This window comes from Larimichthys crocea, chromosome XXIV (assembly GCF_000972845.2).
Source record: "Larimichthys crocea isolate SSNF chromosome XXIV, L_crocea_2.0, whole genome shotgun sequence".
Lineage (NCBI taxonomy): Eukaryota > Metazoa > Chordata > Actinopteri > Sciaenidae > Larimichthys > Larimichthys crocea.
Window position 1 is genome coordinate 9,448,612 of NC_040034.1, and position 60,948 is coordinate 9,509,559.

The following is a 60,948-nucleotide window of genomic DNA, read 5'->3' on the forward strand; positions in this document are numbered from 1 at the left end:
AGCTAATGAACACAGTTGAGCAATTAACAGCTAAAGAGAGACATTTCCCTCAGGAATGGGTGGAAAAAGCAAGTGACTGCAGACAGTCTAAATAAGCTCTAATGTGGCTCCATAACTGCTGGATTAGTTCACCATTACAACTGTGTAAGGTGATAATATGTTAATGTTTTGTTTAAAAGAAAAGCAGTAAATGTAGGTTTAGGTCAGAACTTCTATTTCCCATTTTGAAATCCATCAAATGGTCAAAGAAATTCATTTTGACCAGGAACAGGAAACCTTTAATGCAAAGAAACATGCATGTATATAATTAACCATGATGTGCTCCTTTCTAAACATTTGAATGTTAATGTCCACATATTTATCTAACAAGGTTCAGGGTGTTAAAGATGCACACGCAACATATGGTGCACAAAGGGTGTTCCTTTTCTTAGGTTACACGAGGTCACTGATTTCAACGGTGTGGTGACCAGGGTCGAAGAGACCTAATGTTTTCTCCCTAAACATAATAGATAGCTTGCCATTGACGTTTCATTAACATAAACAGACAACAGTGTCTGCAGACTAGAATGTGCTGAGGGTAACACGGTGTTATCTGTAGAGGTTTAAAATCTGACCACCAGCATGAGATCGGCAGAATGTGAGACCGACTCTTTTGATGTACTTTAAATATCTTGGTCTAATAATAGTGAGTTATGGATCATCACTGTAGGATACAGGAGACATTTCTTCACCTAAGCTTTAAAAAATATTAAAGTCTTATTAAATTTGTTTTTGTGTTTTTGGACCCTCCTCCATTATGTGACTTTGGGAGAACTCTATTAGATCTACAAAAGTATCCTCTATAAGTGATTACACTATACCTGTTCATCACACTGCCTTATGACAGTCTGCTTTCAGTGTGAATGAACTCAGTGAACAACTTACCCGACGACAGAAATAGTCGTATCTGTATCAGTCAAACTGAAAAAGCTCAGCTCAACTCTGTAACCACTGACTTTATTTTATTAACTTTGCATGTTCTTCTAATTGTCTGACATACATATGGTATTGACACAATGTGTGTGTGTGTCAGATCTCAATCTTATGCACGGTACCGTAAATATTAATAAAGTAAAATAAAAAGTTCCATTGAAAAAGGGACACACAGTACATATCTATCTATTTATTGGATGGTTTACATTGCAAATACAATGCACATGTGCACAGTTCGTCTCTTTCAGAGATACTGGATTGTTTAAAGACATACATGCATATATTGTGGTGTGACAGTGTGAAGGGAGGGGAAACCATAGTTAGTGGTGATGATGTGTTGCACTCTCAACAGAAAATAAATGAAGAAGTGGCAAATAAAAACAGAACAAACTTTCAGCCATGAATGCTGAAATATTTTGGTGAATCCCCTCCTGTGAACCGGCAAGATGATTCACAGTCACATGGATTACTATTCGAACAGTTCAAATATCTCTGAAGGCTTTATGACTGTTCAGTTTTGGAGAAACAGTTAAAGTCAGATTAAATGCAGAGGTTTGCTGATGTCATTGTTTTGTCATTTTTTGTTGCTGTCTTCACACATCTGCACAGAGTGACACCTACGAGCAACAACAACAGCATCACAGTTATTGTAAAGTTGGGAGGGTTTGCACATGAAGCACTTGTTTAGGTGGAGTGCAACTTAATTTTATGCTTCGCCAATGGAAAAGGCTCAACACTTCAAACTGATCACTTCACATAGCATGCAGGATACTGGTGCTTTTGTGGTGCATTATTCGGTTTCAGTGATAATCACATGCAGCTGCAGTGCAATCTGATCACAGCACAATTTTGCATGAGCGTCCGAGCAGCACCTGATAACAAAACCACAAATTTAATATATGACACTTTAACTTGCAAACAACTTTGTATTGGTCATATTAAACTTGTTATAACATGTTATATTGTGCATGACAACAATACAGACGTATTAATAATATACAAACATGCATATCCATATATTCCTTAACGTAAACTAGCATGTATGCACGGCCTGCACACATAAACAGGACCAAAATCCATACACGAATATTCATTGCATGCACACATACTTAGATCTGCATGTACACATGCACTCACACATATACAGGTGACAAATTCAGCAGTTTGCCATCAACAAGATACATTTAAATGATTTATTTAACTAATCGAAAAGACTGTGAGTAAAGTGTAAACTCTTGTGGTCTGTTGCTGCATTGTGGGCAATTCTATAGAGAGTAGGAGGGAGACGGAGGGGTGCAGAATATGAGAGTGAAAAAGGAGATGAGGGTTAGGTGGTTGAAGTGTGGTTCTTCTCTTGAAACTCTGCTGTATAAAGTGTCTTAGTGTTTGGCGTTGGGCTTCCACGTGCCCTCAGTCTCTGTCTCTGCTAGAGGGGTGAACACCATTCAGACCAACAAAATACATTCCATTATTTGGTGTTTTCATGATGCCGGTGGAGAACGCTGTACTAACAAGTCTACAATAGTGTTTAACTGAGTTCAGATATGGCGACTGCAAAGGTCAAAGCATGACACATCATACTCATCAAACTCCTCGTGCCCCTGTCATCTCATCAAGAGACCTCTCAGGGTAGAAATGTTTCTTCTTCAGATATAGGTGATCACTCAGAACAACATAGTATTGATTTGCAGTTACTCTTTCCTCTAAGGGAACAAGAGGACCCAAACCAAGCCAGCAAGGTAACAGAGCCACCAGAGCACCCCCAGTTATCTTGGTGTAAGTCTACTCAGCATTTGTATACACGCCACAGAGCATGATTGGATGGTAATCTCTTAATTGTACCATGCAGTGGACCTGTGTGAAACCATCTTCATTTATTATGTTTCTCCACTCACTTATTCAGGTTTTTCCTTTAATTTTTAATCCACCTGTATATCTAAATGTCAACAATGTTAAAGGTTTTTATAAGCTCATGTATGTAACTTTGACAAATATGTTTTGCATTACTTCTCAGAAGTATAATACACACAGACCAGGGGGCTGCTATGAACATTGTAGTGGAGTTTTGTCTTTTACTTTTCATTGACAATAATCACAATAATTCACAGCTTGAACTGCAACCAACTTTATAGTTAGAGAACCGTCTCAGATCTAAGAAAAGAAAAAAGATTTATACAGTTATACAGTTAAATATATACAGTATCTAACAATATATGAATATAACTGTTTTGTTAAATAGCACAGTTTTAAGTGTTACAACTACACACATTTTTCTTCAAATGTGCAGGCACGGCTCTTGTGGTCCCCTGAAGTGGTCATGCATGTGGTTGAGAAGCAAATAGCAGAAGCTGTTAAAAAGTATATAAAGCAGCAGAAAGAGCAGCTGAATACAGCGCCAAAGAAACAGCCATGAGTCCGGCCTTTACTTTCACTTTCCTCCTGCAAGTAAGATAGTAACATTATTACCCCCATGTGTCTGGCAATAAAGGAAGACTTACCTTTCATTTTATTTTCAGCTGTGGTGAAGTCTCTGAAGGATGAAGCTGAAGAGGAGGAGGATTTTCCATCCCACGTGAACCAGGAGAGAGCTGACCATAATACAGAGGAGGTAAGAGCCACACAAACAACCTGAAGACGCTGATACTTAAATTAATAAGTGAAACTTTCTCACCAAACTTGTTTTGTATCAGGTATTGCAGGATGGAGGTTTGCAAGATGTCTGTAATGGCTGTAAGACACTTGTCACCAAAGTGAAGAAGAAGATGGGCAATAAAACCCCTGAGGTAACAAATACAAAATATTGTTTTATATTTAGAGCCTCAGCACAGTGTAAGCAAACTAAGCCTCTCCTTAAGGCTCTTTGACCACTTGAAGAGCCCCCCCATTTTCACGTTTTGCTTTCATTCATTGATTTAGTTGGATGTTTACAGGGACATAATACCAAATTGGGGGTGTTAGTAAATGCGTATGTTCCTCAAGAATAACAGTTACTGTAAATGATCAAATATCAATTAATAATCCACTGAATCATTGAATGTAAAAACACAGTTTGATCTGTCAAATGTTTTATATGATTTAATTAGAAGGACAAAATTGCAAAGCTGCTGGACGAAGTCTGCAAAGAAGAGAAATCTGAATCGGTGGCGGCCGCCTGCAAGACGATCACTGGGAAGAACAAAAACAAAGTGAGTGAGGCCATAGCTGGTGGTGACGATCCCAAATCTGTGTGCAAAAAAGTGAAACTCTGCACGAAAAAACCACATCCCCGTCTATAGACACTAGAGATGATGTATTTCTGCCAGATTGCGTCTGTAGTAAAAAGTGTACATGTGATGCTTTGTTTTGATTATAACATTTCCATGTGCATGCTCCTCTGTTCTTGCCTTTCAATAAACAAGTATTTTTATTCCTCTCATTTCTTTAAACACGACTTCAAATGCATTTAAAGTCAATACAGCTTCATGCGTTGCTTTTAAATGGCAAAAATAAACTACCATGAAATATATCACTAAACTGAAAAGGGCACTGAGCTCAGAGAGTTACTGTTCTGTAATATTTAATGATGAATTAATAATAAGAATAAACTTACATTTAAAGTTGCAGTTGGATGGAAATACTTAAAGGTCAAACGTTAAACCGTCAAAGTGTTGGGAATGTTCTAGGTCATCCCACACAACACTGACTCACAGCACACACCAGTGTACTATCTCTGTCTGTCAAAGCACTTTGTAAACACTTAAAAGGTGTTATATAAATAAACGTATTATTCCGTTAAAAAAATGTTTGCTGCCATTTGTACTCCTAAATGCCATAAGAATTATTTATATATTTTTAAGATGTGTGGGCTTTTTATGCCTTTAATGATAGGACAGCTGAAGATAGACAGGAAGCAGGGGGCAGAGACACGCAGTAAATGGCCGTTCAATGCGGGATTCGAACCGGGGCCGGCTGCAGCGAGGACTATAGCCTCCACACACGGGGCGGCTGCTTCCCCCACTATGCTACCGACCGCCGCAGAATTATTTATATTTTATAGCTTAGCTGGCTTCATAGTTTCATTTGCTAGTGCCTGAAGACTCATGACACATTTCTTCTTCCATCGTTGTTCTCAATAAAACCAAACTTGAGGTAACTGTCATCATATTTTAGCAAGTTTAGCCGGTTTGGCCTTTGGATCACTTATTGGTTGACGTAGTGGTTCCCATGCATAGTTATGCACTTTTTAAATGATACGCCATAACTTTATTAATTTATTGCTTTTTTTTTTTTATGGACTCCCAACCTACGACTCGTGGACACCAGTTTGAGAATCATAGGTCTAGATTATTAGACATTTGATATCAGATGATGTTGATTAATAGAAGGTCGAAACACTGCACCTCACTTACAGCTAAAAGACAGTTACCAGTTGCTGGGTATAAACACTGGTCACATGATTTCTCAATCCTCACACTTTGTAGCTAAAGAGTTAAGATGACTGAATCACTCACAGGCTGTCATTATGTACAGTGTGTTAAACAGGTTTTCTGTGCAGACAGGACAAAGTCTGAACATCATCCCACAACACATGGTTTGTGAGACTTCAATTGAGCCTAAAACTGGCCCCGGAGATGGGTAGCCAGCTGGTATTGGTTGATACCATTGATATTCATCCTTACTCTTATAGTCAGTACTATTAGCTAACAGTCTATTTTAGCTGCCAAAGTATCAGTAGATGAACTGTCTTTGTAGTCTTCAGTAAACTTGCAGTATATGTGTGAAAGCACCTCAGCTAAGAACTCTATCCTCTCCCAGATTTCTAGGCAGACTTTCTATTTTAATAAAGTTTGTTGATTTATCCTGTAGGATCCACTGTCTTTGAACATTGTGTAGATGCAGCTACTTGCCACCCCTAAAATTAAGTATTAATGTTAATTCATTTGTCACACTTGGTGATTGCACTGGGAGTTTTTTGGGGGGCACAAATAAGTGTTTTATTTAGGGCCTTAAAAGTCAGACCCGGCTCTGGCTCATGGCTTGCGTTCAGGACTTTGCATCATCAAACCACAGAAATAAGTAACGATCTGAACTTTATTTGTGACGCCCCAAAAGATTAAAAAAGAAAAGTCCAGTTTCAGTTATCCATATGAGGATCGTTCACACACAGGAAAGACGTGTAGATGTCTAAATGCACAGCAGTAACCATGCATTATAATGTATTAAACTGGAATTTTTTAGGAAGATAGCAAAAGTAAATTAAGTAAATAAAGCTCAGTGTAAGCTGACTCATATGGTGACGTATGTGGAGTATTTTCTGTAAACTGCTGCATATTTTTGGTAAACATAAAAAAAACATACACACACAATAAAAACAAGTTTTTTTGCAAACTCTGCAACACCTATGGCAAAAAAGAAGAAGTAGTTAGAGTATAAAAAAAACACAGGAGCAGCTGAAATCACCTTTGCTGACTGAAAAACTGAGAATGACCATGAGTCCTGCCATCAGCATCGCTCTTCTCCTGCTCTCCGCAGGTAAGAAAGCAACTTTTTTTTTTTACCCCATCTTTCTCATAATTTAAGAATTTTCTTGAGAAATATTTTTCTTTCAGTTGTTGTGAAGTCGTGGGAGTCCCCCGAGGACGAAACTGAAGAGGAAGAGGACGATTCTTCAGCCGAGTTGAACCATGACATGAAGGAGAGAGCTGACCATGATGCAGAGGAGGTGTGAAACCACACTCAAGAATTTCTGTTTAATTTCAGCCCATTTCTTTTTTTTTTGAAGAAAAGGGATGATGTATGGTAATATGTTGACATATTACTATGGCAATATGTCAACATATTACCATACATGTGGCTCATCATCATATAACCTGACAAGCTGACATTTCTATAATCTTCTTTCTTACTTTGTATGAACTCAAATCTTTTCTTAAACTAGATACTGCAGGATCAAGCTTTCCCGGGCTCCTGTTATGCCTGTCGGTACATTGTGTCCAAAGTAAAGCGGCAGGCAGGCAGAGATCACTCAAAGGTAAGGAAATAAAAATAAAACAAGATATTCAGAGTCTGAGTGAGGGTGCCTGAACAAATTCAAATTATGAACTCTCATTTGGCTTGTGTTCACATTTAATCACCTCCAGGTTAGTTTTATTGTTTGGATGTTGATGATAATAATAACAAATATCATATTTTGGTGGCTCTATACCACATTTTGGGTGTCTGGTATAGGTTGGTTTTAATCACTGAAAAATAATAATTTGATCCGTTATAGTCATGCATCTGTTATCTTTCTACGCCTTTATTTCTTTGTGAGAAGACAATCTGAGTTATCCTGACATGGAAAAGAACCTGTAGAGCAAACATCAACACATATTCTTATATTTAATTTCTATTTACTTTTAGGCAAGAATCCGATGTCTGATGATGGGAGTCTGCAATGGCTTTCGATCTAGATTCGTCAGATCCGCCTGCAAGAAGGTCACCAGGAGGTACCAATACAGACTGAGCAACTACATAGCAAAGAACGGATCTTCCCGGAGAATTTGCGCTAGACTTCGTCTCTGCAGGAGAGTTTCTCAGTAAATCATACATATAATGCATCTCTGCAAAACAGCAAACTAAAGTGTACCAGTAATGTTTGAACTCTTTCTGTCTTGTCTTGTTTTTTCCTTCTCAATAAAGCTTTACACGCAGTGATGTTATTGTCCTCTTTTTTTTTTTTTGTAGACATACAGTTACTGGATTGTGACACATTTATTTGCCCAGTTAAACAGGCTGATGTTTTACGATGTAATTGTGTGAAGCATTTAGTTATGTTTAGTTAGTTAGTTAGTCCAAGTCCAAGTCTATTCCACTGCAGACGTACTTACGATAGACACCAACAAATAAAATGACTACATTTCCTTCATCATTCAAAATAAGCTAAATAAAGCGATAAATTTAAGTATTGCGAATCCAGGAAATTGTGTTAGGAAGTTCTTTAAATCTACAACTTCTCATTTTTTACACGTCCATTTTTGCACGGTCTTTATAGTAAGCTAAGATAACCAGCTGCTGGCTGCAGCTTTTACCGTACAGATGTGAGTCACTTTCTTGAAATGGGTAAAAGGAGCAATGAGTGGAAATGCACTTCCAATTAAAGGTGACATATTATGCCCCCCTCACCATTTCCTGTGCATTGACTGGAACAAATAATATCAAATTAAGGTTCTGTGTGACGATGGACACCACAAAACCAACTTTCAGTTTCTGCACTCTGACCAAACAATAGTTGTGGTTTAAATTTCCATCTGTGGGGGTATGCTGAGTTATTGCTGCAGTGTTGCTCTTCCCCTCTGCTGTGTATATAAGGTGTGATATCACCAAACACAAGCACACAGAGATTGACTCTCACCGCCAACAATGAACACCTCTTCAGTCCTTGTTGTGTGCATCCTGGTGGCATTTTCTGGTGAGCTGCAGAATGTTTTTGATTCTATAATATTCTCTTTATCTAAACTTTTTTTTAAAACTAAACTACTTTAATTTCTTGTTTTGTCTCTTCATAGTCTGGACTGTCCACGGGAGAAACTTAAAGGTCAACAATGAAGATCAGGAGGAAGTAGAAATGTCCATGGAGGTAATGTGGCTACTTTAAACACTTTAGATGAATGAGATGACTAAATGACTACCAATGCATCACTTGCCTGTTTGCTTTGTCTCTGTAGATGCTGTAGCCATAAATTTAACTGGCCCGAGCCCAATTAAAACTTCAACCTAGACATTATTTCTTATCCTCAGCCTAAATTCAGGCTTATGATTAGTACTGGAGAACGTGCTCAGAACTTAAGAACTAAAAGTATCAGTGCAACAACGATTGATGAATGTGTAGGTACCATTTACAGTTTTAGCTGCAGGCGAAGCTAGTTTTGATTGCTTTAAATAAACTAACCTTATAATGAGATTGGAGAAAAGAGAAAACAAACATCTCTTTCTCTTTTTTAGAAAAGAAAAATCTGAAATATATAAAGTTATACAAATATCAGAAATTCAAAGGGGAAATGCCTTTTCACAACTAGGTCCTGATTTTTAAACCATTTATTACCTGCTGCTTTTTTTAAAACTTTTTTTTTTCCATGACCCATCCAAGCTTCCAGGTTTGTGCTGGGTGTGCAAGTGGAGCTTAAATAAGGTGAAGAGAGTCATCGGACCTAACACCACTGCAGAGGTAAAAATAAAACGTTAATAATAAAATGAAATAAAAGGTTAATAAAATGTCTGAATTTAAGACTGATTGCGGAAGGAGCAATAACATCATTTTAACTATTACAGAGGGTGACATCAAAGTTGAAGACCGTCTGCAATGAAATTGGCCTCTTGAAAGAGAAATGCATAAAATTTGTGAATGGACGCTTTGGGGAATTAGTCGAGGAGCTTACCACCACTGATGATGTGAGGACGATCTGTGTCAACCTTAAAGCCTGCAAGTGAGTGACCTGTTCAACTAAAAAAACTATCTTACAGATACATTGTACATGTCAATAGCAATGTCAACTATCAACTCGTACTTTACGTGTATTTCCAACTTGTGTTCCAAATGTATACATTTCAGAGGATAATATCAGACTTTTTACGTCACTACATTTCCAATGGTATATGAATATAATACTGGCTTGTTTAATATTTCTTCCACCATTGCGCTCTGTTACATTTTAATTATTTCTGTTTTCTGATATTCTCTCTTTAGGCCAAAGGAGTTGTTGGACCTGGACGAGGATCCAGAAATTAAAACTACCAAACAACCGACCAAACGTTGTGTGTATGAATAAAAAACAATAATTGACCTTAATTTGTGAGAAAAAACATGAAATACAAGTTTTTGACCACATGCTTGGCATCGAAAATGTTATTTCAGCTTTTTTGTAACCGCTCTCTATTAACTTTACGATCGCTGTATTGATCATTTTTGTATCTGTGCAGATAATATCAATAAATGCTTCAAATTGCATGAATATTCTTTGTCAGACTGAACTGTGTCATTTTAAAATTAAGCTCGCCCACACCTATCACCACATTGTATCTTTCAACTTTGTCACAACCACAAGCTGACAGACAAACTGAGCAGTGATACATCTGAGGGCACAGCAGGTTTCATTTAGAGTCTGATACAGACAGAAAATAAAGCTGAGGTTTTGTTGTTGAACGAATGAAAAATAGATCAAAACCATCAGCAGTCACTTTGATTCAGTAGGTATTTAATTCCATTACACATGGTGACTGTTTGCTTTAAGGCCTGCTGGTCTAGCTTGTTGAGTCCCTTACTCCCTGAGAAGATGAAGATCCTTTAGTAGCTCTGACAAACCTTCCAGACATGCACTTTCCTCTGCTGCCTGATACCTGGCAACCTGTCAGCAAAGCAGCATGCGAAAGTAGTAGTAGTAGTAGTAGTAGTAGTAGTAGTAGTGCTACGGAGCCATGTGTTTACAAGTGGCCCCTATTTTGGTTTGTATCTTATGCACATCCACAAACTACAGCCTGTATATATAGTGTCCCAGGAGATAAATATACATGTACTATAACAGCCATAGCAGTATAAACAGAATATACAAATTTAAACAGAACCCAAACAAAACAAAATCTTAATTTTACATCCATTTATGTCAGTTAAAACATTAGATGTCCTATTCAGTTAATAAATTAACCATCTGAAATCCATGTAAGGTATGAGTATTTTCTCCATTATAAGTCATTTTCTACTGTATATTCATGAAATACAAAAACATTATTTAAAAAAAAAGGGTATTTGTTTACATGCTCAGTTCTAATCTGATCAAACCTGAATCTCTCTTAACAATGTTGCCACTAATAAAGATATAGAAGCAGAAAATAAAATCTCTTTTCACCCTCCATCTGAGCCTTCTGTCTCTTTAAGGAGGGGCCTTGAAGGCCAATCTACTCTAATTAGTCCAGATAGCTACCAAAAAGCATCGCCTACCAACTTCTGTATATATTATAAACCAAAAACCACTTCACCACTACAGAAAATTGTTGCCAGTACCGTTAAGCCATTGTATTTTGTCAGCCGACCACAAAAAGAGCCAATAAATAAATAAATAAAAATGATTTACTGCTTGTAACTGTACTTTACGGTGCAGTTAGAACAACATATGAATGTCTCTATATATAGTGTGTGTACTGCAAGCACTGAAGTGTTGATACATGTGGTTTGAGAAGCAAATAGCAGAATCTATTCCTGGTAATAAAAGTTGACTTATCTGTAATTTTATTTTCAGCTGCTGTCAAGTCTCTGGAGGACGAAGCTGAAACATGTTTCCCACGGGAAACAGGAAAGAGCTGACCATAACGCAGTGGAGGTGACAACCAAACAACAATGTGTGACATGTTATCACCAGACATGTGATCTCTGTGTTGGCTGTAAGACACTTTTCACCAAAGTGAAGAAGAAGATGAACAATGACAGCCTCAACAGCAAACTAAGCTTTAGGCTCTTTAACCACTTGAGGAGGCCCCAAACATTCATTTTAGTAAATGTATATGTTCCTTAAGAATGACAGCTATTGTAAATCAAATCAATGAATATAAAAACATGTTTCACTTGTTTCTTCATGCAAACGATGGAGGCCGTCTGTAAGAACATCTGTAAATAATCCATCTTTTGCTTTAATATAAATTGTTAAAGCTCCATTTAACGATAGATACTCTGTGAGCTGACTCATATGGGGAAGTATGTAGAGTTGAGTATTTTCTGCAAACTGCTGCATATTTTGTAAAAAAAAAGTTGTTAAAAATGCAGCATTTTTGGAAGAACAACACTTATGGCAAGACAAAAAAAGTATAAAAAGCCACAGAAGAAGCAGCTAAAGTCAGCTTTGATGAAACTGTGAGAACAACCATGAATCCCGCCATCAGCATCACTCTTCTCCTGCTCTCTGCAAGTAAGAAAGTAACATTTTTACCCCACTTTCCTCATAATTTAAGTATTTTCTTGAGACATTTTCTTTTTCTTTTAGCTGTTGTTAAGTCATGGGGGTCTCTGGAGGGCCAAGCTGAAGAGGAGGAGGATTCTTCATCCCAGTTAAACCATGACATGGGGGAGAGAGCAGCCCACCATACAGAGAAGGTATGAAACAATGACAGACACAACCTGATGGGTTTCAACTTAAAATATCAGCATTTGGACATGCTGTGTCAACATGTTACTGTAAAAGCCACTCATCAATATATAAGCTGACATTTTTATATTTTCTTTCTTATTTTGTATTGTATATTGCAGGATGAAGCTTTCCCAGGTTCCTGTACTGCCTGTAAGTCCATTGTGTCCAAAGTAAAGAAGCATCTGGGCAAAGAAAATACAAAGGTAAGGAACACAAAATATATTACTACTATTGCTTAGTGTCTGACTGAGGGTGTCTGAACAAATTCAAATTATGAACTCTCATTTGGCTCTTGTGTTCACATTTTGCTGCAATTAAAATATTTAGCAGAAAAATAAAGGGAATAAAACTAATACAGTCTGTTAAATGTTAATAATTCAAAGTTGTAGAACTGACTAATAATAATAATAATAATAATAATAATAATAATAATAATAATAATAAATAGTGAAATAGATCAGCACTTCCAATTTGTTTCTCAGCTTGAGGAAATACATGATGTATTCATGTATTAATACATGATAAATTAAACTTGAGCAGCATGTGTGTAGATTGGATTTTATCACTGAAGAATTATAATTTGATCCATTATAGTCATCTCACTCATGCATATGTTATCTTTATACGCCTTTTTTTCTTTGTAAGCAGACAAACTGAGTTATTGTTATGTGGAAAAAAACCTGTAGAGCAAACATCAATGCATATTCGTATCATTTGTCAACATTTGCATGCTGGATCAGACCAACATCACTATTAATGAATCAAACAGGTTTGTATTTTAAGTCCTACTTGTTTAATGTTTCATTTCTATTCATTTTTAGGCAAAAATCCAAGGTCTGCTTGCAAAAGCCTGCAATGGACTTAGACCTAGATTCATCAGATCCATCTGCGAGAAGCTGGTCAGAAAGTACCAAGACAAACTGATCAACGTCATAGCAGACAAGGGGACTCCCGAGAGTATATGCATTAGACTGAGTCTCTGCAAGAGCCGTGGGCAGTAGATTGTACATTTGATGCATGCAACACAACAGACTAAAGTGTAACGTTTGAACTCTTCCTGTGTCTTGTCTTGTTTTTGCCTTCACAATAAAGCTTTTTTTTTGCAGTGATGTTGTTGTCCTCGTTTTCCTAAACACACCGTTACTCTGTATTGTGAGACATGTCTTTGAGACACCAACTGTAAAACTATTGTCTCTTTAAACAACTGATTAAAGTTAAGTTCGACGGGAGAAAGTCCAGTGAAGTGTAGATTTTCTTCTGACATCAGCAGCTTTTAAATTGTCTAAAGTAAAGCAAAGATGTAAAGCCATAGGCAATCCATACACACAAATCACAACTAGTCCAACTCTATTCCACTTCCCTTATGTTACAATAGACACGTTTAGAACTAAATAAATACATTTTGAACAAATAAAATGACAGGTAATATGTGGTCCTGCACGACATCCACTACACATATTACCACTGTCATTATTGCTACCATATCTCCATTACAGTTTATAGTTAGTTGATGATTTGCTGCTGCTGCTGCTGTGCATCTGTGTCTCTCTATCTCTATCACAGGTTCCACTGCTACTGTAATCATTTTATCATTCATTGTAATTCATTGTCATTTTATCATTCATTGTAATTGTACAATATGTTTGTGTTGATTTGTTCTGTACACGTGACATCTATTGCACGTCTGTCCGTCCTGGGAGAGGGATCCCTCCTCTGTGGCTCTTCCTGAGGTTTCTTCCACCTTTTTTCCCTGTTAAAATGTTTTTTGTGGGCAAGTTTTTCCTCACTCGAGCCGAGGGTCTAAGGACAGAGGGTGTCACTCCCTGTACAGATTGTAAAGCCCTCCGAGGCAGATGTACTTTATGACTTTGGGATATACAAATAAAATCTGATTTGATTTGATCTGATTTCTTTAAGGCGAGATGTTTTGCTTATGTTCAGATTCATAATTTTGGGTAGACTAGAACTAGAAAAGATTTAGATTAAGGTTTATCATTTTTCTCAGCAGCAGCAGCACCTTTCACCCTTAATCTGAAGCTCCTGTCTCTTTAAATCCCTTCTCCCGCCTAAATCCAATCTTCTCTTCTGATTGGTCAGCTACCAAAAGACACCACCTAGCAACTTCCGCAGGTGTAACGGATTTATTTTGGCCAGTGAACCGCTGTAACTGACGCTAGCTGCATTTCTAGTGGAAATATTACACTAATAACCGCGTGTTCACCACAGACTTCACCCCTCGCACATTGTAGAGCGGGACTCTGACGCAAAATCTTGAAGAAATCAACATCAGCAATCAACATTACAGGTATTTAGTAAATAAAACCTGTCACGTAAATACTGTTTACGTGACAGGTGTTTCGGTTTAACGGGCGACCTTGTTAACTGGTGACCGTCAGCCGAACGCATCGGTGGTTGCCGTAGTTACGACATGTAAATACTTTGGAGTAATTACCAGCACGTGAAACGTTAGTCAAGCAAGTATTTTTAGTAAACAGACACTTAATAAATGTGCCAAAGTAATCATATTACTAGTATATGTGAGGTTACAGATCAGTGAAACTTGACCATGTCAACATAACTGAAGGGATTACTAATAATTTAGTGTTTTTGTTTATGTATAAAATAAACATGCTTGTCAGAACAGTGCTTCAAACTTTTTAACTGTATAACATATTGTGATCTAAACACCTTTAATAAAAAGTTTGATGGAAACAAAAGTGTGTTGTGTCATTATTTAATGGACCGAGTTTATCAACTCTTCTACATTCAAGAAATCAAATTCTACAAAGTTTTTTGTAGAACATTTGTAAAATAATATGATATATTTCTTACTACTAAATTTAAAAATGACCAAAACTCTCCTTAAAAATAAAGCATTTTTTTATTAATTTCCAAAGAAATTGAGATATAAATTGTATGTATATTATGAACAAAGTGTCAAAGCTTTAACAGATCATGTCCACTGAGGTAAATGGTTTCTGGTATACTGAAGTTTCAGCTGGTAGTGGAGCTGTCCTGTGCATCCAGACCTTCATGATGCTGCTGCACTCCAGATACCCAAATGTACAGCATGTAAACAACAAACACTGAACTTTTCATAATCACAATCCCCCTTAAGCTCAGCACAGCACAGGCGAATCACATGGATGTATTCAGAAAGAGACTTGTCTGTCAAACTATGTCAATGTCAGGAATGAAACGTCAAGCTCAAAATGTAGTCATAAGGCCACAAAACAACTTTTTAACATATTTCCTTGTTTGTAGACGAGTGAAAATTTAGGGACATCGAGTAGTTGCATGTAGATTAACCAAAAGGGACAGCTTCTTCAAAACACTGCATGTGCACTGAGAAATCCTCCATCCTCCTTGATCAAGCTTCAATAAATCTTTCAGCGTAACATCTTGGACTCCTGACTTCCTATATTTTGTATCTGCATGCAGATTAGAGTGAAGCTTTGTGACACGTGGTTTCAACGTTTCCGTGCAGTGACTGGAACAAATGACGTCAAGATGATTTTTTTTTGTGATGCTGCTCACCACAAAACCACCAAAGTGTTTCTATCCTCTGACCAAATAAGAGTTTTGGTTTGAATCACTATAGGTGGAGGCTTACAAGACAGCTTGCATAGCTCTCTGTGTATATAAGGTGTGATATCACCAGAAGAGAAGCACCCAGAGATCACATTTCACTTCCAACAATGAACTCCTCTTCTGTCCTCTTTGTGTGCATCCTCGGGGCATGTTCTGGTGGGCAGCAGAATGTTTTTAATACTATAATAATCTCTTTGTCATTACGTAAATTACATTGTCTTATCTCTTCATAGTCTGGACTGTCCACGGGAGAAACCTGAAGGTCAACGATGACGATCAGGAGGGAGCAGAATTGGACATCTCTGTGGAGGCTCGCAAGGTAACATGGCTACTTTAAACAATCTGAAAGCCTTAATATCAAATAATTAAAGGATTAGATGACTAGTAACAATGAGATGATATATTAACTTTTTCTTTAGGAATATTGGATCATTTTACTGCATTGAGTCTTGAAAAACAATCCATCTGAGTTCAAAGGGGGAATGTCTCTACAACCATTTATTTATTAAAATAAAATTTTAAAAAATCCATCACTTGAAATACAGTTTTTAGGACTCATCCCTTTGCTCATTATTAAAAGTATGTGTCACTTTTACTGCAGCTTCCAGGTTTGTGCTGGGTGTGCAAGTGGAGCTTAAACAAGGTGAAGAAACTCCTTGGACGCAACACCACTGCAGAGGTAAAAATAAAATGTTAATAATAAAATAAAATGTTAATCAAATGTCTGAATTTAAGACTGATATCATTTCTTACTCTTACAGTCGGTGAAAGAAAAGTTGATGAGGGTCTGCAACGAAATTGGCCTCTTGAAATCTCTATGCAAAAAATTTGTGAAGGGACATCTTGGGGAATTAATCGAGGAGCTTACCACCAGTGATGATGTGAGGACGATCTGTGTCAACCTTAAAGCCTGCAAGTGAGTCACCAGCCAACTATCAAATGGTTTGATGAACAATATGACCCGTCTTACATATACATTGTACAACACAACACATAGTGGTAAAAATTCTTGACTTGTACTTTTACCTGAGTATTTCCAACTTGTGTTCCAAATGTATACATTTCAGAGAATAACATCGGTCTTTTTACATCACTACATTTCTAATGGGATATAAATATAATACTGGCTTGTTTAAAATATATATAATATGTTTGGTCTGATTTGATTTATTTTTGATTTGTTTTCTGTTGTGCTCTCTTTAGGCCGAAAGAGTTGTCTGAGCTGGACTTTGAAAGTGACGAGGATGCACACACTGAAATGAATGACCTTCTGTTTGAATAACTGACCTTAATTTGCAAGAAAAACATAAACCACAAGTGGTTAAGTGCACGCTCAGCGTATGAAAAGCTTTTCACCTTTCTTTTTGTGACTGCTCTTTCTTACGTACTTTGATTGACATTGCAATCCCTGTGTTGGTCATTTCTGTATCATCTGTGCAGACGATATCAATAAATTATTCAAACTGCATGAATATTCTTTGTCAGACTGATCCATGTCATTTAAAATTAAGATGAACTCTTCTACTTTAGTTGAAAGGTTACAGGCGCCTCTGTGGTTTGAGAAAATTCAAATTTTAAAAACATGACAGCTGTTTAAATAACATGGGAAAAAAAGCTACTTGCTACTAAAACCGGGATGTGACAGACAGTCTTAAAATGAATAAGAAACCAAAATATTAATGGTGTGCCTGCAAAGCTGACATAAAAAGGCTGCTGCTGAGTTAAGTCACATCTGTCTTTTGCAATGAGGATTGTCAGATTCGAAGCTCCAATCTTTACGGACAATGTGAACTTCAAAATGCATTTTATTAATTATTATTTTTTTAGCCTTTATTACACAGCTTGAAAGGGGGTAAAGAGAGGGGATGACGTGCAGGAAAAATTACTTGGGAAAACTTGCCACTAAGCTTCTTCTGACAGGATATTGTTTGGTGTTGATGTTAATACCCACCAAAGCTGTGAGAAAGTAAAAAAACATTATACGTAGTTTGTCTGAAATGATACTGGTGGTAAAACACATGAGAACGTCCCACTGCAGTGAGGCAGTAGTGTAATATCTGTATAATATCTCTCTATATCTATTAATCTTTAGCTTGAGGAGACTCCGGGGTTTACTTTATTGTGAAAAGATGTGAATCTGGTCCAGAGGAGCTGATATTAAACACCTGATATGATGTATCCTAATAAAATAGACCCTTTAAAACTGTGTTTCAGTTGGCTAAATATTAAATCCTGCCCAGAATTTTATTTTCATTAGAAATGTGCTACACCCATAATTCAGATCTAAAGCCTATAGTCTGAAGTTTCATATTAGTTCATGGTGCATATTGTACCATGAACTACCCTGTCTTTGTAGCAACCACAAGCTGACAAACTTGGCAGTGACACATCTGGGGGGTACAGCAGGTTTCATGTAGAATCTGATATAGACAAAAGATCAAACTGAGGTTGTTAAACCAGAATGAATGAAAACTAGACCACTGAAAGACAAAAGCATCACCGGTTGTTTTGATTTTTTAATTTTTTTTTAATAATAATAATTCAGTAGATAGAGGACAAAAAGGTGCACCTTGACACAAAGTGTCTTTACACATTTTCACAGATAAACATAAATAAGACGAAAGTACGAAACACAGGAAAGATATGACCTATTTACACACAATGTCTGTGGGTGCCATGTCGCTGGTTATCTTTGTAGTGCAACAAGTTAGCTACAAATTTTGCACATCTCAAAATATGGTGTCAGTGATAAAGATCTGTCATCAGATCTGAAGCGCATTTAACTCTTCACGAGGGGGCTAAGGCAGAGAGCAGGCACTTGCTTTTTCGGTCAATGAAGTGTCTGTGTGACTGACTGCTGTCCCAGCTCTGCTTTAAGGCCTGTCGGTCTAGCTTGTTGAGTCCCTGAGAGCAAAGACGGAGATCCTGGACCAGCTCTGACAAACCATCCAGACATGCACTGTCCCAGGGGCCAGACACCTGACAACCTGTGGGCAGAAATATAAAGAGTGATCCCTTACTTTCAGGAGAATTCTACTCAACTTATTCACATTTATAATAGGGATGTGTCACAAAGGCAACCAACATGGATGTAAACAAAAGCAGGTTTTAAAACACACACAAAAGATGAAGAAACAGCACCTAACTTTGTTCACCTGCAACTACTGACCCACATACACTCACGTACCTTGAAGGTTCAGGATGGTCAAAGGTCGACCCGCCTCTCTGAGGGACATCAGGATGTTGTGAAGTCCTGCCGACGTAACAGACGGGTTTCCTGACAGGTTCAGACTCACCAGAGTCGGACATGAAGGCAGACACCTGGAAACCACACAACAACAAACCACAAAAATAGAAACTTAAAAGACCATCCTTGGTTCTGTTCGTGTAAGAATCACAAAAATTAATCCAGTCACGTACAGTAATGCAAGTTAAAATGTCATCACTGGCATCATATCTCTGATCACATGTACACAAATTATCATGCTTGTAAACAGACACACCAACCTGGCCAAGGTAGCTACGCTGCTGTCCGTCAACCCGTTTGCTGCCAGACTCAGGTGGGTCAGCGAACACTCGTCCTACGGGAAGACAAATGCCTTTATTAGTTTCTGCTGTGCTTGCGGTAACAGTTACACTTCAACCTCTCAATCAATCAATCAATCAATCAATCAATCAATCAATCAGTCAACATGTGAATGACATGCGTACCTGTGACAGGACACTGGTGAAGTGTTCCAGCGGCGGGTAATCAGCAGGACCCTTGCGGACAGCAGACAGGTCCAAGTGTGTGAGGGAGTGAAGAGGCAGAGTCCTCAACACCAGCTCAAAGCCGGTGGAGCCCAGTGCATTGTGGGATAAACACACCGATTTCAAGTGGCCTGTACCTGGAAGATCAAAAACATGAAATATGTTCTAGAAATATGGACGTACGTACATGAATACACTACACTGTGCTCCCTTTCTAGCCAGTTAAAAAAAAAAAAACCTTCTTGTTGGTTAAATCTCTGAAGAGAGAGATTTGTCGATATGTTAGCCACTTACAGGTCGTAATCTAAAATCAAAGCAAACACAACTTGATGCATCTCTCATCTAAACATCCTGTGGCATGTTAGTTAAACTGAACACTGATTGCGCTTGTTGGGAGAGTTTACCTGCCAGCGCGCTCGCCAGCAGCAGTCGATGCTGCTGCAGGAAGCGAGCAGTGAGACCACAGGCCTGCAGAGACAGCTTGGCTAACAGAGGGCAGCAGGACAGCAGACAGGAGAGGGATTCAGACACGCCGTCACCCAGAGGGTTCATACTGAGATCGAGCTCTTCCAGGCACTGCGAAAAAAAACAGAAATGTGCATGACACATTTATCTTAAACTGGCCTGGCATTCTCGGAGGTGTTGCAAAAGATTGACATGTGGTTTATGACACAGAGCACACAGGGGGGAGGGGGTGGGAATGTGATAGCCTCAAAATGCTGATAAAGATGAAGACGTGCACCAACTGTGTCGTGATCAGCACCACAACTATCAACTGTGTGAATCGCTACTACTGCTCAAGGTCCGTCTGCAACAAACGGTGAGATGGCTGAGCATCACTGTCTTTGTGCACTGACCAATGACTGTAACAAACTGGAATTAATGTGCACAACAGTACAGATCAACTGACATAGACATAGAGAGAGAGAGAGAGAGAGAGAGACAGACAGACAGACAGAGAGACAGAGAGACAGACAGAGAGACAGAGAGACAGACAGAGAGACAGACAGACAGACAGACACAGACAGACAGACAGAGAGACACAGACAGACAGAGAGGGAGACACAGACAGACAGACAGAGAGAGAGAAAGAAAGAAAGAAAGAACAGACAACAGAGCGAGACAGAGAGAGAGACACAGACAGACAGAGCGAGAGAAAGAAAGAAAGAGCGAGACAGAGAGAGACACAGACAGACAGACAGACAGACAGACAGAGCGAAAGAAAGAAAGAAAGAAAGAAGGAAAGAAAGAACAGACAGAGAGAGACACAGACAGACAGACAGACAGACAGACAGACAGACAGACAGACAGACAGAAAGAAAGAAAGAAAGAAAGAAAGAAAGAAAGAAAGAAAGAAAGAAAGAAAGAAAGAAAGAAAGAAAGAAAGAAAGAACTCATTCTGCCTTACCGGAAACGCCGGATGGCTCTGTCCCTTTAAAGCATTTACAGCCTTCTCCAGTCCTTCCCCTGTAATGTGACAGGCGGAAACGTCCAGCAGCCGAAGCCGAGGCATGGTGATCGTTGTGGCAACCAGCTCAGGAAGAAGGTTATCACAGAGGCGGTTGCCAGAAATACGCAGCTCGGCGAGGCTGGTCTGAAGTTTTAAAGCACGGAGGAGCGGGTTCAGGGAAGAGGGGGCCAAGCTGAGGCCACACACCGACACAGAGGAGCTCCCATCCTGCACCTCGCACAGCCGGGTGACACGCTTGTTCTCATCTGCCGGAGGACAAAAAAAGATGCCGTGCTCTGGGATGGTTTGTCAAAATGTGTGCGTCTGCGTTTAGTGTGTTTTCATGTGTGATGCTCACCCACTGCCAGGCTGTCACAGGCCTTCTTGTAGCGCTCAGGGAGAGGAGGGAGATCCCAGGAGCAAACTTCAGCCAGAACCTGCGAGACAAAAACACATAATTAAAACTGTGTCCTGATGAAAATGAGTAAACTGACATATTTCCTTAATGTCTGTCCTCACCTCTTCGTTGGTGTGCAGGACGGCCAGCAGCCGGTCATGAGGGGAGAGCAGAGCGCCTTCCTTCTGCAGCGAGAGGCGAGGCAGGAGGCCGCATTTCTGGTAGTAGCGCTGGGCGGCCTGCTCACACAGCCACGACACAGTGCAGGAGTCGGCCTCACTGGAGCACAGTGCGGTGAGGACGAGAGTTAAACGGATGTAAACATGCAAAAACAGCAGTATGGTGCGCTGAGTCCAGTTCACTCATCACGGGTGATGCTGTTGTAGAAATGTTGCAAAAGCAGATGGAAAGTAGCTTAACAGCAGTACAGCTGTGGAGAAAATAAACATTTCTAACAAACCTTTGTGGAACTGGGATGAGGAAAACATCTTCCTGAACTCTGACCCTCATTCTGATTGGTGGAGGCAGTGATGTGGGCATGGGAGCAGCCAACGTTTGAGTTGGAGGCTGAAATAAATCAACAATACAAACATGAATACAAGCAAAAGAGATTTTAAACATCAGTCTTTACAGGTCTTGTGTTAGGGTAAACCACCTTTTGTCAAAAGATAAAGCTGATAGTGATCGAGCTGCAGCAGTGTCTTAAAACGGCGCCGCCGTCTCGACCGTCTCTTTCTCTCATTTACCGCCACATTCATCACTGTCCGACGTTAATCAAGAAAGAGGACAGACTTCTGACAAATGATGTTCCAGTTTCGGCTTCAGGTTTCAGGAACATTAATAATAATCTAGCCGACGTCAACGTTGTCCTGAATAAGTAATGTGAAATCACCCTCTGAATTTTTACTTCGACTCTTTTGAACTTGAGCTGTTGTTAGATTGTTTTTGTACAAGGCAAGCGATACTGTGTTATGTGCATTCTGTCTAGATGTGACTACATCAGAATAAAGTTTCTTTCTCACCTGCATGTGTATTTGTGGTGGCGGAGGCGTTTCCGGTCTGTCGTCGTCGTCGGTAACTGTGGGGCTTTGTGACCTGTTGACCTCTCGTCTGCCTAACCGGACCATTCCTGGCATCTGAGTCATTTTGACCTGGTGAGGCCTCACAGAGCCGTTCTTTTTCAGAGAGAGACTCCTGCTGGAGGAGGAGGGACCTGCAGAACCTGAAGGAGAAGAAGAGCAGAATGAAGGTAAATTATATAAAGAAATGTGGAGAAACATATCATGAAGGTAAAGAAATTATTACCTCTGCAGGCCGTGTCCGGGTTTAATTGCCTACTTTGACTTCTTGCTGTCGAGGACAAGGCGAAGTCCTCCCCTCTCGTCCCATCGTGTTCCACTCGAAGCCTCCTCTTCTTCTTCGGCTGGACTTCCTCCAAATCATCCTCCAACCAGTCATCAGCCAGATACTCCTCCTCTGGAACCAGGGCCGATTTGTTGCTGGATGAGACGGCAGGCGTGCTGGAGAACTGAGGCTGTGTCAGACCCTGGAAACGAGCTTTGGCGCTGCCTAAGGCTCGAATGGCACTCTGGTACTCCTCTCGTGCAAAGACAGACGCCGCTGGGGCCTCCCTGACACTTTCACGACCGGAGTTGGGGATCAAGTTGGCGTCTTTCTTTGGGAGAACTTCCTTTTGAGTCTGGGCAGCTGGGAAACTGTTTCTAAGGCGGACGGGGCGGAGAGGACTTACTGGGGAGTCGCTGTCGTCTGAGGAGCTGCTATCATTCTAAGGAGGACATAAACACATTTAGTCATGAACTGTAAATATAAATGTAAAGAATCCTAAAATATGTAGTTTGTATAATCCCTATGAATCGAAAGCATCTGTAAGAAGGAATTTACCCCATACAGGACGGCAGCCTCTGTTCCTCTCGCTCGGTGGCGTTGTGTTGAGCCGTTGCTCTGCCACCGTTTGGGGCTGGAAGGTGCTGCCTTCATCTCCGAGCTCTTGTTGGTGCTGGGCCAGTCTTGGCTGGAAGAACAGCCCCCTCCAGAGGACAACAGTGGCTCTGAGTTCTCAGCATCAAACAGCTGGCTGTCCTGCAGAGCATCGAAAGGCTTGGCTGGGGCCGGAGCAGCAGCCACTGTGTTAGACGGAGATAAGTAGGGAGAACAGTTGACAGGATGTTCGAAGGCAAACCGTGACAAAAGTGGTACAGTGACACAAAGGCCTCACCTCCCCCCGCGACAGCCTTCCTCAGTAGTCTCTCTGTAGCCGCGCACTCCTGTTTGGTCTCCTGGTCCAACTCTCTGCTGTACGTCTTCTGCCAGTGGCGCAGGGTGTCCATGGCGGTGTCACCCTGAAACAGGATGGTGATAGCGTGAGACAGATGCACAAATTAGCCCCATTCAGACAGGATTTATCTTTCCACGGGAAGAGGGGTGATTTAATCGAACGCACCTTGGAGTTGCGGAGGGTGACAGAAGCACCTCTTTCCACCAGGAGCCTTGCAACTTTTAAATTACCACATGCGAGGGCATCGTGGAGTGGAGTCACTCCTTCACATAAGGGACCGCCGGGATCGTTGATGTTAGCGCCGCGCTCCAGCAGCACGGCTACAACATCTGGATGAGCACAAGACAAAATATAGGATAAGGAGTTTGTCTTTTTCATAAAGCAAGGTTTAAATAGAGCTCATCTTAAATTAGTTACCATAGTGACCATGGTTGCAGGCCTCATGAAGGGGAGTCCAGCCACAATAGTCTCTTGGGTTCACTGGGTGACCCTAACATAGAGACAAGCAGAAAATAGTTCATTGAAATTGATATTTGAAATAAATATTTAACTAGGAAAGAAGTTTGTTATTCTGATTTTACAGTTTACTGAAGATTTTCCTGAGTTCTGTGTCTTGATTTTGCACAATCCCACAATCATCATTTCCTCACCTGTTCGACCAGATAATGGACCTGCTTAAGGTTTCCATCTATACACGCTCTGTGCAGAGACGTCTCACCCTTCTCATTCCTCTTGTTCCACTGAAGTAAGAAAACAAATGCAAGAAGTTAAAACACTGAACACGTGGAATATAAAGATGCTGCTTGTGCAAAGTGACAACTGACGACTTACCCGTCCTGTTTTCCTCCTTCCTGACACCATCTTGTCATAACCCTCCAAATCATCGTCTACAAACCAAATGAAAACTCAGATAAGACCAAAATAAAAACTTAAATATCAGAAATGATTTGTCTAGAGATGTCAGCTCTACCAGAGTTTGAGAGATCGATGTCGCTGTCATCCAGAGGTTCGCTGTTGTCCATCTCCTCCTCTTCATCCTCCTCACCGTCGCTCCCATCTGGACGCCAGCCCTCAGCAGCACACACCTCCTGCAGCCTCGCCTCGGTGTCATCGGCCTTCGATGAGCCACATCGTCTCTGGGACGCCAGCCAGAGTCTCAACGCACGTTTCTGTAGGAGGGAAATGTGTCTGATTCCCAGGTGTTTTAAGGGCATTTGTGTGGCTGATTATGTAAGAAAACCCTTTTGCTCACCTGCAGCCTGGCCTGGCCAGACTTGTCAGCCAGGTTTAAAGCTTTAGAGTAGCTGCTGTCTACATCCTCGAAAGGACAGCCACTCTCTTCCTGAGCTGCTGCGATGTTTAGCCAAGTGCTACACTCCTGAAACAAGTGATGAAATGAAAAAAGTATCAGTAAGTCAGGTCTTCAATCATGATCCATAATCTGATGGTCATTAAATACAGGTAGTGCATGCGTACCTCAGTAGAGCTGCCCTGTCGTAAAGCCAGCTCCTGTCTGTAGTGCTTCACTGCCTTGCTGTGCTGTCTCAGGTCTGTGTAGGTTGCAGCGAGGGACACATGGATGACAGCCAGCTCCCTGTCAGGCTTTCCCAACGCCTCAGCGCCTTTTAACTACACCACAGAGCTCAACATAATTAACTGAGGTAACATTCTGTCACGTGACTAAATTAAAATCAGAGAGGAACTAAAACTAAAAGTGGATATTTAGTGCTAGAGTAAACGTTAAAATATTCTTTACCTGAGCTTGGTATGCGTCCAGAGCTTTGCTGAAGCAGCCAACCTTACAGTACAGGTCCCCCAGCTGCTCAGCCAGCCCCACGGCCTCATGGGAGCTAAGTCTTTTGCCCTGATCTTCCCCCAACTCTTCCTCTAGCTTCGAGCCCTGGTCAGCTGTTGAATTCAAACAAATCACACCATGAACTCAGCAATCTTAGTGAAAAAAAATATGATTTTAACTAAATACAAAGAATCAACAGGAATGAGTGGATTTAAAAAAAAAGCTCTTTCACCATATTTGAAAGCTTTCTTCACCGCCTGCTTGTCCAGTGGCTGCTGGGATCCCAACAAAAGAGCTTTCTTCAGAGATCGTCTAGCTGCTACAAAATCGCCCAGAGACAACTGCACCTGTGGATAAACACCACAGAGACACAGACATTACTAAATATACAGCCACATTAACAGAAAACGGGTTAAGTTGGGTTGAATGCAACTGTATTTGTACCTTGCCAATGCAGTGAAAGCACTCGCTCTCGCTGAATTTATCTTTGATCTTCCTCGCACACTCTTTGGCCTGTTCGAGGGAGCGCACAGCATCGGACTTCTGACCGTTACGGAAGGAGATGTTGCCCAGGTTAAAGTTTGCACGGTAGAGATCCTCCAGCAGCTGACTCTTCCTTTACCAAAGTAAGAATGGAGAGAGAGCACAGTTAACATTATTTTATGGTAATCTTCTTTTTGTCCATCTTCCTACACTACATTACAGATGTACAGTTTAATGTAGTTTAGGATGTTCTTACTCCGCAATGTAGATACTCCGTCGGATAAAGTCGTTGCAACGTTTAGTCTCCCCCAGATGATCACAGACCAGACCAAGATTGAGAAAGAGACGTGCCTTCATCTCACTAACCTCCTGCACTGACACGGTTCCTGGTGGTAAGAATTATAAAGACAATGTTAGAATCAACGAGTAATACAAAAACTATACATGCTATATAACTCAATATGATACATTAAATTCCTGAGAAGACAAACAAACAGACCTTTTAGACGGTCCTCCACAATTCCAAGGCTCTTCAAAAACGCATCCTCCGCTTGCCCTAAACTGTTTCTCGATTGGTCCGATTCATAACGGAAGAGGTAGGTTCGACCAATAGTCGCCAGAGCCCTTTGCTCCTCAGCGTGATCTCTGACAGAGCGAGCCAGGTCCAGGTGAAGCCGCTGGTGCTGAAGAAGAATAACACATGCAACACCTTACACAGTTGTATTACTCTGCTGCTGATGTAGAGAGTTGGTTTAATGCATGTTGAATAAATCAGACCAATCTTCGTACTTCTAAAGCAGCTTTGATGTTGCCCATCTCTGCGTAGCACTCTCCGATCTTACGATGCGCCACAGCTCGTCCGATCACATCGTTCAGCACCTCAGAGAGAGACAACTCCTGCGTGTGCTCCCCGATGGCAGCCTCATAATCACCTGAGATAGACACGAGGACCAAACGGGACAAACATAGAAGTGAATGTATGAATCAATATTAAAACTTTCAAAAGAGAGGAGGAGGAGAAAAGGGTAGCAACAGGAGGAAGGAATGGTGAGAAGCAGGGGAATAAATAGAAAAAAAGATGAATATCCATCTAAAAGCTTAAAGTATGTCCACGTAACATGCAGCAGAAGAAATGACTGCAGACTTTTGAGTACTGTCATACAAATATACAAAAGTATGTAGATTATTTGTTGATCTTTCTGTCTGTCTAGTGCCAGCCTACAATAGTTATTGTAGAGTTATTTCTCTGCAAATGTTCAATTTTAATCCAGATTTATCTTATGCATGTTTACTGTGTCTCATGCTGCTACTGGATTCTTGAATTTCCCTCAGGATCAATAAAGTATCTATCTATCTATCTATCTATCTATCTATCTATCTATCTATCTATCTATCTATCTTACTTTGTCATTTTATCTTTTGAGTGTCCTTAATAAAATGACAATAATAAAAGATATAGAAGAGAGTAAAGGTAGTGTGTATGGCGACTATGTAGTATGACAGGTTGGTTTAGAAAAAAAAAGGCAACATAAAAGATGCTGACTCACCTAAAAAAAACAATCAAAGAATACAAATCAGAAGAAGACCTGCTCATTGAAAAACTACCTAAAACTCACAAACACGACCCTTAAATCACTGTGAATAAATCTGCACACTGTGCTCTGTCGTCCAGCAGCATCTCTCACTATCTCTCTCTCTTACTCTCTCTCTCTCTCTCTTTCTCTCTCTCACTATCTGTAAACATACATGTCTCATTAATGCATGTTACTAACTAAACTTCTTCCCCAGAGTTTTTGTGCTTTGTCATCCAGCAGGTTCTCGTGGATCGTGGCTGCTGCTGTGGTCCTGCACGACGTCCACTACACATATTACCACTGTCATTATTGCTGCCATATCTTCATTACAGTTTATAGTTAGTTGATGATTTGCTGCTGCTGCTGTGCATCTGTGTCTCTCTATCTCTATCACAGGTTCCACTGCTACTGTAATCATTTTATCATTCATTGTAATTCATTGTCATTTTATCAGTCATTGTAATTGTACAATATGTTTGTGTTGATTTGTTCTGTACATGTGACATCTATTGCACGTCTGTCCGTCCTGGGAGAGGGATCCCTCCTCTGTGGCTCTTCCTGAGGTTTCTTCCACATTTTTTCCCTGTTAAAATGTTTTTTTGTGGGCAAGTTTTTCCTCACTCACTCGGTCTAAGGACAGAGGGTGTCACTCCCTGTACAGATTGTAAAGCCCTCTGAGGCAGATGTACCAACACACTCACCGCTCCTGGACAGCAGCTCTCCCAGCTGATTGCAGATGGTCGCTTCCTCTCGTAGGTTGTTGTTCTTCTGCGCTTTGCTCTTCGCTTTCTGCAGCTCTGCAGAGTCACCATCACACATTAAAACTTGAACACGACACAGTAAAAAATAAATTAAAAACAGAAACAGATCAGTTACTTACGTTTGATCTCCCGTGCAGAGTTCATCTTGGCCGCGGCTAACGGCTAATAGCTCAGCTTAGCGCTTAACTGACAAGTCATACGTGAACAAAACAAACAAACAGTTTGTTTTTTAATCTACACGTCTTTGTCCTTGTCCGTTAATGTCCTCGCTGTCACGTATGTGTCCGATCGGTGTCCCGTTAAGCGGCGCTACATAGTAAACACGTCCGTTAACGTCCGTTAGCTTCACAAACCGCGCCACTGCAGCGTCAAGCCAATGGCTTCCCGTGTTCAGTACACCCTGATTTTAGCCTGTCAGGCACAAATCCCGCATCCCTGGGATTAAAAACACCGTGTGTTCAACTCTTTTCCTCCACCGTGTTTACTTAGCGACAATCTAGCACTTATAGACAACAAGTCTGATTTGTTTACGTGTCTTTGGGCGGTGTACAGCGTGAGAACAGTGCGCCTTTCTGTCTGACAGACTAAATTCAGGGCCACAAATGCACCCAGAGTATATCCCGACCCGTTCATTGGCTAACGCCGGGGCGTGACGTAGTTCTACATAGAAACAAGTGGAGGCACTATCTAACTAACTCCTGTGTTTCTGTTTAGTTTAGACAATTATCAGCTGTTTATGTACTTAAATCCCGCACATGAAGCTTCAGGACAAACCCGTGAGAGCATGTTAAAGCCCTGTGACTGAAACAACAACAATACAGAGGTTTGTTACCGAGTGGTTTGCTCCTGTTGCCTGGTGTGACTCTGCTAAATGTGGGTCAAGAAGTCAAGTCAGTCAGATAACAAAGATAAAAAAAAAAAGAGGTAAGACAAGACAAGACTTGACAAAGGTCAACGGTGAGGTCAGTAATGAAGAAAGTGTTCAGGAGCCTCTGATGTCTTATGCTGTATTATTTATTGACGCTTGGCCAAGGAGAATTAGAGACACTCTCAAAGTTCATCAGAAGTGTCTGAGTCGGTCTCACATTCTGCCCAACTAATCCTGGTGGATAGACTTTAAACCCAAAGATAACACCACCAATACTACACGCCCAGAATACAAAGAGAATGTCTTTACCCATGGAGTTATTGTCAACATATTCTAGTCTGGAGACACGGATGTCTGTTTACGCAGATTGGACCATCAACGGCAAGCTATCTATTATGACTAGGAAAGCAGCAATAGGTCTCTTCGACCCTTGTCACCACAGTGTTGAGATAGACTGGCACCTACTGTTCCCAATCAAAGCCAAACAACTAATACTGCTGAGGACCTCAAGGCCCACACGTGACCTTGTGTAACCTAAGGATAGAAAATTCCATAACAGCTTAAAAAAAAAATGATTTATGTTTTGTTAAAAGAAGATTAACTTTATTGACCCCTCAGTGTTATATATGTCTCTCTCTCTATATATATATCCATGTCCAAAATACATCCATGCACACACCAAAAAAAAGGGCTCATAGACATGCAAATGTGGAGAGATGTTGGCCCTGGGAACAATTAGGGGTTTGGTGTCTTGCTCAAGGGCGACTCAGCAATGCCCAGGAAGTGAACTGGCACCTCTCCAGCGATCAGTCCATGCTCCATACTGTGGTCCACGCTGGACTTAAACCTGCCACCCTCTGGTTTCCAAGCCAAGTCCCTACAGTCTGAACTACTGCCACCCAAACGTGTAAGTATAAAGTCATTTTTAAAACACTCAAAGGTGATAGTTGGTACTATAACCAGAATATAATTATTATGGCTGCTGTTGTCTCATCTTTGTTTATCACAGATATTATAGAATTGGTGTAATAATGAAGTTCTTCTAATGCATAAATGATAAATATGTTTAAAGTAGAAACAACTTTGTCCAGTTCAGCCTCAGAGAGCTCTGAAAAGTTTATTTAGCTTAATGTCTTTTATAGTGTCTTACTCACAAGATATTAAATAACCAAATATAAGGGATCCTTATCAAAAATGTTTGTTAATGAATGTGTGTTCATGCTCTTCTTCTGTGTCAGCTGCTAGAACTTCAAAATAAGCAGACTAATGTCTGTATTCTGCGATAAAATAATGATATTAATATTGGTAAGTAAATATTGTCATGGACTTTTTAGCTTGTCCCTTGTTTATGTATCGTCTGATAGGTCATTCTCAGATTTTTTTTCACTCTCACATATTTATATTGACCAAAAAGAAATTGCAACTAGTCTAATAATCTAGGTTTTGCTGCCAGCTTGTGGTGACAACTTGTTTTTTCCTCCACACCCTGTAAAGCTGTGATGACACTTCGAGTGTGGTGACAAGACTGAAACACTACACCTTACTGATAGACTCTTCTACACCCCAAAGAGGCATCTTTACAAAGTCTAGTGTGGATTTACTCTTTAAAAATCCAAGATTATAGCCATACGATGTAGCGAGTAAGAAGTTTTAAGTCATAAATCTGTTGTGTGTCATATTTATGAGACACTTGGAAGAACATTTATTGTCATTTCTCAACCGACAGGCTGAAACAAAGACATATTTCCATGTGTAATAGGCTTAATAGGCGATGTTGTCGCCTGAAAATCCCTGAAGCTAAAATTAGGTGGGCAGATTAAAATTTTTTCATTAATGTCTTTTACTAGATTTTCACTGTTCACAGATTCTCTAACATGGCTTTGATGTTAGATAGTAGACTCGCTATCAGTACAATAACTAAAAGATGAACGTTTAAATCATAAATATAATAAGAAAGACGACATTAACCTGGTTGTTTGTGCTTTGCTCGGTCAGCAGGACTACTGTACCACAAATCTGAAACACAAACAATACCTAACATTACTTACACCAATTTTCAGATTGACGTCCATGGAGCTAACCCAAATTCATGATCTTATAATCCAACTGTTCAGTCAGCTAAAAAAAAAAAAAAGGCACATGGCCTGGATGACGGTGACGTCAGCACAGAGATGTTTTTTGATTGGCTTGTTCAGACGGATGGCACACCTTGACAGACAGATAGTGGTGCAGCCTCTAGTGCGTTCATAAATTTAAAAAAGACACCCATTATTTGTCCTCATTATTTAGAAGCAGATTGATGAGTGTTGATGATCAGACTGCTGAGACCAAATGCATTTTTTTATCCATTATCTTAACAGGAGACCAAATCATACTGTGAATATTAAAAAGTCAGTTGTTTTATTGGCCTAATAACCTGTTTTATATATGCTAAATGCTGTGGATTTGTAGGTCTAAAAGTCTAAAAACGGAAACTCCTGATTTCCGGACACATCAACCTGTACAGTCATTTTTTGGGGCATCCAAATATATTCCCAAATTTGAGTCCCCTGAGAAAAAAAACTGCAGCTGCAGCATCAAAATAACTCCATTTCACATTCACCAAAACCGAAATCCTGCACAGCACCAACAAGCAGAAATAGAAATTTAAGCGTGAAAACATTTCCGACATGCTAAACGTGAGACCTGCAGCATCAGAAGGAAGCTGAGAAGCCTTTTTGTACCAAACTCAGAGCTTCCTCTGAGCCTGGTGTGAGTCTGTATCTCTAAACGGTTGACCTTACAAATGAGCACGCTGCATCATTGTGAGAATTGGTGTTTCTGGGCGGTGCAAAGTGGAGTAGAGCACATCAGAGTGCAGGATATCTGAGCACAGCAGAGCACAGAGAGGCAGGCACATCCGCCGCTGGAGGGATCAAATCTGTACCATCTGACGCTCAAGGATTTATGGGTTTAGTCAAAATTGCTTTTCCCACTGTGGAGATTAAGCACCGTAGGATGTTTTCCACTCAGGCCGTGGAATAGCCCAGTGTAGCTGCTTCTGCTCCTCCTGCTGCTGCTGCTGCTGCTGCTGTTGATTTTCCTCCCTCTTATCGTCTCCGGCACTGACGAAAGAAATGTCTCAGGGTGGCAGAGTGCTCCAAACCCTGGAAGGGAGTAGATTCTGACTGACAGCAGAGGTCCGTCCTCTGGGGAATGTGAACCATGCAGGTGGATGCTGTACTTGTGCTCTTCTGTGTTTGGCTCGTGGGGGCAGCTGGGAAGATTGCCCAGTCAAGGGGTCACAAGCTGGAGACCTACAAACAGAGCAGGTAATGTCAGAGGACTCATATTTGTGTCAAAGACAAACACTTGAATGTACATTTTCGATCGTCTCAATGTGACAGCTTTAAATGTAGCTTTTAATGCAGAATCTTTATCTTAATTATTAAAAGTCTTTTATCTTTTTATCTATTTTTTATTTTAGCACGATGTTGTCCAGTGTTTCCTGTGTCACCTGTGCTGCTCCCTCCCCTTCTGAAAATAGACTTATTCAGACAGCAGATTGGAGAGCAGAGAGAGAGAGAGAGGGAGACCTAAATCCCCACATCTATTTATGTACTACTGGTGAATGCTGTGTTCTCTTGCCCCACAACTGCCACGGGCCAGTTAATGACTGTTTCCCCCAGTGGCAGCAGTCGTAGTCAGTGTGATTATTTAGGCTAATTGCTGCCTTGTTAATGAATCCATTGGATTAAATGTTTTAGTCAGGTCTGAACTAGATCATGACATTGTCAAAGCGTCTTTGCTTCTGTATTATTGATTGAATTAAGTGCGGCATTAGAGGTGAAAGGATTGTATTTGTAGAATAATTGTGACTTTTATACCACAAAACAAAGAACTTAGCTTCACTGTGTTTTTTGATGTTGGAAATTCTGATTGCTTATAATAATTCAGTTCATTTGTAGCACATAATGAAGCATAAACAGGAAGAATTGTGGGATCAAAAATCCAATTATTATTTGCAGAGCTGAATGCACGACAAATGTGTTAGACAAAACCTTTTGAGAGCGTACAATACCTGTGAGTACGAAGGACACAATTTTCGGGATTCATCACCTGGTTTATAAAATAAAATGTAAATATAAAATCACAAGTCTCCAGAGCGAATGGTGACAGCTCACAATGTCTTATTTGGTCTAAACAATGGTCCAAAACACAAAGAAATTCAGTTTGATTTCATGTAAGACAAAGAAAACTAGCAAATGAACACGTGAATTTCCCCAGTGTGGGGATCAGTAAGGTCTATCTTGTCTTAAATATTCACATTCAAGAATGTGGCACTAGTGATCTTTTGCTGTTTTTGCTTTAAATTGATGAAAATAGTTGCAGATTAATTCTCTCTCAGCCGACTAATCATTTCAGCTCTAAATAGAATATTATATGTTTTCAGCACTGCTGCTCAGTGCGGGGAGCAGCATGTGGAAGTGAAGCCTGACATGTAGCGGAAAAAAACATGACTTTGACATGATTCATCTTTTACTTACATTAGAAATGCAGATGTGATCATTATTTCGGTGATTTGGTGCCGTTTGGCGCACAGATTGAAGCATAAAGACACAGCTGTAAGGTTTTACAAAGATAAATGTTTACATGAACGGCCAAATCGCACTGGAAATGCAGATGTGATTATTATTACAGTGATTCAGTTACATCTGGAGCACATACTGAAGCATGACGACTCTGCTGTACGGCTTTTGAAAATGTGTTTACACCCACAACAAAGTTGTCAGAATAAATTTTAATTTGAGAGCATAAAAATGTGTCCAACATTAATTTAACACATTCAGATGGCTTTGAACACCCGTTGAGAGCAATATTAGCTCTTTGAACAGAGAAATAACACACTGTTGCTACAATTAAATGATCATTTTTATATAGTTTGGTTGATAAAATGTCTTCAGATGTCTCATTTCATCTGACCTACAGTCCAAAACCCCAAGATGTTCAATGTACTCTGACAAAAGGGAAAGAAAAGTAGCAAATCCTGACATTTGAGAAGCTGGAGGCAGCGAATGTTGTGCTTGAAAAATTACTTAGATTATTAATCTGCTGTCGAAATAGCTGCTGATTAATTTCCGTCGATCGACTAGTTGATTAATCGACTAATCTTTTTGGCTCCAGTGCAAAGTCAACACCTTTTAGATGCCTCTGAAGCAGAGAAATAAAACTCCAATGAAGACTTCACCCAGAAAAGTCCAAATTAAAGCAGGTCGATAGTTAAAGTTGAAAAATAAGAAGAAAAATACACATTTTCTGTCTCAGATAAGTCACAAATATAGACTGGACTCTTTTCCAGCATTTATATCTCCAAATTCAATTATTGTTTTGTAGAAATATCAGCACATAGTTGAACTATTAGTACCCCCCAAGTCACAAACTGTGCATTAATCTCTGGTGAAGATAATAAGATTTTCCCAAGCAGGCAAAGTGCAGCGCTGTACGCCTCATAATGCTATCAGCGCTGAATGATTTGGATCCACTTAATATATTCAACAAATGCTGTCATATCATAATCCCTCTGCCTTTAGATACAGTATCACTTTCCATGCTATAACTTGTTATTTATAGATCAGAGGAGGCGTCAATCTGCCCACTACGACGCTCATCTGTTTGAGTCAAATATGTGACATATCTCCTGGTTCTTATGTATGACAAACCGTCGGTGGGAGTGATCCTAATGAAGGAGCATTGTGTTAAACAGTGCCAGGTAAAAGCTGTCTTTAAACCTGAACAATCCTCTGTGAAATTACAGTCATTTAAAATGATCATCTCGGCCCTAAGGTGATTAAGATGATCATTACGTATAAGAGGAGCACAATTGTAATCATCTGTGGAAAATCTTCAAAAGACAGAAAGTACAAGTGGCTCAAAGCTGTGCTGTAATCTCAGTGTCGCCTGTTTTTTGTTTTTTTTACAACTAATTAAAAGTCCTCTCACACATCAGTCTTCTCTCTGCCGACACACACACACACACACAGTGTGAGAATACAAATCAAATGTAAATCTCTCCTTCCTCTTCTAGCAGGGGGGGAATCTCAGTATACATACACAGAAGTCGAACTGTTCTTCTCCCCGTTTCTCATCACTCCTCCTTTCTTGAGTGTGAAATTGCAAAAGCAGCTGAATGCTGCTGGGGTGGGTTGTGGGAGTTTTCACTATATTGCTTAGATGTTTTTTTTTGTTTTGTTTTTCTCTCTCTCTCTCTGTCTTGTTGCCTTGAGGAGGAAGAGCGTAGAGAGGGGGGAATTTGTGTAGGACAGCACAAGAAAACATCTGAGGAGAAAACCTTTTTGAAGACTTGGAAGGATCAATTCAAGCGGTTGCTTGATGATTCACAGTTTGCTTCTTCCACTCAAGTCTGCTTTGTTTTTTCTAATTTCCGTCTTACTGTTGCTTTGTTCCGCTCCACGCTTTCACACAAATATCTGGAGTGTACAAACTGTAAAAGCAACTCATGTAAATTTAAAGCAAGTAGCTAGTAGTAGTCAAACCTAAGAACAGAATCTGACTTGTTGATTGTTGTTTTTACTGTAAAGCTTCAATAAAAACACAATGATAGTGAAGCCAATGTGCAAGTGTCAAAAACTGCAGTTCCTCACATGGCCACATGAGGCTGGCTACAGTACAAGTCAATCTCCATAAGCCTCCATGTTTTTATAACTCACCTGTTCAAATTATATTAAGGCTTAAAGTTATGGATAATTAACAGCACGTCGACTTTGATGGCTTGTTTAATCAACCAGGCGTCATTCAGCCCGCCTCAGGTCCACCGATGATCCACGTCTTTGCTGATTTTTAGATTAGCTTGGAGGGGGCAAGACTACCAACATGGTGGCCACCAGCGTCGCAGATTTAGAGCTTTTAAAACAGCTTTTTAGAAACCTATGGGCGACATCATGCATACGCTGTCCATTCTTTATACTGTCGGTGGTTAAAACAGAGCTGAAAACCAAACTAAATGAGCGACTACACAGCTAAAACAAGAAAGCCAAATCAGGCTAATTATTATTTTTGTTGTCAGGTAATCATCATATTTTCTAGTTTCACTGATTAATCAATAATCAAAATGTCAGAAAATAGTGAAAAAGGCCAATTTTTTAAAAGTTATTTTGTCTGACCAACAGTCGGCCACAAACCAGAGCTATTCAGTTTACTATCATGTACAACAAATAAAAGCATCAAATCCTCTCATATTAAAAACTGGAACCAGCAGGGAAAGTAGAACTAATGCATTTTATTTTTTGCCTTTATATCCCCTGAACTTGTTTTTCTAAAGGTCAATTTTGTTGGAACATCTAAAATTTAGACCCCACATCCCATCTGTTACAGTCAGCCTGCAAACTTTAAACCCAGTTTTCCTGTGGTGACCTCGCTCTGTCTTTGTAAGGCATCAGACATTCATGTGTACTTAATGATTTCTGCAGGAATCTGGCCCATTAACACTGATGCAGCCCCTGCTGCCATGCATACATGCAGGTCCATAGTTGCATAGCAGAAACGGCATCAGGCCATGCAAAGCAGAGCAATGTGCAAACAGGCAGCGGTCTGCTGTGTGTCAGAGGCAGGCAGAGAGGGGGATTGGAGAGGCATTTCTGCCAAGAGGATTAGGAACCAGCTGCTGGATGGACGCAGACGAGTGGCCCATCAGAAAAACTGCAGCAAGCATGCAGAGAAACCCTTTTCTTACTGTTAAATTTTGCTGTTGTTGAGGTTTTTTTTATGTTTTTGTGCAGTCCTGTCACCCCTTCTCCCCTCTCTCTTCCTCTGTGGTATTTCCTTAATGCACGTCTGTGGTTGTCACAGGGATTTGACACTGTCTGTCACAGCATGCTCTACTCTAATAATCCATTTTCAGGTTTTTGGATTTCTTTTTTTCCTCTCTCTCTCTCTCTCTCTCTCTCTCTCTCTCTCTCTCTCTGCTTGTGGCCTGAAAAGGCTGTTTACAGAGACAGCCTTATGAAAAGTGACACCAGAGAAGAGCTGACTTCTTCTAATGTGGTGGTTGTGATGATTTGTGTTATTTGTGCATAATATGTGTGTGATGTAACCGAATGTACTATGTCTACTCAGTGAGAAGCATCAAAACAAAAAAGAAAAATGAAATGTTCCTGGTCTAAACCCATTTAGATTTAGGCTGAGAAATGACATAACTGTGTATTTTAGAAAATAGTATTTGTTTTATTCTATTGTTCTCTAGTGAAGTTGACCATAAATGACATATGTAAGGATCAAATCTGCGCATTTGAGAAGTTGCAACCAGCAAACCTTTTTTTTATTAAAAAATACTGAAATGATTCAATTAATAATTAATCAGTTGGTTGCATAAATTATTAAAATACTAATAGTAATTTAATAGTTTTAGTCTGTAGTCAAAATATATTATGTTTTTAGGTCTGTTACCATGTAGTATGTGACATATGGTCTCATTTACTCATTTATTTATTTATGTATGTATTTATTACTGTTTTAACCATCAGGTTGCGAAGAGAGACCAGAATGGATGGCGGTGGAGGTCAGAAATCCGGAGGGTGAGATTTATAACTCTTTAATTAAAAATATTAGCAAAGTAAAATTGATTCTTTGCCTGATTTATGTTGAAATTAAAAACAGGGCACTACACGTCTTTGAAGGGTAACATCTTTTTTTTTTTTTTTTTACAGCCCAATTTACAAACGAAGTCCAGACATGACGAAATCTCCGATGACAAAATCTGAGCAGCTCCTGAGAATAGAAGACCACGATTTTACGATGAGGCCAGCGTTCGGAGGTCAGAAAATGAATGTTACTTCAGATTAAAGTGTTTTAAAGGTCCAGTGTTTAGGATTTACTCTTCCATGTCTCACCCTCTCCTTCCAACCATGTAGGAAAAACTTTGGCTGCGAAACTCACATAAAAAGCAAAGGACCATATCTAGATCAGTGTTTGGTTTGTCTGTGCTGGGCTGCTGTAGAAAAATGGCTGTTCAACAATAACACAACGATTCTTATTTTCAGGCGATTATACATTAATGAAAACATACTAATGGATATTTTATTCCATTCCTGCAAATAGATCTTACACACTGGACCTTTTAAATCAAAGTGTTTATTTATATATATAGCTCCAACATGCTGAATGCATGATTGCAACTTACTGCATGCTCACTCATCAAGTGCACCCGGATAAAATCTGTGCAGTGTTCACTGGTCTGGGACAAACAGTGCTATAAGCATTAAGCTCTTGGAGATCTTAATGACACCATCCATGTAAGCTGTGCTGGAGTTTCCAATTGCAGCTCAGTTCTTTACATCACAAGAGTGTTAATACGCGTCTTTTGCATATAGTGTATAGTAGAGAGATTTGATGTCTGCTTTTTGGTTTGTAGGATTACACCGAGATAAAGGCACACAGGCTTTTGTTTTTGCTCGATAATAGTAATGGAATATATATTCCTAATCTTTTTAGCTGTTATCTTTTTTATTTGTCTTTTAAAGCGGAAAAAAAAACTCAAATGCGAGAGCTGTATTCAACTAAAAAAAAGCATCCATGAGGGCTTTCACTTTGAGAGCAGACACACGTGTTGTTGGGTGTTTTTTTATTTTTTTCCTACTTTTAATCACACGACAATCTGCTGCTGAAAACACATCAAGTGCTGCGTCCAATTTGCACCATTAAGTGCATCTCTGCTCGGCTTCCACGGCTGCATGAACTTATTGTGACCTAATTGTATTTGTGTATTATCGGAGGGTGATGATGCAGAGTAGAAAGGTTTAAATAGGTCAAAAGTAGAATCCCAGCCAGACCGACACAGTCGTGGTGCAAGCATTTGCTCTGTGTTTGTGTGATTCATTGTTCTTTTTTGGAAACGTGATTTCCAAAACAGGTTCAAACAGTCTCTGTAATAGTAATGCATTATCACACCCAAAGTCAGGCTGAGAAGGAAGCTCAGCATGCTATCTACCTTCTATGTTATTGTTTTAATTTTCTTTCAGGTCCTCCGATTCCTGTTGGAGTAGATGTTCAGGTTGAAAGTCTGGACACTATCTCAGAGGTGGATATGGTAAGTATATAGAAAATAACTACAGTAAGTACATTTCAAGTACTGTACTTATTTTGTGGTAGGATACTTGCACTTCCATTTTCTGCTACTTGCCACTTCTTATTTACATTTCAGAGAGAATTAAGATTTATGAGATTTTACATTAAAAACAGATGATAAGAAAACAGTATATTAAATCAGATTAAATCAGCGATTTTGACTCATTTATTTATTTATTTATTGGCCTGTGAAAAAAAAAAACATTGTCACACTAAAGACATTTCCACTCTAAACTTCTCACATGGGTTCAAATTATCCAATATTAGACAGAATTGTAAAAAGATTAGAGAAAAATCTGAAATTTAAAATAGATTTATGTCAGATCAGAACCACTGACAGTATTAAAAAATGGACACTGTATTCGTGACGCCACCCTTAGGTTTCTGAAGAGCTGTTTTGAAGCTCAAAATATGTGGCTCTGGCCACCACCATGTTGGTAGACCTGGCTCTTCTGCCTCCCGGCTAATCTAAAAATCAGTGGACCTGAGGTGGGCCAAATGAAGCCTGGGTGCTCAGACAAGCCATCTGTAATGGCACGCTGTTAATTATGCATAAGGAACTGTTTGAGGAACTGCAGTTTTTGGCACTTATACTTTGGCTTCACTTCACAGCCACGGAGGTTGGCGCTTGATCAAAACTCATGTCACGACTCCTCAGGCTTATCATGTGACCCATTTGGGGGCCTGAACCCTTTGTTGAGAACCACTAGATAAACGACCTAACTGTGTATAAAGTAGAAAAAACAGCTCCACCTCTACCAGTGACCAGATCAGTCACATTTTATGGCACAAAAGCTACTTTTAAATACACGTAGCTGATAATACTGACTGTGCTGTATCTGAGTAATTCTTCACCCACAGTAGAATGCTCTGTTTTCCTGCTATAGGACTTCACCATGACGTTGTACCTGCGTCACTACTGGAAGGACGAGCGGCTGTCGTTCCCAAGCACCAACAACCAGAGCATGACCTTTGACAGCCGCCTGGTGAAGAAGATTTGGGTTCCCGACATGTTCTTTGTCCACTCCAAGCGCTCCTTTATCCACGACACCACGACTGATAATGTCATGCTGAGGGTTTATCCTGATGGCAACGTCCTCTACAGTCTCAGGTAAACACCTCGATAGGAACATTACTGAAATTTTTATTTTGTTGTACTGTCAAAATGTGATTAAACACCACAATAAAAAGGATTTTTACATGCCACCTACTCAAAAACAACATCATAACACACCACATGGGGATCACACAGCAGCCAACAGAAGTGCCAAAGGTCACGGACGATTTGCTTTGATGATTTTTGGAGCAGGTGCATCATTTGATTATTTTAATCAGTGTAGTCGGAGGAGGATGCCAAATGTTTGTGACTTTTGTCAATTCAGTTTTTTAACGAATCTACAACACAACCAAATGTAAGCTGTACTCTCTTCATGCTACATAAGAAAAACAATTTTTACGGTGGAGTGTGGAGGAGGAGTTCGACAGTCAGCCTGAGGAAAGAAGCTGCTCTGTAATCTGCTGCTACGGCAGCGGATACCAGGTGCGGGTATTATCTTTCGGTATCCTTTGGCATCTACGCAAGTACCTCACCGATATCACTGATGCTTGTAGACGGGCACCGATGGTGTTCTGCTGTTGCTTTATAAACATATTCATATTTACAAAGACATCAGGCCACTTGATAGGAAATTGAAAGAAAAGTTAATTAAAGCAGGAAAACTGCAAACAAAAACTCATTTATTTCTATTTGTTTTGGCCCGAGGTGATCAACCAACCCACAGATAGTCAGTTTATTGTCATAGAGGACTGACGAAACAAGAAAAATGTCACATCTGAGAAGCTGAAATCTTGCTGAAAAATGATTAACAGAATAATTAATTTAACGGTTAACAACTAATCGATGAATCAACTGATTGCTGCAGCTTTAACATACAGCTGTCACTTGAGGAAGTTAAGTTACGGTGTATGTTTTTCTTTGTGTTTCCTGCAGAGTCACTGTCACTGCCATGTGCAACATGGACCTCAGCCGCTTTCCTCTGGACACCCAAACCTGCTCGCTGGAGATTGAGAGTTGTGAGTGGATTTATTAAGAACAAATACTTCAACAAGACAATCACCGGTTCATCCTTTTATCCAACACTTTGGTCCAGAGCAGAAAACATATTTTGATAACTAGTGTGAATTTATGAGTTATAGGTTTTCTCTTTATCACCTCTGCCAGGTTTCCTCTTGAGCATCACTGGCATCAAAAACTGTTGGACCTTTCATTAACAATGTATCTGTGGATCAATGTTTGGACCAGAGAACAGATAATAACCTTTCTAACCTTCTTCTAGCACCATAAATGTGTCAAACATTTCACTTCTATACAAGAAATATCAACATTTGCTGAGCACTATCAAATATTTTCTACTTTGCTCACCACATATCTCATGAATTCCCAAATATATGATGCCATAAAAGTTTCTGAGCATGTCCATGCTTCAAATGGAATATATTGCTTTAATGTTAAGACTCCTCTCTTCTAACATCGCCCCCACCCTCTTAGCTCCACAACCAGTGTGGCTCTAAGACTTCAAATCAGAGCGTATAATTGTAATTGCAGTGTCAAGGGACTTCTAGCGGTGCTTTAGGATTGTAGTCTCGTCTCGTCAAATCTCATTTGTCACACGTTTTGTTTACATCAACACTCAGCGTTCACACAGATGAAAATCTTCTTTCTTTCCCTCTCTTAGATGCGTACACAGACGACGATCTGATGTTGTACTGGAAGAAAGGCAACGAGTCCTTGAACACAGACGACAGAATATCTCTGTCCCAGTTCCTCATCCAGAAATTTCACACCACCACCAAGCTGGCTTTCTACAGCAGCACAGGTGCTGACACTTTTAATACATGCAGTAAACTGAACTGATTATGCAAAAATGCGTCCATCATTCATATAATAATTAGATCAAACTTGAATTTTAATTGAAGTTTAAATTTTTCTCTATTAGCCTTCTCCGACTAAAGAATAAAATCTTCTTTAAATTGGTGTCCCTTGAATGTCACACCGAGAAGACAGTACTAATATTTAATCCTTAGTGCGAAACGAAATGAATCAAACTACTGAAAACCACTTGAATGCTGCTGGAAAGCCATTGTGAAGCAACGCAGCGTTTCCCATAACCGCATGTCACTTTGTAGCTCAGAAGAGCAACCTGAAGCATAAAAAGGATTTCGTGTCTTATCTCTTCCTGCCACAATAACTGGGAACCTCTGCTTCAAGTGTTTATACAGTGCATCAGCGCTAACATAAAACACTGTGTGTGTGTAACAGTGATATTTCTTCTTCACAGGCTGGTACAATCGTTTGTACATCCACTTCACCCTGCGGCGCCATATCTTCTTCTTCCTGCTGCAGACCTACTTCCCAGCTACTCTGATGGTCATGCTGTCCTGGGTGTCCTTCTGGATCGACCGCAGGGCCGTCCCTGCCAGGGTGCCGCTGGGTAGGATAGAGTCTCCTGGCTGTCTCTATACAAAAAGATGATTTAGTTTGAAAAATTAAGATGCTGTGCCCAAAGATAACCCAAAAACAAGCTTGACAAACTCATGAATTAACACGTTACGTCTTCTTTTGTTGCCACGCATTCCAGGAAGTTACTGGTCCCAAGCAAAGAAACCCAAAATCTGTAAAACTGCAAATGGACTAGACAAACGAGATTTTTATTGTGTTAATTAGTAAGCTTTAGAAGTTGTGGTAGGTTTTTTCAGGCAGTGGTTAAGACTGTGAGCAGGAGGAACCAGCTAGTGCATTTCTATGATATTTAATTGGTTTCAGCTTCCCAACCCTGAGATAAAAGCTCTGATGTGACTAAACTGTTTGTGTTTCACTCCAGGCATCACGACAGTGTTGACCATGTCCACCATCATTACCGGGGTCAACGCCTCCATGCCGCGGGTCTCCTACATCAAGGCAGTGGACATTTACCTCTGGGTCAGTTTTGTCTTTGTCTTCCTGTCGGTGATAGAGTATGCGGCGGTCAACTACCTCTCCACCGTCCAGGAGAGGAAAGAGAGGAAACTGAGGGAGAGAGTAAGTGTTATTTCATGTTTCATGTGATCTCTCACTAAAATGTTCCAAAGACGAAGGGTCATCTTAGCAAAAACTTTCCTCTGTTCACAGAGGGAATAAATTATGAATCCCCTTCTTTTGTTTTGCAAGTTATACTAAAAAAAAAGGCAAATGTGGCTCTGATGTTTCTCATAGATTATTCATTTGACTGTGCGAAAAATATGTGTTGTGTTTGACAGTTTTCTCCCTGAATTTACCCTGTCAACACAAAGATTTGGAGCTGTGCAGAGGACTCCATATCTAGTGTTATAGTTCTAATATTTGTAGTTGAACTCTTTTAACGCCTTTCAAAGCAGAAAAGGAGGATAGTGTGTACATCTAGCCTCAGTTGGGTACAGACGCAGAGAAAAAAAACAGCAGTTGTGCTATGATAATTCTTAATAATTTTATTTTTACAGATTCTGGGCAGCCAGTCTCTTCTTTTCCTTCAGGGCGTTATTTTTTAAATATGACTGTCATGACCAAAAATACGAATTTAAGTTCTCAGTACTTATATTACATGTTTACATTCATGTAAACTTCCATTGCACCAGTGGTCTGTTTAAGTTCCATGTTGCAGAAGTGTCCCATAGGTTAAAAGTCAAATACTTAAATGGATTATAAAGCATTATATAATTTTAATTTTAAATTCCCTAGATGTTAAATAAGATTGATGGTACAATTCTAGTTGTATAATAATAAAGACCTCCTCATGAAGAGAAGAAAAGGAGACAGACACATTAATATCTCTCTTTTTAAGCCGACACAAGCTGACCTGATTTTATATTTAAATATTTTAGACGTTAAAATATTTCTAAACTGGGAGAAACATGTATTAATCTTTAATGTGCATTTCCAAAAAAAAAACAGATAAATATTTTCCAAATTGACTCACTATGAGGTTCTCGGGGCGATGGCAAATTTATTTCTGGGACTACAGCTTGTGTACTACATTTCCATTCTTCATCTGCCAAATGCTGCAGCATATGGAGCCAAATTGGCCCCGTACCCTCGGGAACATTTGCAGCACAAACATCTTTCTATAAATGTTTCACGCCAAAGTTATTTAAATGCTCTTAGTGTGCAGAAAAATAATAATAAACGTTTAAAAACACTGAAGTGTTTATGATCTCGTTTTGATTTGTTTTATGACTTTACAGAAAAGTACCATTTACACTCTGCAGGTGTCAAAGTGTCAAAATGACTTTGTGTTTCCCTCTAACCTCCCCAGCTGCCGTGCACATGTGGTATTGGCAACCCCGATGAGATGATGATCGACCCCCAGATCACTGGCTACGGGTCTATGGATATCAACACCACGGGGAATTACGGGATGCCAGAGAACGGCGGCCGTCAGGAGCGAATGTTGGCCCAGGTGGCACTGAATGACCCGCAACTCACAAGCCAGGTTAAGCCATCTAGAGGCTACGTGAACATTTGGATAGACACCCACGCTATAGACAAGTACTCGCGGGTTGTGTTTCCCGGAGCGTACATCCTCTTTAACATCATCTACTGGTCCATCTACTCATAACCCGGGATGCAGAAGTAGATCCTCGTCCATGAGGAGCTTGACTCATTTGTCAAAGAGCAGAGGAGGCAAAGACGGACAGAGAAGCTGCTCATAAGATGCATGGGGACCATTGACAGACTGGTGACCATTGCCTTCTTGACCCAGCCACTTAAAACTGAAAAGTTTAAAAATGACAAACAGGACAGTCACCGGCGCTGGTTTTTGTCACTTTATCAGATCTTTGTGGTTTCATGTTGTAACTATAGTGCTGTTGATGGAAAGACGTTTGGATGTTGTCGTCGCCTGAGGACTTGCTGCACAGAGAGAGACGCACAAACATGGACACGTGTGATTGTGCAGTTTAACTCGGCTACATGTCAGTTCTCGATGCAGTGACCACATTTTAAAAAACTGTCAATGCGAACCCAAAACAGAGCCAGCGTATAGACAGATCCTTCTCCTTTGCTTACGAACTAGACAATCAAAGACAGAATAAAAATATTTCAAGGAATAGTTCTGCTTATTTAGAAAAGAGGATTGTCACGACTCCAGTATCTGTTAAATCTAATAATATATATTTTAATCAGTACAAAAACTGTTTGTCGTTTTTGCTGAGACCAGAAACTTCCTGCTGGTTGCCTGGCAACAGCTCAGAGGCATGAAATAGTCCAGGACAGTGAAGTGTTTTAGGCTTCAGTTTTTGTGTGGGTTAAACTAACAAGAAATAACATGTTCATTTGTGAGCTTTAAAGATTCAATTTCATATTCATATTAATGTTTCATGACATGAAAGTGGTATCAGTGTTCTCATCCAACTCCTGGTGAGAAAGCGAAATCACAAATCGTGGAACTATTCCTCGAAACCAAAAAAAAAAAGCCTCATAATCAAATTATTCTTCAAGTTAAATATTTTCTTTTGTTAATATGATTCAGTACGTTACATTTTCTTGTGATCTTTGTAACAATGCCATTTTTTTTTTTTTGTGAAGCTACTTTGTGATTTGTAGTAAAAAAAAAAAGGCACAAATAATGCAGTCTATAAAAATCACAAATGTAAAAATATATGTTTAGTAAATTCCAAACACTGATTATGGTGTTGGCTTTTTTTTTTTATTTCTCATTTCTTCTTTTTTTTAACAACTGAAGCTCATCTCCTCTGTTTGGTGTTGTGAGGCTTTGAGGTTCACTGTGACCTGTTAGTTGCTAGTTTTATTGTCTTTTTTTTCAGTTTAAAACAACTTTATACTTCGTTAGGCAAAAGTTATATTAAACATATCGTTTGATGGTTTATGACAATTTAATGACCAACCATACAGATATGAAGTTTAAACTCTGGAGAAAAAAAATAAATGTTATATATGAGAAAATGTTTAATAAATGTTTTTGTTTTCTGAAAATGTGAAAATTATTTAAGCAGAGCTTTAGGTGCTGAACAACACAATCACAATACTGTACATTTTAAATCTCCATGTAATACACTTAGTTTGTTCAAATGGATTGAAATGCATGGATGAATATTGCTTTTTTTTTCTCTGAATATTGCTTCTGCAAACGTTAATTAAAATCGACTAAAAACACAAACAACACTTGATGTCAGTCGAAGCATTTGGTGACATTTTTCTGGTACGACCTCTGAAGTCGTGGTCCCGAATCGTCGATCCTATTTTCCCGCTCTCTTATTCAGCATATTTGAACAGTGCTGGGGGATAAGCTTTCACAGTTATTAGACATTGGATTGCTACCAGCTGCAGGTTGTCTCTTCTTCTGGCACAGGTCTGATTGCCGATGTGTATTCATACCAAAGCATATAAATTTCATATTCTGTAATACCATTAACCGCTCACATGTGAAGGGATATATATATTACATTAAGCTTATTTTTAAAAAATGATTTCTCAGCTTCCTTAAAGGCAAAAATTGTGGATTATGTTTGAGAACGCTTTCATTTTCGTCCACGTAACATCCCAAAGAGTGTGATGACAATTCAAACTTGTGCACCATCATCCTTCAAACAGCATGAACAAAGACATGACTGCAGCAGAAAGACATGAAAAGCATAAAGCATCAAAGAGATGTCTGAAATATCTTTCCTCTGAAGGGAATGTTTTTAATCGACCTGTATCTGCTGATGAAAGTAGGTCCAGAAATCTAAAGGGGGATTGTTTAAAGAGGCAGAACACTTCTGCATGAATACTGTTAGTACAATAATTTAGTTTAGACGTGACAGGAGGGAGGACATCAAATCACAAGTACAAAGTTAAGTTTTAGGCATATTTTAATTTGAATATGTACACTCCAGGTGAATGGGGGATGTCATACTACCAACAAATCAATAAATAATAACATAAATACCTCCTGTATATTACAAGCAGCAACCTCTGTGGCTGTGAAGTCAAGTCAATGCTTAAGTGCCAAAAACTGCAGTTCCTTGAGCGTCCACTTAAAGCTGGTGTTGTCTCACAGTCTTCAACTTGTCTCTTGCTCTGCAGACTGGATGCAACTTGTCTAATTTCAGGTCCAAATGAGGTCAGATAGTGTTATTCTACTTCAGTAGGCAATAACACAGGATTCATCAGGATTGGCAGCAGAATTAATTCTTTATTATATTTACAGACAAGAGCCCGAGTTCCCCATGATGAACTGCACTTGCTGACTCGGGCTTTCTCTTATGTATCTTTATGCAAATTTCACGTCCTGCCTGTTTTCATCAAACTTTCTCTAAGACATAATGGTGTAATTTTCCACTCAGGTGGACTCTCAGAGCTGGTCCATGTTTTGGGGTTTCCCCCATTCTTAATGCTGTCTCATCTCACGCCTACTGATCTTGGTCGACTGGGGACAAGATGTTTTCTTTCGTTTTATTCTTCACTGGATGACACCATTAGATTCTGTTTTGTAATAATACTATTTAAAAAAAACACCTTTATTGCCTTTTCTTACACCATTATGACGCAGATCTCCCCAACTGTATTTTTTTTTTAAAGTTTAATACATTTCACACCGTTACAAGTCATCACACATTTATATGGTTCGCATCAAATCATGCTAAAAAACCAAGTGCTCATTACTTCATTAATCTTGTGTGTTATGTATCCAATACTAAAAACTCAGATGCTTATTTCATCGTTAAACTTGTGTGTTCACATAAGCCAACTTCACTCTTTGTGCTCGCTATCTGATTTACAGCTTCACCTTAAACAGGGTTCTACTTCCAGTGATTTACTATGTTTCCAGCTACCAGTGCTTACACTACATCACCTTAAGTGTTGCAGTACATGCATAGTATTCCAGTCTACATGTTTGCTATATAATCAATCCATAGCTCTAAGGAAACAGAAAAAAATAGTTTGAAACAATTTGGCACTCAATTAGTCAATTAAGCAGAAGTCATGAAATTTTATACATCACTGGATGTTTACAGCCTGGTTCAAAAACCAGGAGGTGGTAGAGGCAGGACATCCAGCATTGTTGTGTTGGGTCTGTACACTCAAGTACAAGCCCAACACAACAATAAATAACATGTCATATCTATTGTTAATGCATTTATTGATTTTTTCATCATCGCCATAAAAGCACCAGTGTCAAACAGTTGTCCCTTGGCATCTCATCAAAGTCGTATTGAGCTGTTGAATCACTTCTCATGTTTTCTCCTGTTTCAGTGTGGCCTGTTTGAAGTCTTCTCTCACTTGCCTCAGCAGAGCAGGGCAGCACAGCACATCAACAGCTGTCATAGCCAGAGCTTTGGCTGTCCTCAGGGTGAACAACTGCGCCTTTTCAGCTCCTGGCACAGGAAAAAATGAGCAGAGGAAGAAAAAATAAAGCAAAGTAACTAATCAGGCAAGTCAAGTGAAGCCAAGTGACCCGGAAAGATGATGGCAGAAATAGTCTAATCGCTGTGCAATTCAATTTCATTAGAAGAAATAACATCTGTTCTCAATAGACACGCGCTAACGTACCCGCTGCTTCCGTGTATTCCTCAGTGTGGTTAAAAGCGTCTGTGCCGATGTAGAAGAAAGGATGGATACCGGGGACTATAAAAGACACGTTTCCAAAGTCTGTAGAACCTGCCAAAAAAAGACCACAGCTCTGCTGTTATACTACAACACAAACCAGGGAAAGGCAGAGAGATCACAGTGTCTGTTGTTATGAAATATTTATTTTTACCCACCCGAGAATTTCTCTGGCTGCTCAGGAAACTGAATCCCCAAAGCTTTTCCATTATTCTCATACAGGTTTGCCAGTGTGGCGTTAGGCAATATGTTATAGTAGGCATGGGCTGGATATTCTATCTCCACCTAAACAAAACACAATCACAGAAAGAGATTACTAACATATATTAACAATAGCCAAATATATAACAGCTCTATGATGTGAGTTAAACCTGCCTGCAACAAGTGCAGACATCGGAGAAAACCAGCCCGAAGACAACCGTGAATTAAAGCATAATTATATGAAAATGTTAAAAAGGGCAGTGTTACATAACAGCAGAGCTGACTTCAACGTCAGGGATTCGTGATCACCTGAGAGCAAATGGAAGACAACATTTTTTTAGGTGAGCTTACTTGGCAGCCGGTGGCAACAGCAGCCGCCCTGAAGCAGGCCTCAGCTTTGGCCTTCAGGTCACACAGATCCTTCACCAGCGGAGTGCGAATATAAAACTGTAACTCGGTGTAGGCAGGGATGATGTTGGGCTTCACCCCTCCATGTTTGATGATGCCTGTAATGGAGAAAAAGTACATAAAATGTGCACAAGGATCAAGGACAAGGAGAGATGCATCCATAACACTGAATAAATATGTATAGGTTTTAAAATGCTGAAGGCCGTGCCTCGGGCTTCTACGTTTGAAAAGGTGGATGAGAATATGTTAAAATAAATGCCTTCTGGCTGCTATCCTTGAGTGTGTAACTGACTTCTCTATAATATAAAGAAAACACACAAAGGTACAAGTTTTGCAGAAGCTATTACAGATTGTCGTCATTTTCTAACTTTCAACCTTCTGCATGTTCTTCTCAGGTCGTTTCTGGTTTCCTTTATATAGAGTCCATTCATGCAAAGTATGCAAAGCCACATTAACATCATTCTTTTCTTTGAAAACACTTTATAAAATACCAGGAATAAAAAATATGAGTGGATAGCATAGAGAGAAAGTTAACAGGAGATGGGAACAACATTTAACACCTCTGCCACCAGGGCCTAATCCTAATACAGTGGTCCCTCGTTTATCGCAGGGGATACAATAAACGTAATCCGCAAAGTAAGTTTTACAATTATTCTACATGTTTTAAGGCCGTAAAACCCCTAACCACACACTTTTATACACCTTTTTACACACATTTTGTACAGTACTCCCTTAGTTAATCAGGACGCAGAACACAATGCGCGTTCATACTGTACAGTACGCTGTAAAAAAAGCATGCAAAGTTACACTAAAAAAATCCTTGAAACAGCGAGTCCGCGAAAAGTGAACCGCGATATAGCGAGGGACGACTGTACATGTCAATCTGCCGAAGACTTCAAAGGTCCAGTGTGTAGGATTTAGTAGTAATAAAACCCTCCCAGGCCTCGCCCTCTACTTCCAAGCATGTAGGAAAAACTACTGGCTGCCAAATTCACATTAAATGCAAAAGTCCATATCTAGATCAGTGTCTGGTGTGTCTGTTCTGGGCTACTGTGGAAAAATGGTGGGTCAACATGGTACAAGAGGAGCCACTGTCACTGTAGATATAAATGGGCTTATTTTAAGAAAAGACAACGACACACACAACGATTCTTATGTTCAGGTTATTAAACATTATGGAAACATGCTAATAAATATTGTATTCCATTCCTGCCAATAAATACTCCTAGATCTTACACACTGGACCTTTAACACACACACAGATGATCTTATGCTGTATAGCTTTCTCCGTTTGTGTGTAATGTATAACCTGAGCTTGAGCTTCAAAGTTAATTAAAAACTCTTCACGCTTCGGTTAACTCATCAGCTTCTACCTGTTTCTCACCGTGAATCCTCCACTCTGGTTTCAGTTGCTGTCTGAGCACAGAGATGTTATTATAGGCCAGCACGGCAGCGTCCAGGGCATTCACTCCCTCCCACGGGTATGCAGAAGCATGAGACGCCTTCCCATGGTACTTCACTGACACCCTGTGTGATATCAACATAGCAGTAGAGGTTAAGTGGAGGTTCATTAAGAAAGCAGGGAAGAAACAGAGTATTTTGCATGAACTTGCTCATCGAGTGCGACAGTGGCCTGGAACGAAGCATCTTGCTGAGATGGGTGAGCCATGAAGACGAGATCGATGTCAGCGAAGGCGCCCGCCTCGAGCAGGTCAATCTTTCCTCCTACAGCCTCCTCTGCAGGAGTCCCCAGGACAGTTATCTGGTGTAAAACATGTTTAATTTAGTCATCTGATACAAGTATCAGATCATGTGTGTCAGCCTGGATGGTGAAATAATTCATCTGCATGGAAACTTCCTAGCTTTTAACATTACAGTGTTAATTAGCAGATGGAGTTGACCTCAATTGTCCATTATAAATCTCTCCCTCTCATATTGGACTATTCTGTATTCCTCATCATCTGCATGTTGTCAAAATAAAATAAAACTTTTTAGCATGTATTAAACATAAACATTTCTCATCATTTATTTTGTCAAGTTATCTAGTAGTACAATAAAACATTCATCCATCTCAGCTGACTTTAGGGGGAGAAGCGGGGTACACACATTACTATTTTATATTTATGTAAATATTGATACACACTATCATCTTCACCCCCTTTCTGTAAATCTGACACTAATATGGTCAATCACTTTTTGAAGTTGTTGCACTGTAAATTTGATCTTTTATATATATATATATAGTTTAAATATATATATTTTTTTGTTCTTAATAGATGGTTACTTGTTTACATATGTTGTTTTTGTTTGTTTTGTAACAAAAATAATTTCCCCCTGGGATTATTAAAGTATTTTTGATTCTGATATATTATTATTATATTACTATTGTTTTTATTCTTTATTATACACACACAGACAGAAACAATATTTCACAAACACACATACGTGTTTCCATTTCTTGCTATTTTTAATATTATCATGAATCATGAATTGCATTTTTTTTTTATCTCATTAATCAGTTGTGTAATTTGTGACGCTTTGGCAATATTGTTTACTTTACTGTCATGTCACTATTGAACTGAGTGGGTGAGAGTCAGAGTTGACTGAAGGGTTCATGTGTGTTTTCCAGAGTTACTCAAACTTTTACCCTCTGGTTGTTTGTGTTACTTTTACCCTCTGGTTGTTTGTTACCTTCACTGGCACCGGGAGCTCAGTCTCAGTTTCTAAAGCAGCTTTCAGGCCGAGCGCGGCGCCAGCTCCGACCTCCGCGATCAGGTTATGCCCACACGCGTGCCCGATGTCCGGCAGCGCGTCGTACTCGCACAGGAAGCCCACATTCAGCCCCGGTTCACCCTCCACGCCGCCGCAGACCGGGCCCCAGCTGGCCCTGAAGGCGGTCTGCAGCTTGTAGTGACTCTGAACCGTCCACGTCCCGTCCTCAGAGAGGAAGCCCACCAGCCTGTCGTGCGCATGCGTCTCGTTTTCAGCGAGTTCAGGTCGGCTCCAGATGTCCCGACTCAAAGCGTGCAGCTCGGCTCTGCGGGAGTCCAGACACCGCTGCACGGCCTCCTTCATCCGCTGCCTCTGGTCCATGTCTGTCTGTCTGTCTGTCTGCCTGTCTGTCTGTCTGCTGCAGGGTTAGCTCCTCAGTTAGCATTAGAAAACGTCACCAAGTAGGCGGGGCTACCGCGTTCATACCGGACGTAGTTTGAACCTTTAATTAATTAATTTATTTATATCAAATAATTCAGACTTGTACTTGTACTGAACATGAACCAAAGAAAATTTTAAAAAATGAAATAAAAAGATTTTTTACTTATATTATAGTTATATCAGGTGTACTATAGTTTTATTATTTTACGGAAGCCCTAAAAGGCCATACATACATATATTTCATTCCACCCGTGCTCCCGTGATAACGAGATAATTAATTCGAGATCTCGAGAAAACAAACCGACAGTCTAGTGTATTAAATCAAGCGACCCATATCACAGAATGTATGGCAAATGCATGTAGTCCATGATACGGAGCGAGCAAACATATTACGCCACTGTAAAATCCCTTTGATCCATAATTTCTGACAAAGGTTTGTACACTTGATCTCAGGACTGGAGTGAGGATTAAAGTGTATCAACCTTTGTCAGAAATTATAGATCAAAGAGATTTTATAGTAGAGTAAATATTGTACATAATGCCCTTTTCAATCCAAAATAATGAACTTCGAGGATGAATTGCTCCAAAATGGTACAGTAAATATGCTTTATACTGAAGGAAGGAAAGAAACGACGGAAGGAAGCAAGGAAGGAAAGAAAGAAACGACAAAAGGAAGGCGGGAAGGAAGGAAAGAAACGACATGTTAAAAATGACTATTTGAGGCTTTTTGAATGACCTGACCTGCAGCTCACCCAAGCGGCAACCTCAAGCCTGCCTTTGACTAACTTTGTTGAAGTCTCTGTATGATATCAATGACTATCAAGACTACATTTTCAATGTCAGCCATTTTATCCTTCTCTCTCACAGACACAAACACACACACACAGACAGACAGACAGACAGACAGATTCCATTTCCATGAAATAACATTTGATCACATCTCTTTGCAACAGAGCTCTTTGTCTGTTGAAGCGTTTGTAGGACATAACAAGTGTAATTGTTGGACATTAACCTTTGCTGAGATTTAAAGGATGCTACTTCATTAAACACTTTTGCAATTTACCACTGAGCTGAAATATAAAAGTGCTTACTAGTGTAAGATAAGATTTATTTTTGTGATGTTTATTTTGTAGATTGACGCTGAAGGTTCCTTGTGTGTCTGTATGAGACAATGAAGGGCGTGACGTGACAAAGCGTTGGTATTTGACGAGCGCAGACAAGAACAGGTTGACTTTGGAGTATGTTTGTACAAACAGCTTCATTCAGTGTCTCTTTTGGCAGTAGTACAACGTTTATTATATGACTGTGGATGCTGCTGCTGCATGCTTTGGTATTTATCCTTACTGATCAGACAAGACATGTGTTTAATATCTTTAACTGCAAACTGTCAGAAGATGACCTTCCTGTGTAGTCCTTAGTAAATATTCAGGTAATGTGTGTGACGATAGCACCTCTAACATGATAAATGAGAAAGATCTGACTAATCCAAACAAAATAGTTCAGCTCTTTTCCTCTCTTCTGTTTCTAGGCTGTAGTTTTATTAACAAAATGAGATTTGATGTGACTTGATTTGTCTGTCTCTATTGTATGCATGTTCATTCACTAAGAGTGTTTTAGGGGCCACAAACTGAAACTTTTCTCAGGGCCACTAAAAGTTGATCGAATGGAAACACTTAAGTAAAGTGCAAGCAACACAAATACCAATACAAGGACCTGAGTAAATGTACTTCCAGCATGTAAACCATTCATTCATTCACATGGTCAAGGTTGCATATTTTTCTTTTCATAACTTCACACCCCGACTGAATGTGCATGTTTTGTTGAAGTACTAAGACTTACTGAGGAATGCACCGACAGCCTTCATACATCATATAAGTGTTGTTTGGTGAATTGAAGTCACCGTAGCTGAGTCCTGTTTCAACCTTTTAGGTATTTTATAATTTCTTCCACATTATTCTGGGATATAGTTAAAGCTGTAAGAATGGGTTAAAGTTTAAAAAAGATGAAGGTTTCGTAACACTTGGACACACGTCGACTTTTCTTTCATTTTGATAAGAAATTGCCGTACCTGTAACTCAGCAAACATTACATGTTTGAGCAAACTTAACAAGAAGACACCTTATAGGGAAATATAGAGAATTATTACAACGGATAAAGTCCATGATCCTGATGGCTGCACTAACTGGTCAGAGCACTTCCAAACTTCTGATAGTTGTGATCTGCTACTGTGCTCCTGGTTATACTTTTATTAATCAAAAAAAGCACATAATATAATTTCATGAGAGGAGTGTTGCAATATTTTTCTTTACACTTTGTGACTTATAAAGAAAATATGTTGCTCTGAGCTTTTGTAAATCAGCGTTAACCATCTCTTTTATTAACGTCAGACTCATGTTGAGTCTCTTTGAAGCTGGATCGCCATCTGCTGGCCAGAATCAAACTCTTGTCTGTTTAAGAGTGGCTTATAATAACTACATGACTTCCACCAGACTGCATTTAAACATTAAATGCAATTTAGTTTAAATCTTGAACTTTAAGGCCCACAGATTTAACCCTAGAAAGAAAGAAGAATACCACAGATTATCAACGCACTATGACTTTATGTGATTACTTGACCCTTAATGAATCATCACTTAAGGAATGTTAATTCACAGTTACTTAATACAGTCTTATTAACCTATATGTGACCACCAGATTTCACCCTCTTGAAGACCTGAGGGCAACAGAGAATGTTGATATTTTATTTATTTATTTTACTTTTTTAACTTCATTTGTCTGTCTATTTATGCGTTTTAATTCTTTTATATTGGTATCCTTTTCTTATTTAAATGATTAAACTGTTTCCTCAGTCCATGTTTTTATTCAGTGTGGTTATGATGTTCAGCCTCCCTGAAAGCAGCAACCTGTTCTCATAAAAATATAAAGCTTTGTTTTTTTAATCAAACACAAACATTTACATAATAAATATAAATATAATTTGATGAATCAACCTTTATGTAACTGGTATCCAGCTAATTTGGTTGTATATAAGTAACTGTAAATTAGCACTGCTTAACTGATGATGATCTAAAAATCATCATGAGTCATGCATTACTTAAACATTACTTAAAGGTGCAGTGTATAGGATTTGGGGGCATCTTGCACCTCACACTCTCCTTCCTACGGTGTGAAGAAGAAACTACAATGGCCACGAAACACAGAATAAATGAGTAACACCCTTTCCAGGACCAACCAGCATGGCGACTAGACAAGGACGTGCAGCATCTGTAGATATAAAAGATATTCTATAAAAGAATAAACACTAATAACATAATATAGAACATAATTATGCATATTCTGCATATAGAGCCACATTAATCTGACACTGGACCTTTAAGTATATGATTTGCACCCGTCTAAAATGTTAACGGCACATGTCGTGCTCAGGCTATATCAAAATGATGCTTCTTCAATATCACAAGCCTGCTATCAGGCCTTATGCAGGCTGGGACTAAAATCCTTTACCCATCTGTCTGTTACCACACTAGAGGGACCCAGAGTGACGCTCGTTGGTAATGGTAAGGCTCCTTTTGTACAGGTTTCTGCATTCAGGGACAATAAATCAGTATTCTGCGTCCGTGTTTTACCTTGAACAGTTTAGTGAACTGAGAATGAATAAGAAAAAAAAAAGCTTGAAGGAAGAAAACTTCATCCAGAGGGCTTATTTATTTATTTATTTATTTTTTTATTTATTGCCTGTAGCTACTTCAGTGACTGTACACGTGCTGCAAGCAAACAATGCTTTGCCTTGAACAGGGATCTACCCCCGTAAAAACAAGGTCAATTAGCGCTGAATGAATAAAGACGAAGCTGCACAGCTGTCACACACTCAGCGAGTGTGTGTGTGCGTGCGTGTGTGTGTGAGAGAGAGAGCAGGTGTACATGAATGTGTTTTCTGTCTGTATTTGAGTTGTAGGTTAATTGGGGGTGGTTGTCAGTCACAGGAGGAGCCATGTTGAACAGAGCTGAGCAAAGTGACACCAGGACTGCCTCCTGACATGGCCTGTCTGTCAGCTTACTTTACGCCCCGCTGATGATGCTGACAGTCTCCATTGTGTATCAATTAAGTGACATCGAAGGGAGGCATTCATGTGTCACTCCGTTGTCTTTTCAGGGATTTGCCCCGTGAGCATGTGTTTAATTTCACATGATTACGAATGTGTTTCATGCTTCCAAGAAACTTAAAATGTTTTTTTTTTTGTGTGTGTGTGTGTGTTGGTTTTGGATTATTTCAAATAGGACATCACACTCATCTCACAGGAGGAAGAAAACTAACTTTCCTAGGTCCAGAGCGAACAAATCTGCCCCCCTTCACTGAGATGACTGATGGAAATGGAGTGTAACGAGTTAAACCAACTGCAGCAGAGAGGCCAGTGTTAAAGCGACTGCAACCACTGAGTGATGCAACAAATAAATCCTTTGTCTAACCCCATTACACACATGATACATGTGCACTTTCAAGCAGCATAGATATTTTAGGTTGAGCCACTAGTCATTACACCAAGCATGACTTATGATATATGCAAGCAGGCGTCACACAACAGCAGGAGGCCCTAAAGGAAAGGCTGGCTTGACAGCTACGATGAATTGATGTGCTCCTGATGACAGCATGTCTCTGAAATGAGAGTTGAAACAAACAACAGATTTTGCTCGGGTGTGTTTGTCTGTGGCCACAGTGAGAGTGCGGTCCACATATTAATGTGTTTGTGCCTCTCAATCCATGCAAGACAGTAAAACATTTTTTCAAAAAGATTAGTCATGATGAAAATAAATAAAGATTCTTCAGTAAAGTGAGCTCAGCGGTGTCACTGCGGCTTTCAAGGTTCCTCCACAGACCATGAAAAGGTGAGAAACTCTATTCTAGTTTTGTAAATGTTTGATAAAGTAACTCATTTAATCATTTAATAAAGGATCAGCAGTTAGTCTCATCTAACAGTGTAGCCGCGGATTTTTATCCACTCACGCTCCCCTTCTTAGTGTGAAGGACAAACTACAGTAGCCATGAAAGGTATTTTCAGGTGATTATACAGTAAATCATTTTCATATTCTGTAAAAGGTGTGCTAAATCATACACAGCGGACCCTTCATTATTTACACATTTGCACTTTTTAATCCTACAACCTTCAAATTAAATGACACAATACAATGTTTGTCCATGTCCTGGAGCGATGTTTGATCTGATGCCCTTATCAGCAGGAGGACATTTGTCTGTGCCTTCCGAATCACAGTTGAAACATTTAATAATATATAATAAATTCTGTATAAATTATAAGTTTTTTTTCATGTGACAGCCCTGTCTATGAAAACTCATTTGGTTAGATTTGGGTTCAGATCACATAGCAGAAATGTCTTTTTTTCTGGTTCATATCCTCTCATGTCATCCCCACAGATTCATCTTGTAGCCCATTGTGGGGGTTGGGAATCACTGTCACAGACTCCCTGCGGGTTTCACCCCAACGTTGCAAATGTTAAATCGTAGCTAACCACTTTCAAAACCATACTTCCATCTGTTGATTTCCATTCTACCAATCAATGTTGTAGTCCAGACCACAAAAACCGACACCAAGACTGAGACCAGAGTGTGTCGGGACTGAGACCAAGTCCGAGACAGTGAGGGGTCCAGACCAAGACTGAGGCAAGGAGAGACTGAGACAAGACCAAGACCAGACAGTCTACTTGGGTAGCTAACATGTAACAAGTGTACTGCAGGATTTGCAGACTGCTGTGAGTTTTCTTTTGGACGCTGTTTTGCAGATGAACTCTTTTAGGAAGTCAAATTTTATCACAGGAGGTTTGGCTGACGTCTCCTCCCAGACACTTTCTAGGAATGTTTGTGCAGGCGGACATGGACATCTGACAGCTGTTAATATAGAAATGAGTCAAGTTATTGGTTTCATCTGAAGCAGGACGCTTTACCTCCAATCACAGTAACAAGCATGTTTAGTGATGCAGCGTTTCCCACAGGGAGGCTGTGGTGGGTGGACCTCAGACCTTCTCGGGGGATCTGTGCACTTGCTCCCCCCAAAGAAAATGTTGTACTTTTGAAAGTTAAATGCATCAATTTGAAGCACTTTGAGAAACATAACTGAGAGGGTAGATGTGTGAAAAGCTTTGTGCTCTTGTAAAACAATCTCCTAGATTTCCTTTCGTACGTTTTCAAATATAAAATACTATGTTTGCTGTGACTCTGCTGAAACTTGATGATTATTATAAAGGTGTTCAGATCAGGATCTTTGGGGCCGGTCACCGCTGGTTTTTTTCATGTGACAGCCCTGTCTATGAACAGGGCTGCAACGTACCAGTAGTGATCACTGATCACAGCCGACTATTTATTGTGTAGTATTTTTTATTTATTTCAATTTTGACACGTTTATTTATCAGCAGGACACATGTGCAACTCTCTATTAGAGACACGACTTAAACCAGAGCAAACAACATAAAGTGTTTCCTGCAGAAGGGCAGTGTAGCAAGAGAGGAGGGTGTATTTATTTTATTTCTTTTTTCACTGTTTTGATTCTATTGAATTCTCTACCTTATTTTAGTGTTTACGCACAACGACTTCCTTTACAGTCCTAAAACTGAACTAGTTCATGTTAATTTCTCTTTTTTTAATGAGCTGCTTTATGAAATACTCTGCAGCTCTTGGCTCATGGTCTTGTGGTTAAACCTCGACCTGAACTCGTCTGTCCTCTCTTTGGTTTTCTGTGCTACACAGGTGTTTGCTCTATAACTACAGACAGTAATACGGACAACTTTTCGAACTCTTTGCTTCACTGTGTTTTCAAAAAATAAATAAACTTCCCTCTGCCAGAAAGTGAAAAACATTTCCGGTTCATTATGAAACTGTGTCAGGACAAGCTAGACATCATTTGGTGATTAAACCATAGTGATATACCTGCAGTTCTTGAAATCTTGAAATCAAATCCCGAATCGTCTTTGTCCAAGACTGAGACAGACAAGACAAGGTCGATTCCAAGACAAGACTGAGACTGCCCGATCTCGAATAATACAACACTGCTAGCAATATATGATTGACAGACTTTCAAATCATGTTATATCACAATTTTGACACACAATGAGCTTTTAAATTTTAAGTTGTCATCTGTTTTTTTGTTTGTTTTCATGGCATGAATGGGCTTCCATATTAACCTTAACTCTACCAGTGCATTTTCTTTCCGACAGACAAATATGAGCCCTGACAAGTTGTCGATGAGACTGGTTTTTAAACATGAGGTTCCAGCTGACTGAAGGAAGCTGACAATGTGTCAGTCATGCTTGCTCTATCCTGTCAGCATCACTATCAAACAAAACGCGCCCTTGGAGAGGAGGACCGAGGGGGGGCCCCCATGGAAAAATCCAGCCAGCATTGTTACAATATCACACAGCAAGCTGCTTGGTAGTTGGAAATTATCACCCGCGGGCCTCGGGAAATGTGAGTGTGCATGTTGTGAGTGTGCGTGTGTGGGTGCAATGTGCAACATGACAATCCCGTTTCTGTCATTAATGTCACATCAGTGTGCCTCGATGTTCTCCAGGCTGGAATACATTAACACCTCGGTTTATCAAGTCCTGCATCTTCAGTGGGTGTAGTGGGGGTACGGATTACGCTGTACAACGACAAATGTACAACATTGTTCTTGTTTGTAGCTTCAATAATGTAAACCACCCAAAAGAAACAACTTTTATTTTCATTGAAATATTGAAATTATACAGTTTTATTACTGCTTTCTGCCTCTTACTCCCTTGTAAGAAAAATCCTCCACCACACAGATAGTGGCACGTTTTTTCATCTCGGATTGCAACAGACATTAAGTGATTTGTTTCTAATGGATAGGAGAAGAACTTGATAGTCTGAGCAGACAGTGAAAGCCATTATTGCTGTGCAACGTACAAGAGAGTGCTATCTACAAACTGTGCAAACTGAAAACGTCTCAGCGAAATACAAAACCCAGATTGCTGTTTGAACAGAGCAAACTCTCCTCTCCTCAGGTGGGGTCATGCTGTATATTTTCTCATCTGTCCACACAGCTGCCCTCGCAGTGCTGCCGTAGCGGTGCCCTTTCTTTGTTTGACAGCGCTGAAAAGGCTGCTGTCTGCCACAATAACATCAGCCTTTGTGGGCAGCGGGAGTACAAGTAGTCCCTCGAACCACAGAGGAGTCATAATCAGCAGGGTGTGTGCAAAGTGGAGCTGAAGTGCAGATTTGAAACCGTTATCTGAGTTGTTTTGCTGGATGGTCTTTTATAGTAACAGCAGATAAATAAGTGCGTGATTACAAAAGGTAGCTTTGGTAAGAAATTTCCTCTCCTGCATTACACTCACTGAATAAGCTTTTAACTT

The 60,948-nt window shown here is 39.8% G+C and overlaps 6 protein-coding genes across 7 annotated transcripts; 4 read left to right on the top strand and 2 right to left on the bottom strand.

Moving 5' to 3' along the window:
* Window positions 1–6,379: 6,379 nt before the first annotated feature.
* Window positions 6,380–7,647, top strand: LOC104922161 (antimicrobial peptide NK-lysin). The gene is made up of 4 exons (XM_027275103.1): window positions 6,380–6,483; window positions 6,561–6,673; window positions 6,890–6,982; window positions 7,354–7,647. The coding sequence occupies exons 1-4, from the start codon at window positions 6,435–6,437 to the stop codon at window positions 7,531–7,533; spliced, it is 435 nt and encodes a 144-aa protein (XP_027130904.1). The 5' UTR covers window positions 6,380–6,434; the 3' UTR covers window positions 7,534–7,647.
* Window positions 7,648–11,755: 4,108 nt separating this feature from the next.
* LOC104922159 (saposin-C) lies at window positions 11,756–13,209 on the top strand. Its single transcript, XM_027275106.1, has 4 exons — window positions 11,756–11,885; window positions 11,961–12,070; window positions 12,224–12,307; window positions 12,926–13,209. Exons 1-4 carry the CDS (start codon window positions 11,843–11,845, stop codon window positions 13,103–13,105), a joined length of 417 nt encoding a protein of 138 aa, XP_027130907.1. The 5' UTR covers window positions 11,756–11,842; the 3' UTR covers window positions 13,106–13,209.
* Window positions 13,210–15,774: 2,565 nt separating this feature from the next.
* LOC104922158 (antimicrobial peptide NK-lysin-like) lies at window positions 15,775–17,160 on the top strand (the record flags this gene model as incomplete). Its single annotated transcript, NM_001303323.1, is given in 5 exon segments — window positions 15,775–15,851; window positions 15,929–16,014; window positions 16,297–16,374; window positions 16,457–16,611; window positions 16,899–17,160. Coding segments are annotated over 5 exon segments (447 nt in total). The 3' UTR covers window positions 16,978–17,160.
* A 1,041-nt stretch (window positions 17,161–18,201) lies between these two features.
* tonsl (tonsoku-like, DNA repair protein) lies at window positions 18,202–28,789 on the bottom strand. Its single transcript, XM_027275099.1, has 28 exons — window positions 28,321–28,789; window positions 28,142–28,237; window positions 26,656–26,798; window positions 26,366–26,549; window positions 26,123–26,252; window positions 25,828–25,999; window positions 25,616–25,730; window positions 25,345–25,496; window positions 25,065–25,217; window positions 24,841–24,966; window positions 24,559–24,757; window positions 24,420–24,475; window positions 24,239–24,328; window positions 24,006–24,078; window positions 23,754–23,917; window positions 23,529–23,652; window positions 23,195–23,436; window positions 22,598–23,078; window positions 22,315–22,514; window positions 21,753–21,859; window positions 21,415–21,571; window positions 21,254–21,332; window positions 20,854–21,161; window positions 19,850–20,021; window positions 19,407–19,582; window positions 19,203–19,276; window positions 18,883–19,016; window positions 18,202–18,682 (listed from the first exon to the last, which is right to left on the bottom strand). The coding sequence occupies exons 1-28, from the start codon at window positions 28,343–28,345 to the stop codon at window positions 18,483–18,485; spliced, it is 4,332 nt and encodes a 1,443-aa protein (XP_027130900.1). The 5' UTR covers window positions 28,346–28,789; the 3' UTR covers window positions 18,202–18,482.
* Window positions 28,790–29,767: 978 nt separating this feature from the next.
* LOC104922155 (gamma-aminobutyric acid receptor subunit rho-1) lies at window positions 29,768–45,662 on the top strand. 2 transcript variants are annotated; one of them, XM_027275102.1, is made up of 10 exons: window positions 29,768–29,976; window positions 37,589–37,639; window positions 37,772–37,878; window positions 39,083–39,150; window positions 40,076–40,299; window positions 41,179–41,261; window positions 41,924–42,064; window positions 42,527–42,679; window positions 43,070–43,266; window positions 44,516–45,662. In XM_027275102.1, exons 2-10 carry the CDS (start codon window positions 37,608–37,610, stop codon window positions 44,816–44,818), a joined length of 1,308 nt encoding a protein of 435 aa, XP_027130903.1. In that variant the 5' UTR covers window positions 29,768–29,976; window positions 37,589–37,607; the 3' UTR covers window positions 44,819–45,662. The 2 variants fall into 2 exon arrangements, with proteins under 2 accessions (XP_027130903.1, XP_027130902.1); XM_027275101.1 differs by lacking the exon at window positions 29,768–29,976 and adding an exon at window positions 31,576–32,380.
* Window positions 45,663–47,375: 1,713 nt separating this feature from the next.
* On the bottom strand, window positions 47,376–52,562 carry LOC104922154 (peptidase M20 domain-containing protein 2). The gene is made up of 7 exons (XM_010734903.3): window positions 52,108–52,562; window positions 51,030–51,178; window positions 50,801–50,943; window positions 49,360–49,514; window positions 48,966–49,092; window positions 48,754–48,861; window positions 47,376–48,578 (listed from the first exon to the last, which is right to left on the bottom strand). The coding sequence occupies exons 1-7, from the start codon at window positions 52,507–52,509 to the stop codon at window positions 48,436–48,438; spliced, it is 1,227 nt and encodes a 408-aa protein (XP_010733205.2). The 5' UTR covers window positions 52,510–52,562; the 3' UTR covers window positions 47,376–48,435.
* Window positions 52,563–60,948: the final 8,386 nt, after the last annotated feature.

Excerpts from the sequence above, each read along its gene's own strand:
- LOC104922161 (XM_027275103.1), top strand. The coding sequence starts at position 6,435 with ATGACCATGAGTCCTGCCATCAGCATCGCTCTTCTCCTGCTCTCCGCA. Across the intron at positions 6,674-6,889 it reads CTGACCATGATGCAGAGGAG|ATACTGCAGGATCAAGCTTT; the intron begins GTGTGAAACCAC and ends TTCTTAAACTAG. Across the intron at positions 6,983-7,353 it reads CAGGCAGAGATCACTCAAAG|GCAAGAATCCGATGTCTGAT; the intron begins GTAAGGAAATAA and ends ATTTACTTTTAG.
- LOC104922159 (XM_027275106.1), top strand. The coding sequence starts at position 11,843 with ATGAATCCCGCCATCAGCATCACTCTTCTCCTGCTCTCTGCAA. Across the intron at positions 11,886-11,960 it reads TCTTCTCCTGCTCTCTGCAA|CTGTTGTTAAGTCATGGGGG; the intron begins GTAAGAAAGTAA and ends TTTTTCTTTTAG. Across the intron at positions 12,071-12,223 it reads CAGCCCACCATACAGAGAAG|GATGAAGCTTTCCCAGGTTC; the intron begins GTATGAAACAAT and ends TGTATATTGCAG.
- tonsl (XM_027275099.1), bottom strand. The coding sequence starts at position 28,345 with ATGAACTCTGCACGGGAGATCAAAC. Across the intron at positions 25,731-25,827 it reads GCTTTCACTGCATTGGCAAG|GTGCAGTTGTCTCTGGGCGA; the intron begins GTACAAATACAG and ends GTTTATCCACAG. Across the intron at positions 22,515-22,597 it reads CCCGGACACGGCCTGCAGAG|GTTCTGCAGGTCCCTCCTCC; the intron begins GTAATAATTTCT and ends CTTCTCCTTCAG.
- LOC104922155 (XM_027275101.1), top strand. The coding sequence starts at position 32,274 with ATGCAGGTGGATGCTGTACTTGTGCTCTTCTGTGTTTGGCTCGTGGGG. Across the intron at positions 32,381-37,588 it reads GAGACCTACAAACAGAGCAG|GTTGCGAAGAGAGACCAGAA; the intron begins GTAATGTCAGAG and ends TTTAACCATCAG. Across the intron at positions 37,640-37,771 it reads GGAGGTCAGAAATCCGGAGG|CCCAATTTACAAACGAAGTC; the intron begins GTGAGATTTATA and ends TTTTTTTTACAG.
- LOC104922154 (XM_010734903.3), bottom strand. The coding sequence starts at position 52,509 with ATGGACCAGAGGCAGCGGATGAAGGAGGCCGTGCAGCGGTGTCTGGAC. Across the intron at positions 51,179-52,107 it reads AGCTCCCGGTGCCAGTGAAG|ATAACTGTCCTGGGGACTCC; the intron begins GTAACAAACAAC and ends GTTTTACACCAG. Across the intron at positions 49,093-49,359 it reads CTGTTGCCACCGGCTGCCAA|GTGGAGATAGAATATCCAGC; the intron begins GTAAGCTCACCT and ends TGTTTTGTTTAG.